This window comes from Nyctereutes procyonoides, unplaced genomic scaffold, assembly GCF_905146905.1.
Source record: "Nyctereutes procyonoides isolate TBG_1078 unplaced genomic scaffold, NYPRO_anot_genome, whole genome shotgun sequence".
Taxonomy (NCBI): Eukaryota; Metazoa; Chordata; class Mammalia; order Carnivora; family Canidae; genus Nyctereutes; species Nyctereutes procyonoides.
This window is the reverse complement of record NW_026575134.1, coordinates 38186603-38257521: the sequence shown is the minus strand read 5'-3', so window position 1 is coordinate 38257521 and position 70919 is coordinate 38186603. Positions and strand designations below refer to the sequence as shown.

The 70919-nt window shown below is 42.5% G+C and overlaps 2 protein-coding genes across 10 annotated transcripts in view; one reads left to right on the top strand and one right to left on the bottom strand.

Annotated features, from left to right (window-relative positions):
- BTBD18 (BTB domain containing 18) overlaps positions 1-4012 on the bottom strand; it is a 6429-nt gene extending 2417 nt beyond the window's left edge. Inside the window, exon 1 of the mRNA XM_055301108.1 lies at positions 3510-4012. Coding sequence (XP_055157083.1) covers positions 3510-3633 — 124 coding nt within the window. The 5' untranslated portion in view covers positions 3634-4012. The remainder of the gene's footprint in view (positions 1-3509) is intronic.
- Positions 4013-12268: 8256 nt separating this feature from the next.
- CTNND1 (catenin delta 1) lies at positions 12269-59566 on the top strand. 9 transcript variants are annotated; one of them, XM_055301072.1, is made up of 19 exons: positions 12269-12524; positions 35903-36021; positions 37267-37558; positions 39502-39573; positions 40526-40678; positions 41085-41620; positions 45320-45783; positions 46886-47069; positions 48272-48389; positions 48865-49018; positions 49871-49939; positions 50760-50887; positions 50990-51140; positions 51562-51754; positions 52104-52218; positions 52730-52814; positions 55670-55732; positions 56509-56612; positions 57031-57397. In XM_055301072.1, the coding sequence occupies exons 3-19, from the start codon at positions 37364-37366 to the stop codon at positions 57193-57195; spliced, it is 2949 nt and encodes a 982-aa protein (XP_055157047.1). In that variant the 5' UTR covers positions 12269-12524; positions 35903-36021; positions 37267-37363; the 3' UTR covers positions 57196-57397. The 9 variants fall into 9 exon arrangements, with proteins under 9 accessions (XP_055157047.1, XP_055157046.1, XP_055157053.1 ...); XM_055301071.1 differs by having other exon boundaries at positions 37264-37558; XM_055301076.1 differs by lacking the exon at positions 57031-57397 and adding an exon at positions 57407-59566 and having other exon boundaries at positions 12270-12524; positions 37264-37558.
- The last annotated feature ends 11353 nt before the right edge of the window (positions 59567-70919 follow it).

Below are 70919 nucleotides of genomic sequence, written 5' to 3'. Positions count from 1 at the left end.
ATTTGTCTTGCTCACTGAGGTATATATACCCACTGCTTGACACAAAGGATGGTTTCAAAATTTTTTAGACTCATGAGAGTTTTAAAATTTTTATAGAAGCTGCTTGTAACAGAATATGAGCTTTGGCTGTAGACAATCAAGGTTCAGTTCTCTCCTGATCTCTTAAGCACTGTGCCAGGCATAATCTGTCCTCAGTCACCTTCTTTATGGGCACTTCCCATCAGTCTCAGTCTCATGGTCTTAATTCCCAAAGGCTTGCTGTTGATTCCCAGGTTCTATCTCTGCCCAGATACCTTTCCTGAGACACTAAACATGCCACAGCCTGCATCAACCTTTCTATAAAGTGAACTCCATTCCCTAACCCCAAAACCTCCCATTTCTTACTTCAAAATAAGTATCCACTTTACCCAGCTGCCCAAGCCTGGAAACTACAAGTCATCTTGTCAAGAATTTTTTTTTTTAATTTTTATTTATTTATGATAGAGAGAGAGAGGCAGAGACACAGGCAGAGGGAGAAGCAGGCTCCATGCACCGGGAGCCCGAGGGAGAAGCAGGTTCCATTCACCGGGAGCCCGACGTGGGATTCGATCCCGGGTCTCCAGGACCACGCCCTGGGCCAAAGGCAGGCACCAAACTGCTGCGCCACCCAGGGATCCCTTGTCAAGATTTTTATTTTTAAATAATCTCTACACCCAATGTGGGGATTGAAATCAAAACCCTGAGATCAACAGCTGCATGCTAAACTGAGCCAGTGAGGCACCCCTCAAACGTTAATCTTTAAAAAACAAACCCCCCCTACTATTTCTTGTCCTTTATTGCATGCCATGTGATGTACTAATGTACTATGCAAGGGTTTTACCAGTATTCATTCATTTACTCTTCACTGCAATCCTGTAAAGAAGCTGTTATTACAGATGAGTAAACTGTGGCATAGCTAAGTAACAGTAGTACACCCACCACAATTACATGGTTAGCAAGTCACAGGGAGAGGATATGGACCCCATTTGGCTACAGAACCTATGCCCTTAACTGCCCCAAGTTTTGTAAATTTTTTGTTTATAAAGCATTTTTCTCTAATCTCAATTCTTTAGTTTTACATCACCATTCCCTTTTTTGGATTCCAAAATGGCCTATCTGTGCTCAACAATAATTCTTCTCATGCAGCCCACGTGCTACTTATGACCTTCTTAAAACCTTTAAATACATTTCCTGGGGCGCTTGTGTGGCTCAGTCCATTGAGTGTCCGACTCTTGGTTTTGACTCAAGTCACGATCTCAGGGTCGTGGGACTGAGTCCTGCGTCAGGCTCCATGCTCAGCAGGGAGTCTGCTTGAAATTCTCTCCCTCTGCTCCTCCCTGCATGCATGGACTGTCTCTAAAATAAATATATTTTTTAAAGATTTCATTTATTTTAGATAGAGTATACAAGCAGGGGGGAGTGGCAGAGGGAGAAGTAGGCTCCCCATTGAGTAGGGAGTCCAAAGCAGGGCTCGATCCCAGGACCCTGGGAATCATGACTGGCGGTGAAGGCAGATGCTTAACTGACTGAGCCTCCTAGGCCCCGCTACAATAAAAAATCTTAAAAATATATATACAATATATATATATATACACACACAAATACATTTCTCAATGTTCTGAGGACAAGACTTACTTTGCATAACACTTCAGACCTTACACTGCTAATTTCTCTAGCCATATCTCTCATCAATACACTTCTTAGAGTCTGCCCTCTAGACATAGTGAACCACTCACAAATCGTTGGTCATATCTAAAATTCTGTACATGGTATTTTCTCTGCCTGGGAAAAATATTTCCCCACTTCCTCCTACTTCTGTTTGTCCTCCAGAGATCTAAGAGGTCATTTTCTCCAAGAAAATCACCCTAACCCTTATACCCCAACCTCCTCCCATCTGGGAAGGTGCCCTCTCTTGAGCTTCTATATTAGCCTTTACTTACTGCAATGTTATTATACTGCAGTTACTTGGATGCACTGGTTGTCTCAAGGTCTCCTCTTTCCATGATTTTTATACAAGGAGGGACTTTATACATGCTGTCTGCCCATGCTAGTACACTGTTCTAATATACAACAGGTAATTGATCTTTTTTTTTTTTTTTGGTTTGCTTATTTTGAATTAAGGAATGAATCCCAACTCTCTAATAGAACCAACAGGCAAGTCACTTAATTCTCTAAGCCTCAATTCACTCATCTGTAGAACTAGAACCATATGTCATCTTACAAAGCTTTTGTAAGAATCAAATAAGTCACTAGGCTATATACTGTATGTACTCTGCGAACTGTGGAGTGCTATAAGATGTTGGGTGTCATAATCCTTTATAAATGAAGAAAGTGAGCTCCAGAGGGATGAAGTGGGACCTGCCCATTTGTCACTTAGTTTCTAAGTACCAAAGAAAGCGAAGACTAACTCTGACTCCTAGTCTTGGGCTTTTTATATGATACCGGGCTCAGGGCGCCTGGGTGACCCAGTCATTTAGGGGTCCAACTCTTGATCTCAGCTCAGGTCTTGATCTCAGGGTGGTGAGTTCAAGCTCTGCATTGAGCTCCACTGTGGGCATGAAGCCTACTTAAAACAACAACAAAAATACATACCAGACTCTATATTGATTGAACGTTCCAAGTTTAAAGGGAAGAGGTGGAAATAAACTATGTATTTTTAGGTCTAACAACAAACAACAAAAACCATGAATTTGAAGAAAAGAAAAATTAAGCAATAGCTTGGCAAGAAAAAAATATGTAATTGTATTGTCTAAAACTTACATTGTGCTTAATATGTTAAAAGCATCGTTCTAAGTGTTGGGTGTATGGTAACTCTATCTTCGCAATCATCCCGTTGTATTATTATCCACCTTTTACAGAATTTCTACGCTTACTAAACTTTACAGTTACTTCCATTTTTTAAAAGATTTTATTTATTCATGAGAGACACAGAGAGAGAGAGGGGCAGAGACACAGGCAGAGGGAGAAGCAGGCTCCACACAGGGAGCCCGATGCGGAACTCGATCCCGGGACTCCAGGATCACGCCCTGGGCCAAAGGCAGGTGCTAAACTGCTGAGCCACCCAGAGATCCCCTATTTCCATTTTTTAAAATTTATTTATTTATTTATTTATGAGAGAGAGAGAGAGAGAGGGAGAGGGAGAGGGAGAGGCAGAGACACAGGAGGAGGGAGAAGCAGGCTCCATGCTGGGAGCCCGACGCGGGACTCGATCCCAGGACTCCAGGATCACGCCCTGGGCCAAAGGCAGGCGCTAAACCGCTGAGCTACTCAGGGATCCCCTATTTCCAGTTTTTAAGAGAAAAAGAGCAGTCTCATTTTCACTCTTGGAAACAGCAACTATCCTAGAAACAAACAGCTCTCTACTGAATAACTTAAAGTGCTCAAGGGGGATAATACATTTTCTTGGTTTTGTCCTCTACTCCCTGGCCCTGAACTCATTTTATCTTATTCTATAGTGAGTATTCTATAGTGACTTTTCAATTGTGTCTTACCTTCTGCCTGCAGAAGGACATCACAGAACACACCAGTCTGTTGCTGGTGATGAAGCTGCAGAAAAGCTAACCGGAGAAACCGGGGGTTCCTGTATAGGATTTTGGAACTTGCAGGAGAGCACATGTTAGTCTCTTAAACCTTCTAGGTTTTCACAGATCAGATTCCTGTTGATGAGAAAGTATATTTCAGAAGAATTACTGTACCTAATTTGTTTTTCGTCTTTGAAATGATAGGAAAATCTTGTGAGATCAGAGAATAGCCACGAGGTGAGTTACCTAAGTCCAGAAAGTATGCCAAGGGTCTCTCAAGAAAGAACATCATAGTGGTTCCATGTGGGAGCTCAGAAGCAAGTGTAGATTTGAATCTCCGCTCTGCTATTAGCTTAGCTGTATAATTTCAGGCAAATGACCTATCTTTTCTGAGTCTTGCTTTTCTCACCTATGAAATAGTAACGATAACAGTACTTACCTGGTAGGGCTGTTTTAAAGATTAAGTGAGTCAATGCAGGTAAAACTGCTTAGCACTGGAAGTGCCTGGCATATAATAACTACCACTTCTAAAGCGGTAGCTATTGTTACCCTTACACCTCCTTCATTCACGTTCCCACTGAAACTCAACGCCTACAGTGCTGACAACCCATATTCTCTCCCCGGGCAACAACACACTTCTGAGTTCCACAGGTACCATCCTCAATTTAACACTTTTAAAGAAAACAATACTGAATAGAAAATTCTCTAGGAGGTTGTACACACCTCCTTTTCTTTGAGCTCACTCTTATCACACTAACCAGCAGAGGGTGCACAGTAGAGAAAACAGCTGCGGGACCGGGTGGGAAAGTCTCAGAAATAAGGACGCTGCCACTCTTGCTTCAGATGTTCTTGACCAAAGTGAGCCTAGTGCAGCCTGGAAATTAGTAAACGATTTGGCCTTTAGGTTGGTCACACTGGTTCAGACCTGGCTAACGACGGAGCGGGGATAGTTAGGCACTCTACCCTTCCTGATACAAGCCACATATTCTGAATTCAGGCTTACTGTGTTTCCAGCTTTTTGCACCGAAACCCCCACACTCCCCGCACAGCTGCTGTTCCTTTCCTGACATGCAGTTTTCTGTCAGGTGGCACCGAGGATCTGAACAGCTCCCGTCAAACTATCAGGAAAGAAGAGAATGGAAAGGTTAATGAAGAAAGGGTAGGCTCAATTCCAATTTGAGCCAGAGAAGGGGGGGTGGGGGGCAGGGGATGGCTCTTGCGAGGCCCCACACATAGGCTCCGGGGAAGCTTCCCAACCCACCAGCAGCCGGCCTGGCCCCGAGACCCGACCTGGACGAGCTGTGCAGTGGGAGCTGCGCTTGGCGACCTCTCGGTGCTTGGGTCCTCTGTCCAGCCTGCCTTGCTTCCTCCCCAAGTCCAGCCTCGCGCGGGGAGGTTTAGCAAAGCAGCGCAGGTGGGCCAACGGCCTGAGGGTCTGTCTCCCCGTCCAGAGCCGAGGAATCGGGGCTGGCGGAGAAAGCTGGGCTTCAGGGCAGGCCCTGCAATGCTGGGCGTCCCGCACGCTCCGGGCGCCCCGGCCCAACTCCTTTCAAGAGAGACCTCGGCGCGAAGGTTTCTGGGAATGGAGCGTGGGGACCCCGGAGGCCCGAATTCAGGGCTCGCCGTCACCACCAGCCGAGGCCGCACGGGCTTTGCAGCGACCCCCTGGCGCCCTCGTACCGCCGCGGGCCCCGCCAGCCGCCTGCACCGGGAGGCGGTGACAGCGAGGGCCTGAAGCCACGCGGCCCGCGCCACACAGCTCGCGCCGCCGTCCTCGCGCACGGCGCGTCGCGGGGCCCGACGTCCTTCCTCCTCCCCCAGCCCCCCCGCTGACGTCTGCCCGAACACGTCATCCCCATTGGCCGAAGGCTCGTCGGACGGCCAATCACAGGGGCCGGAGCACTTTGGGCGGGAGGCTAAGTCTCGAGCGACTTGAAGGCCGCGCTAAGACGGGCTGCGAGAGGTAGGCGGGCGGGCCTGCCCGGACGGGTCTTCCCGGGGGCTGCCGTCTCCCTCGGCGCCCGACGAAACCCCGGTGAGAAGCGGGCGAGGATGCTCCCGTAGGGCGGGCTCCCGGGCGGCTGCAGGACACCACTGCCTTCCCTTTGAGGAGGCTGCCAGTAAGTGGCCCTGGCCTGTGAGAGGGCTCCAGGCTTCCCGGAGGGCTCCCCTTGCGCCTCGGTCGGGCCTCTCCGCTCTCGAAAGCTCCCCAGGCTAGGGATGTTCGTCAGCGAGGCCTTGGGGTTAGTGTCTGGGTTTAGGCATTTCAGAGATTCCGGTCCCCCCTAAATCTCCGAGAGCGGGCGTGACCGAGGGGGTTGCAGTACTTCCCGTGCGGAGCGGCCTCCGGTGTCCTTCCAGGGATGATCTAGTTAGTGCACTTCCTGACTGGAAACAACTATTTTCAGGGGTGAGGTTAAAAAAAAAAAAAAAAAAAAAGAGTAAGTGATTTCAGGATTAAACATTTAGAGAGAATGTCAGCCCACATGACATGACAATGAACCCGGACATTGGTTCTTACCCGTTGTATGTGTTAGGACCTAGGGCCTGGCTCCCATGAGATGCCCCGCCACGGCTCTCTAGACGAAGATGGTCAAGGCCAAAGCCACCGGGGATGGAGTGCGGTGAACTAAAGCGGGGCAGCTGCCACTGAGGCCAACGGGAGGCAGAACCGAAGATGCTCGGGAGAAGGGGAACCTGCACAGAACAGACCAGAGTGCTGAGGTGAGCAGTGCAATGCGCTCAAATAGGTCTCTATTGGTATCTAACGTCTTTTCCAAGAGGCTTTGAGGGGTATGTCGATGATACTATAATTAAATATGTTTTTAAAATATTTTATTTATTCATGAGCGACATCCAGAGAGGGGCAGAGGCACAGGCAGAGGGAGGAGCAGGCTCCCTGCGGGGACCCCAAGCGGGACTCGATCCCAGGACCCCCGGATCACGACCTGAGCCTAAGGCAGACGCTCAACCGCTCAGCCACCCAGGCGTCACTGTAATAAATTATTTTTAAAGAATTTGGGAAGGTTGACTTAAATATGGGAGGTGGGGTGCATTTCCAAGTCAGGTAATAATTTTCTAGGCTTCTGTTCTCAACGTGGAAAAAAGATCAAGGAGCAGAAGACATTTTCGGCTGCAGTTAATGTTTTGAAGGGGAAGCAGTTTGTGAAAGGACGTAAAAGCAGAAGGAGGACACACGCAAGCAAAAAAAAAAAAAAGGCAGAGCAGTGTTTATGGCATCTGTCATAAGAAAAATAGAAATATTATATCCCCCTATGAATTTATTGTTACTAGGATTATATTAATTTTCAAGAAATAGAGAGGACTCACTTCTTGGTTTCTTTCTTTCATTCATTCTTTCTTTTTTTATTTTTTTATTATTTTTATTTTTTCATTCTTTTTTTAAAAAGCTTTTATTTATTTATTCATGAGAGACACACACACAGAGAGAGGCAGAGACACAGGCAGAGGCAGAAGCAGGTTCCTCGCAGGGAGCCCGATGCGGGACTCAGTGCCGGATCCTGGAATCACGCCCTGAGCCACCCAGAGACCCCTTTTTCTTTTTCTTTTTCTTTTTCTTTTTCTTTTTCTTTTTCTTTTTCTTTTTCTTTTTCTTTTTCTTTCTTTTTCTTTTTCTTTTTCTTTTCATTTTCCTTTTTCTTTTTCTAAGACTTTTTATTTATTCATTTGAGAGAATGACAGAGAGGCCAAGCAGGAGGAAATAGAGAGGGAGAGGGAGAAGCAGACTCCCTGCTGAACAGGGAGCCCGATGTGGAGCTTGATCCCAGGACCTGGAGATCATGACCTGAGCTGAAGGCAGGTGCTTAACCATCTGAGCCACCCAGGTGCTCCCCTTTTCTTTCTTTTTTTTTTTTTTAATTCAACACCATTTAGATAAATCTTGTGATAGTGGAATTTCTAAAGGGGATGATAAATGGTCATCCTACCAAGGGCTTTAAAAATGACATTTGATGGTAATGTGTAGCCACCAGAGGGTAGAAACGAGTAAAAATATTTTGTCTTCCTTTGTATGGATAGCCAGTGCTTTTTGGAGTTGATTTTTTTTTTTTCTCGTTTCTTCTCCTTGGCATTTATGGTTTTGGCTATTTTAGGAGAGGAGACAGCACAGCACTCAGCCCTACATGATAATTTTAATATTTCTTTTATTTTTATTTTATTACTTTATTTTTAATATTTTTTTTTCTTTTTTGAATTCAATATTATTTCCCAACTCTTCCCTAATTTTTTACTATTTTATCATATCTTTGTATGTTTAGCATGTGATGGATGTTGGAGGGGAGATAAAGTTTGAGAGTTGTAAAACTCAGCACTGAATGTAACATTCATTCCGTTTGTTAAAAACAAAACAAAATCAAAGAAGGGATGTCTGGGTGGTTCGGTGGTTCAGGGTCTGTCTTTGGCTCAGGTCATGATTCTGAGGTCCTGGGATGGGGTCCCCGTTGGGCTCCCCACAGGGAGCCTGCTTCTCCCTCTGCCTGTGTCTCTGCCTCTCTCTCTCTCTCTGTGTCTCTTATGAATAAATAAATAAAATCTTAAAAAAAAAAAAACAGAGGAAAGAAAAAAAAACCCACCTCGAAATTAAAAACCACCTTATTGGGGATCCTTGGGTGGCTCAGCGGTTTAGTGCCGCCTTCAGCCCAGGTTGTGATCCTGGAGAGCCAGGATCGAGTCCCACATCGGGCTCCTGGCATGGGGCCTGCTTCTCCCTCTGCCTCTGTCTCTGCCTCTCTCTCTCCCCCACCTTATATCTCTAAACATATCCTTAATCTGTTGACTTCTCTCTATTTTTACTGCTACTACTGTAGTTAACTCCATATTACTGCAACTTGACCTTCAAACTAATTTCCTTGCTTTCACCCTTGTGCCCTCTTTAATCCATTTGTCATATAAGATCTTTTCAAAATCTGAGTTAGATCATGTCACTCTGCTGTTGAAAACACTCACAGACTTCCCTCTACCTGAGAATAGTTTAATCAAATCTCTAACCTGTGGAATTCTTCATATTTCTACCATTCCCTCCCTCATTTTGATACTGTGTTGGATCCCACAAGTTTCAGCCTCACACTTGGGGGCTTTGGCATTAGTAGTTACCATTGCTCCTATATTCCTATGTTGGCTGATTCTTCCCATTCATATTTCAACTTAAATGCCAAAGTCTCTGGAGAGTTTGTCCTTGACATCCAATGTAGCACAAGCCACAAGTCATTCTCATCAGTCCATTTTAAATCTCTGCTTAGTGTTCCATCTGACATCTTTTTTATTTTTTTAAGATATTATTTATTCATGAGAGACACACAGAGAGAAAGGCAGAGACATAGGCAGGGGGAGAAGCAGGCTCCACGCAGGGGGCCCAACGTGGGACTTGAGCCCAGGTCTCCAGGATCACACCCTGGGCTGAAGGGGGCGCCAAACCGCGAGCCACCCAGGCGTCCCTCATTTGACATCTTATTTATTAATCTCTCTCCCTCCACTAGAATGTAAGCTTTCTGAGAGCAGGGAACTTGTCTACTTATTATATTTGACATCTAGAGAGGACCTGGTTCACTGTAAGTGCTCAAAATAACCCAAGTGGAACCTATCTTTTTACTTTTGGTCACCTGAGTATAAACAGTTTTTCCCCTCACTGAGTGTTAATCTTTGTGATGCTCTATTTGGAGAGAGCTGTTTTAGATAGATTTAAATTTTAACAACTTTTTCACCACTGAGTTATCTTTTTTTTCAGTTTTTTTTAAAGATTTTATTAATTTATTCATGAGAGACACACAGAGAGAGAGGGAGGCAGAGGGAGAAGCAGTCTTCTTGTGGGGAGCCTGATGTGAGACTCGATCCCCGGACCCCAGGATCATGACCTGACCTGAGCCAAAGGCAGACGCTCAACTACTGAGCCACCCAGGTGTTCCCCCCGCCCCACTTTTTAAAGTAGGCTCTACACCCAATGTGGGGCTTGAACTCACGACCCTGAGATTAAGAGTCAAATGCTCTACCAACTGAGCCAGCCAGGTGCTCCCTGAGTTATCCTTTTTGATTTGCATATGACTTTATTTAAAATTCATTAATATAAATGACTTACCCAGGATTACATAACTAGTAAGCCAAGAGACTTCATTCACTCATCCATCCGTTGCTAAATGTGAGACATTAGGCTGAGCTCTGGGGATACACCATGATCTAGAAAGATACCATTCATGTCTTCATGGAGCTTATCTTCTGGTGAGGGAGACAGAAAGCACATACAAAAGGAAGGCAAAATACTTGCAAGTTTTTAGAGATGATGTGAAAGAAAGAAGACCAATTTATCTCTAGAAGATAATATTCTTAAATGTGGCTCAAAGAATTGATGGATCAACAAACATTTCTTTCTGCTTTTTTTTCCCAAACATTTCTTTTTTTTTTCTGAAGATTTTATTTATTTATTCATGAGAGAGAGAGAGAGAGAGAGAGAGAGAGAGAGGCAGAGACACAGGCAGAGGGAGAAGCAGGCTCCATGTCAGGAGCCTGACGCGGGACTGGATCCTGGGACCCCAGGATCACGCCCTGGGCCAAAGGCAGGGGCCAAACCGCTGACCCACCCAGGGATCCCTCCCCAAACATTTCTTGTGCTGGTTGTTTTCCTTGGGCAATTATCTTTGGCTTTCGAACATGCTATGCCTCGAGGATCTAGGAATATTAGATGGAAAGTAGAGGTAGAAGGTGTGATAAGATAGTAGGAGAAGATTCCTAGATTGTTCATTTCTCTGTTAAATGTATTCATTTCCCAGTCTAGTTTGTTTAAAGCCCATCAAACAAGTGCTGTGATGCCTTTCTGAGAGAAGTCCTTTTTTGGCCACATAAACCCAATATGAGGGTCTGTGGGCCTGTAGACAGAGTATGAAGAGGTGCATAATGACTGGATCAGCCTGATTAGAAGGGCTCATCATGCTGAGGAGGAGTGGAATTCTAGTTTAGATAAGGAAAGGTCAGATTATGGTTAATAAGTGTGACTTTAATGTATTAAATGAATAAATGTAGCACCTTGAAAGCTAATGAGGAACTTGGCTTTTATCCTGGCCACAACAATGTAAGGTGATAGAAGAAGCTTGGGCTTTGGAGTCAGATCGATGAGGGGTTCACATTTTTAGCCAGATGATCTCAGGCAAGTTTCTTCACTTTGTTGAGCCTCGATTTCCTCATTTGTGAAATGGTAGTAGTACTACCTCCATGATGTTGTTTTAGAAGTTAGAGATAATGAGCACAAAGTGCCTTTTACATGATAGATGCTCCGCCATTGTTTGTTATTATGCATTGGTGAGCCACTGAAAGTTTGGGGGCAGGGTACATAGAGGTAATAGTAACTCATTCTTAGTGAGTTTCTAACCAAGTGCTGTACATTGTTTTAAGAACTTCATGTGTATTTTAATTCTCCAAAAAGTTCTGTGAGAGGAATATAGTCATTATCCCCATTTTACCATTACAGAAACAGAGACTCAGAGAGGTTATATAATTTGTCTAAGGTCACATAGTAATACCTTTACTTAAGTGTCCTTGCAGAGGAGGAAGGTTTGAAGCCAGGCAGACTGACTGCAGAACCTGTGCTCTTAATCATTATTCTAGATTATGAAAACTTTATGAAGATTCATTTTGCAGCATTGCACTGGATAGAATTTAGATTTTTTCGTGAGAAAGAAAAAGGAAAATTTCAATTTATCATTATCATCTTTGTTTAGTAACCGCTGAATGACCAGAAATTACTAGTCTTTGTCAAGCCTGTAAAAAAAAAAAAAAAAAAAAGAAAAAGAAAAACCCAATCTCTGTCCTTCATGGCATAACAGTGTGAGAAAATAAGGATAATTCTTAACTCAGGAGAAGAATACCTATAATCCTTTACTTGGGTTAAATGTAAAAAAGAGAATTATGAACTGGATCATCTTGAGCTGAAGTGCACAAAGAAACCAAATTTTCCTAACATGAGACTTGTTTTTTCTTACACATGCTGTTATCTCTAAATATATATATTGCTTGCTTATTGAATTCCATTTATTTTCCCCCTCAAACCACATTATTTTGATTTGGGATCAAATGTGAAGACAGTGATTTTCCTCAACACCCCAGTGGCTTCAGCCTCCTTCTAAAGTATAGACACTAAAAACTGTTAAGTCCAGGTATTTATTTTTTCTCATTGGCTCTAATGCACTTAAACCAAAACAATGAAATCGATAGTTTATCTGAGTTATTCCTACCACCCCAATCAATACATAGAAGTCCTATTTCTAGGATTTTTCTCTCCTTTTCTTCCTATCTTCTTTTGGGAAAATGCTTTGGGGTTGAAAGCAACACACCATATAGCAGGCAAATAAAATCACCTCTTCTCTTATTTCCCTACCCGGAAAGGAAGGGAGAGAGAGAGCAAGAACCCCACCATCAAAGAGAACTGAAGCTTAGGCGTGCCATCCTAAAAATCCCTTGTTCTTTTGCACCCCCCCCCCCCCCGAGCTCTGCAGCAATTCCTCCGAGATTGTGTAGTCTCCACTTTAAATATAAATATATATATAAAACTTCCCCCGGTCTCTTTCTCTCCTCCTCTCTCCTTTTTTATTTTTTTTAATTTCCTATAATAAAGTTTCCTATTGGATAAAATCAGCTCCCTGATTTATGCCTGGTTCCTATTGGAAGTTCTCAGGGGCTGACATCACTTAGGAAAGCGAGGGGGTAGGGCTGCTAGATCAGTTTGTCACCACCCAGGCTCCCTAGCCTTTGGCTGGGTGCAACTTCCATTTTAGGTGTTGGATCTGAGAGAAAAAAAAAAAGAGAGAGAGAGAGAGAGACTGAGAGAGAGGGAGAGAGAGAGAAAGAAGAGCAGGAAAGATCCTGAAAGGAGGAAGAGGTGGCGAAAAATCAAGTACCTTGCTGGATTTGTCTTTCTCAGCACATTGACGAAGCCTTGGGTTTCTTTCTTAAAGGACTGATTTTTAGAAGTCCACATTTGAGGTGTGTGCCTTTTTAAAAAAAATGTGGTACAGACGGGTAAAGGAGGAGAAGCCAAGTCGAATTTTTGCCTTACGGTAACCAGAGGGAAGTTAAAAACGAGAAAATCTGCTCTGCTGACGGGTGACTTTTAAGCAATTATTTTTTCTTTCTACTTACTTTGGGGAATTTGGGTATTTTATTATCTTAAAAAGTATTCAAGACCCAGAAACAAACTTCTAGGTCTCTCTAACATAGGGAGATAAATAGATTCAAAGGGGTGAGAGCAAATTTACATTTACATGTAAATTTACATTTTGGTGTGTTCTCTGATTTTATATTTTTTCTGGTGTTAAGCTAACAAACTTCTATTTTCAGAGCCCAAACAAAAAGTTCGTTTTTGTGGCATGTTGCGTGTGGGTTGGGAAAGGAATTTGTCCGGGTCAGAAGATGGTTATACAGATGGCTCTTCATATGCTTCAAAACTTTTTTTTACCCCCCCCCCCCGTTATCATTAGATTTGTGGAAGTGGAAAGTTGCAGTAAGCTGTGCAGCTTTAAATGGTGTGTCCCCCCCCCCCCCCAGAGTTTGAACAGCCCAGATCAGTTTCAGCCGTGCTGTTCCTGGGTGGATCCCTTTTACTTTTCCAGGTGCGGTGGGTGGGAGCCTCCTTCTGCTAGACGTAGCCTCCCTGCTTCGCTTTATAAAAGAAAACGAATGGATCCATGTTAACCAAACAGCTATTCCTTCCTTCCTAAGACTACCTATGACGGCAGAGATTTGTGGAAGTGTTGTAGGTTTAGTTTGCAAGTACCATAACGTTTGGTTTCTGTGCTTCAAGGGATAAGGAAATTCTAAACATGCTTTTTCAGTTCACCTGAATAAAGTGGCAGCGCACCTGGAAATATTTTCAGTTTTGTGCCCTCTGAAAGGGCCGTGGATTAAATCAGGTGAGGCTAAGAGAAAATACTCAAAGCAAACTTTAGTGTTTAGAATGTATTTGAGAAAGCATAACAGGAATTCTTATTTTTAAACCAACTGAAAATTGTTTTTTGGAGGTGAGTTTTTTTGTTTGGCTAATTTGCCGTGAAATCAGAAATCTGTAAGAGCTGAAGGCCCATGCCTGCTTTCACATATTTAATCTTAAGATTTGTTCTGATTTTGTTTTTGCAAATACATTCTTGCAAAAGTACTGTTTGTAGATAATTATATAGCCAACTCATCAGTATCTGAAAACTGAGTGTTCCCTTCTTTCTCTCTTTGAAAAATGTGCTGAAATTTGGTCTGAAAATTATAGCTGGAATAGATATTGCCCTGATTGTAACAAGATGGGCCTTAATAGATAAGCTGCTCTTTAGCTTGAAACTGGTATGTATCTTTAATAATCCTCTGGTTTTATGTGCCGCCGCCCCCCCCCCCCCCCTGCTTTTAGACCACAACACTTCCTTGAATTTCTTTTCCAGGAGAGTATTTCTTGAAAGATGATTTCATCCTTGTGAGGTTGTGGCTTCAGAGGAAACAACTTTGTTCCTTCTTTTAATATAATCTATGTGAGGGCTACAGTAAAATTTTGATGTCTGGATCTCATAATTATAGCAAGTGCAGTTAAAAAGAAAAGACACAATGTCTACAATCTGTCGGGTTGTAGCTCTCATTTAATATTTTCCAAATTTTCTTTCAAACATTTTCTCTGCCTTGACTCCATCCTAGGCGAGGTTTCTTGGTGGATCTTTGAAGGGTTGGTCATGTTGCTGCCAGAGTGTCGGTTTCCTACTCAACCTTTAGGGGGAGGGATGAGGGAATCCGAAGAAGGAGTACAAAGGCAGTTTGAAAATAGGTTCTGGATGACTGAGTGGTGGTGATTTGGGTCCAGCCTTAAATACTGGGCTTTGTGTAGCTGCAGTGAGCATCCTAGTAACTAGCGTCCAGGACTATTTCCACGACTGAGGCTTTGTTTTGACTGGTGTGTACTATAGAGCCTTTTGGTTGATAAGATGGAAGATCTGTCTTTTACCTCACCTCTACTAGTTCTTTCAGGAAATATAAGGGGTGCAAATAAGTAAATCTTTTTTGTTTTGTTTTGCTCCTCATTTTGGTTTTGGGGTAAACAACGACAAGTATGAGTTGTACAGATTTTTCTTTTTTTGTTTGACTCCTATATTCTGTTGGTTTCTTTGTTATATGACTAAGGTACCGTCTGTGTATTCCAGGTGGGTGTCTCTTTTGGGTGGTTAGAGTTCTAGTGCCTTTCTTAGGGTTCCAAATTATGGAGAGTCACAAGGACTAGGTATGTTCTCTCAGTATAAAAATTGAGACTATTGGAGACTTTTTTTTTTAAAAAAAAAAAACCTCCGAGTAATTGCAATTCAGCCTTAGGTTTATGAGGTAGTTGCTCTCTAGGGATGGGTGAGACAGGATGGATGCAAATAAATTAAACATAGATCACTATTCATTTGGAATAACAAAATGATTAGCTCTGTATAATTTATTGCTTTCTATTTTAGTACGTGATGGTCCCCTGTTACTTCCAGCCCTCTCTCCCCACCACCCCCTTGTTGTTTTTTTACTGCATGCTAAGCATTTTGCATAAACTATTTACTTAATTTCCCACAACTGTTTTTTTGTTTTTTTTTTTAAAGGAATGTGAGCCTCAGAGAAGCTGAGGTTTGCTGAAAATTTCACTGCCTGTAAGTGGCCAAGGCCAGGATTAAATCCTCGTCTGACTAACTACAAAGTCCATGGACTTAACCACTAATATACTACCGTTCTCCAGAGAGAACAGAAACAAGAACTAGAACTAAAATGAGTGCTTGCTAGAGGCAGGAGTGTTTAATTTTGCAGAGGGCCAGTACCCACTTAGATTTCCAACCCCCTGCATGTTGGGATAATATATGTAAGAAATCCATTTTCCATAAATCCCATAGGGAGCTGAATATGTTAGAATGGATATTATCTGTCTTTAAAACAGGGATCTTCCCGTATGCTCGTCGCTGCTGTCCTGATATCTTAAGCTTACCGGAAATGCCTCCAACTTTGATTATCAGTGAAATTTCTTCTTCAGGCGATTGTCAGGCATGTGGTTTGGAATGATCTTGCCAACTTGCAGGGAGAGGCTTGTAACAGTAGCCCAAATAATATTTATTGCACTGTGTTAAAATTGTCTACTTATTTTTGTCTCTATTTCTAGACTGAGCTGTTTGAGTGTAGATGCTATGTTAACTTCTGTGTCCTCTTAGCACTTATCAGTGTCTGGTATATACCTAGGTGTCTGTAAGCCTTGGTTAAATAAGGCACTTGATGGGAATCACTGAGGGACTTTTGTGGGGAAGGCTGAAAGGAAGTTGAGATAGGAAGCAATACAAACTAGATTAATGAAATCACAGTATGATTTAGAAACTTCTGTAGACTGAAGTTTCGACCTTTCTCTCATTTTTAAGTAAGGTTTCTGGAAATAATTGAAGGTTTAAAATTTTACTTAAAAAAATTCTATTTTCTGGGCAAACTGTCCAAAGAACAGTATAAAAGGTAAGGGTCCTAATATTTCATAATCTAGGCAACTGTTAACTTCAACCACTCAAACCTTAAGTATAGCCGTTGTCTAGGGGAGAGGCCCTGCTTACCTAGAATTTACTAAGGCAGCAGCTGCGAAGTATTGCTGTCAGACATGTTGGAAATGAATGATTTTTATACTAGTAAATAAAAACATAAAAAACTTGAGATGGTAGTTTTGAGCATCAGTATTCCAAAGAAATATGTTTGGATATCATTGCTTTTTTTGTTGTTGTTGTTGTTTTTTTAATCGGTGCTTCTGGCTTGAAACTTCAGGAGATTTTGTTCACCAAGTGTGTTGGGAAGTTTATGAATTTAAGAACCCAAATTAATTTTCTTTCTTTCCTTTCTTTAAAGATTTATTTATTTATGAGAGACACAGAGAGAGAGGCAGAGACATAGGCAGAGGGAGAAGCAGGCTCCTCACAGGGAGCCCAATGCAGGACTTGATCCTGGATTGAGGGAGCCCGATGTGGGACTCGATCCCAGGATCACGCCCTGAGCCAAAGGCAGGCGCTAAACCACTGAACCACCCAGGCGTCCCCAAATTAATTTTCGTGGTAATTTAGAACCATAGTAACCAGGAACTTGCCTAACGGAGTGATGTGTAGGTTATCAGTATGTGATTTCGTGTTCTCTTCCATTCCACAAGGATTCAGATGCCACGAAAAGCTGAAATAGGGATCGCTCTGCCTAAGTGCAGCTGTCTGCAAGGTTTCGAGTGGAGAGCATTGATACAGCCTGGCAGAGACCTAGCGAGGAGGGAAGAACTGATATTATGGTTAGCACTAATAAGGGGAAAACAAGGGTATGGATAGATTTGTATTTGGTTATATTGTATAATGTATTTTTGGGAGGAAATGCGCCCCCTTTTCTATTTGGAATTACGTGTTATTTGTTATTAAATATTGAGCATTGACAATGGAGCCCACATTTAGTGTTGTGGCTCAGGGACAGTGTTCCCCCCCACTTTTAGGTCCATTTCCTCTCCAGTGAGTCCTGCAGTCTGACTGAAGTTTTGTGGGCAATTCAGATCAGGCATTTAGTGGGAACATTATAAGGATTGTTTTCTTAAAGCCTTCTTTGCTGGCCAACAGCTAATTTGGTCATTACTTTTATAAAAGATATCCCATTATATAATCAAAGAAATTTCAAATTTTTAATTTTGAGAAAAACTTCAAACCTAGAGGAGATTTCCAAGAATAGCACAAGAACTCCTGTGTATCCTTTAGTCACCCAGATATCCGTAGTTAACCTTTTGCTGCAAATGTGCTATTATTCTGATTTTTATTAATATGCTGACTGAAAAGAGAATTTCCAGTCTAAGAGTTCCACAGATATGGAGAGGCAGGGTAGCATAGTGGTTAAGAGCTTGGATCCCTGGGTTAGTCTACTCAGGTTCAACTCTTGCTCTGCCACCTACTAGCATATAACATTGGGCAAACTGACCACTCTATGCCTTGGTTTCTATTGGTAAAATGAGGGCAGTATTTATCCATCTCATAGAACTGTTGTGATGCTTAAGTGATTTAATATATGTAAAAATTACAGAATGGTGCTTATGATAATGCCTTGTAAATTTTTGCTGTTAGGATGGATGCTTTAAATGAGTTCAAATATCATTTGTTTTTTAGACTAAATGCCCTTTTAAGTTCTTTAAAACCTTATATTCTGTGATACAGATGTTTATATTAGGGAATAAATGGGCTTCCTGAATGAGTAATCTAACTTTTTTTTTAAGTTTTTTTATTTTTATTTTTAAAAATGTATTTATTTGAGAGAGAGAGAGTGTGTGGCAGGGAGGCGCAGAGGGAGAGGGTGTCTTAAAAAGACTTCTCATTGAGCAGGAAGCCCGGTGTGGGGCTCCATCTCAGGACCCTCAGATCACAACCTGAGCTGAAACCAAGAGTTGGATGCTTAACTGGCAGCACCCACCTAGGCGCCCCTAAGATTTTATTTCATTTTATATTTTTTAAAGATTTTATTTATTCATGGGAGAGAGAGAGAGAGGCAGAGACCTAGGCAGAGGGAGAAGCAGGCTCCCCTGAGGGAGCCTGATATGGGACTCCATCCCTGAACTCCAGAATCAGGCCTTGAGCGGAAAGCAGAGCTCAACCGCTAAGCCATCCAGGTGTCCCTAAGATTTTATTTTTAAGTAATCTTTATATCCAAAGTGGGGCTTGAACTGAAAGCCCCGAGATCTTGCATGCTCTACCAACTGAGGCAACCAGATGCCCCAAGCTAACTGTTTTTTTAATGGGGGAAAAAAGTGTCTAAGCATAGGCAAGTTTGGGGAGTTATTTGGGCAGAGCTGTCCAAAATATAGGAATGTATAACTTTTTTTTTTAATTTTTAAAGATTTTAGTTTATTTGACAGAGTGCGTGTGTACAAGTAGGGGCAGTGGCAAATGGAGAGGGAGAAGCAGGCTCTCTGCTGAGCAGGGGACAGCTTTGGGACCTGGGTCCTAGGACCGCAGGATCATGACCTGAACTGAAGGCGGATGCTTAACCAACTGAGTCACCCAGGCGCCCTGATGGATAACTTTTAATAAAGTACAGTGAGGCATCAGTGGGGGAAGAGAAACAGGTGGCAAAACTTGAATATCTTACAGTAATTTCTTCAGAGACTTGGAGGAGACTTTAGAGAAAAAGCCACCGAAAAGGTTTCTCCCATGTTTTCTATCTACAAGAGACAGAGCTGTAGCATCCAAGGGTAAACTTTATTTAATTTTGCAGAGAATGGACTGGGAAAGCTTTGTTTGGCTTTATTATTTTTGACTTTGGACCAGATTCTTTACCTTGAAGTGTTGTCCAACCAGGATTTTGTAGGATAATATTCAGCTATGAATGGTTGTACAGGAAACTACATAGAAATGAAGGCAGGCTTTTACTATCCCTTTTCTTGAAATAAACTTCCCTCTTTTATGTTCAGGAAACACCATTCTCTATTTTCAACCCAATGGACATTTGTAAAACTGGGGCGTGTAGAAATTTTGCTTCCTATGAGAAGTGTGCTTCTAAGAAAGAGATTTGCTCTTGTATGTGGAAAAGGCAAACTGTGGCCTGGGGAAATGTATATGTGTTAGATGCAGCCTTGCCTGGAAACTTCAAGGTTTCTGTTAGCTGAAGGTTTTCCTTCTCGTCATACCGACCCATGAAACTGGTGTTCTGAATAGTATTTAAACTAATTTCTGTTTGGCACTCCGTAGCCTTCCAACACAACTCCCCACCCAGCTCTTTACATTTTTTTTTTTTTTAAACCCGCATTCCTGTCTACTGCTGTTTCTACATTTTCTCCTTTTTGTTTGCTTTCCTGATTTATGGTGTCCCCTGTCTTTTCTTTTGAGATTGGTGGTCTTCATGGGCATTGCTTTGCCTTGCTAACACTTCATAAGAAAGAAGTTTCTGGTTCTTATCATAGAATAAATTGTACTTATGTGCTAAAGGTACAAGTATTAGGATACTGCTTGTGCTTTATTTCAGTTAGATCCAGATTAAGATAAATTGTGATTCAAGAAGATCTCTTCTAGTAATTCAGATTATTTTTTATCTTTGATTTTCAGATTTCATGCACATATACCAATCAGTTACTCATTTTGGTTCACTGGTCAGTAGGGCAAAAGAAATGTACTTTTCCAAGAGTAAATTACCAGTTTTGTGTGTATGCTTCCTGCATTGTTCTGTATTGGAATGTAGTAGCACATTGAGAGATTGCTTTGTGGCATGAAAAGATTTTTGTTTTAGGGAGCTTATATTTTAAGAAACCAAAATATATTCTGATGGTTGAGGACATAAGACATTGTAATAGAAACTAGGTCAACTTTTCAATACTTTAATCAAAGCACCCACAGTTTCCATTTCTTTGCAAGTGAAGTGAATCTCATTGAAACAAAGTGGCTGGTGTATATTCAGCACACCTTTAAAATAGAGTAGTCTGTTTTAAAGGAGAAATTGGTGCCAATCTGATTTGTTTCCACTGTGTTTCTGTGTTGGAATGGAGGAAGTTTTGTAACCTCTCTGCTGTTCTGTCCATTGACTACTTTGTAAACCAGGGCAGAGTTAGCCATTTGAATGTGTACCCTGCTGAAGGTCAGGCTACAGGAGACCCCAGGAGATGGGTCTAAGATCACAATTAGGAAAAAAGTATAGAAAGTTACATTAAATGGAAATGAAAGATATCATTAAGTACATTTCTATAATTATCATCACAGATCTTTCAGAAAGAGGGCTCCCAGCAGTAAGTTAAGAATCTTTCTACTCTTTCCTATTTTTATTTCTAAAAATTGCCACCTTAGGCTATTTTAAGAAAATATGACAGCATTCTTTCTTTGCCCCATTCTGTTATCTTACTACCTTACGTGAGCTCTTAATATATATGTAAAAATATCTGTTTTGCAACCATCCATAAGGTTCAGAAGACATATATAACCTAACATATTAATTGAAAGTGAAGTGTCAGGGTGCTTGCCTGGCTCAGTGGGTGGAGCATGCGACTCGATCTTGGGGTTGTAGGTTTGAGCCCTATGTTGGGTGTGGAGATTACTTAAAAATAAAAAATCTTGAAAAAAAGATTAAAGGGTGATGTTTTTTGGATGTGTATGTCACTCTCTTGGTATAGAACTTTATAGCTAGAAACTTTTTTCGCAGGGGAGGGGCAGGATTTCTTTACTCCAAATATTTAGTTGTAACAATAGAAGAGTATCTTTTAAGTCTTCTAACAAGATGTAATGAATAAACCTTTGTGTGCAAAAAAAAAAGTATAGAAAGAAAAATGAACAAAGTTGACTTATTTTTATAAGATTTAACTTTGTTTTCATTGGAAAAATGAAACATCTTCATTCATTTAAAAGAAATTTGAGGGCAGCCCTGGTGGTGCAGTGGTTTAGCACCGTCTGCAGCCCAGGGCGTGATCCTGGAGACCCTGGAGAGGGTCACGTCAGGCTCTCTGTATGATGCCTGCTTCTCCCTCTGCCTGTGTCTCTGCCTCTCTCTCTGTCTCTATGAATTAAAAAAAAAAATCTTAAAATAGATTTGAGAGCCTGCTGTATGCCACTCACTGCAATATAACAGTATACCACCAGGTAGACCTCACAGGGTTTATATTTTAGTTGGAAGAGATGGAGAATAAATAAGTAAATGCATAGTACACCAGAGTTTGTGATACTACTGAGAAAAAAGCAGAACACTTAGAGTGGTGAATAAGAAGTACAGGGGTAGGAATGAAGTTCTTAAATATAGAGAGTAGTTGGGGACAGCCTCTCTGTTACCAGTGAGCAAGAGAGATGGGGGGAGACACAGACATAGACCTACTCAGAGAGGTTCAATGGATATGTGTTGGGGAGAAGAGGGGATAATTTAACATGGGACCTCATCATGTACAGGCAAAACAGTGTCATTTCCTCACTTCAGACCCCAGAGACAACGGCTGTTAATGATTTTTTGTGTGTTCTCTGTAAAGAGCTGAGGCAGTACCTGATCCAGTCTCCATCTTTGTCCCATTGCAGGAGTTGTGTGTGAGTATAGTCAGCTCATAATTTGCAGAGTAGTGGATTCTGCATAGGTTGATGACCCTTGTCTTGGAGAGTATAATAGTAGGGTAACTAAGAATAAGCTTGTATGTGTTTGGGAAGTGAGATAAAAAAAATTTCTTCCCTAGAGAAATATAGTTCTCTACCTTCTTACCTATATAGTCGATGTTCTATGAATAGAAGAAGTGACAGCCTAGATCTGGTACAGTTTCCTTTTGAGTACATTTGTTGCTTTGGTTTATCAAATATGCCTATCCCACTTATCTGTTGCTTTCCCTTTTGCTCATTTGACCAAGAAGCTCCTGCTTCCCCAAAGCCCTAATCATTGGTGTTTAATGGCTTCAGGGACCACGTTATAGGTCACCATAACGGATTTCTGCACTATTTCTTGCACTATTTTCCCTTTCCATATGTATGTTTAAGCACTGAGGGTTATTAAAGAATATACTGAGCCACTTGGCCTGGTTGACTTTGGTGGGGTTGAGGAATAACCACCAACTATTTAGTGATTGATATTCTATGGTAACTACATATGGGAAAGTAAAAGGGTAGTCGATTTCCAGAGTATTTGTGTCTTGAATCACCCATTCTTAACTTTCCCTCTCAAGATAATCTGGTTTAACTAGTCCTGTCCTTCAGTGAAAGAATCTGTTCTCCCTTTCTCTCTGTTTGGAGTTTAGCTCTGCAACTTGACCTTGTTACCCTCTGTCCTTCTCCTTAATTATACTATCTAGCTGTCATCCTGTTACTTAATATCATCCTTGGGAGATGACCTCAATCAGGAAACATTTATTTCCTTACCATCCTCTTCTCCTTTGGTCAACTGTGTCATCTTGCATAGGAAATACTCTAGGCGATCACAGATTCCCCTAATTTTGAAGTTGCTTTAAATAACTGGTTGATGTGTATTACTTCAACATTCACAGATGTTTGCAGTTGCCTTTTTTTTTTTTTTTAAGATTTATTTATTTGAGAAAGAGAGTGAGCCAGCATGCTCATGAACACACGAATGGGGAAGGGCAGAGGGAGAGAGAAAGAATCTCAAGCAGACTCCCCACTGAGAGCAGAGCCCCATACAGGGCTGGAGCCCACAACTCAGAGATCATGACCTGAACTGAAACCAAGAGTCAGGTGCTTAACTGGCTGAGCCACCCAGGCACGCCATGTTTGTAGTCGTCTTGAAAGTATGTTTTTCAGTGGCATTCTTCTTTTCAAAATCTTCAGTGAGACATGCTTCTTGTGGAAATATTTCTCTTTATGGTTCTTTTAAAAACATTTTGCAGGATCCCTGGGTGGCACAGCGGTTTGGCGCCTGCCTTTGGCCTGGGGCGCGATCCCGGGTCTCCAGGATCGAATCCCACATCAGGCTCCCGGTGCATGGAGCCTGCTTCTCCCTCTGCCTGTGTCTCTGCCTCTCTCTTTCTTTCTGTGACTATCATAAATAAATAAACAAAAATTAAAAAAAAAATAAAAACATTTTGCTACTTACTCACTCTTACTCAAACCAGAAGTTAAAGTCACTTTTGCTTGAATAAGTGTCAGTGGTAACCCTTGAATCAGTATTGTCAACTGGGTTAGAATTATCTACGGTAGTGAATGTTAGATTTGGATTTTGGACTTCTTCTGGGATGAGATATGGAATGAGTCTTTAAAAATGTTAGCATAGTTCTTTGTTTTTTTGGAGGACAGTTGAACTAAGTTGTTTTAAAAATAATCAGGGTTGTCCAGTCTGCAATGTAAATAGGAATATTCTCCAATGTAGCAGCTCAGGATTCCAAAAAAAATGAGATAATTCTTTTAGGTTCTGAGTCTAGAATATAGAATTTAGGACTGTGTCATTCCGGCCACCCATATATATATAAATCTGTGCTTTCCAAGAGCCTCTAATCCAGCCTGGAATAATGATCTGAGCTGTCTGATGAACAGTAATAGGCCCAACATAGTATTTGATAACCAGTGTCCTTCCTGCTAGAGGAGTGTGCTGGTCAGATAACCACTGTACTAGGGATAGGCTAGTACAGTGGTTCCCAACACTGAGAGCTTTTAAAAGCATGAATTCCCAGACATTCTGTTTAGAAATTGAGGTATGGGGGATGAGGAGGTAGCTTTGGGAGATTGTATTTTTTATTGTATTTTTAATTCTTTTATAAAATTTAATTATTTAAGTAATCTCTGTACCCAATGTGAAGCTTGAACTCATGACCCCAAGATCAAGAGTCACTCGCTCCCCAGACAGCCAGCCAGGCGCCCCAAGAGATTGTATTTCTTTAAAAAACTTTCCAGGTGATTCTGATCACTCAGATCTGAGGACGATGAAACCTGAACATTTGAGTTAAGCCACATATCTCTGTGATTCCTCATGTGGGTGGTTATTTAAATTAGTATTAAAAGTAGAAAAGAGGGCAGCCCGGGTGGCTCAGCGGTTTAGCGCCACCTACAGCCCAGGGCCTGATCCTGGAGACCCGGGATCGAGTCCCAGGTCGGGCTCCCTGCATGGAGATTGCCTCTCTCTCTCTCTCTCTCTCTCTCTCTCTCTCTGTCTCCCATGAATAAATAAAATCTTAAAAAAAAAAAAGTAGAAGAGGGACGCTTGGGTGGCACAGTGGTTGAGCATCTGCTTTCAGCTCAGGGCGTGATCCTGGGGTCCTAGGATTGAGTCCCCCATCGGGCTCCCGCAGAGAGCCTGCTCCTGCTTGTGTCTGCCTCTCTGTCTTTTAAATTGTAAATAAAATTTTTTTAAAAATCTAAAAAAAAAAAAATAGAGAAGAATAGTTCATAGTAGTAGATGTGGTGGGAATTTGAAGTTGTCTACCTCTGTAGCCTGTATCATGTAGGAATTACAGATGTCACTGCCTGATTTGGAGGGTATGCCCAGCACTTAGTATGGTATGGAGGACTTCGTCTTATGAGGGAGGGAAACTCAGACCATATCTCCACTTCCCCTCTCCATTTTGAAATTGTGGCACAGATTTGGGAGAGGATGTTCTCATTGAAACTCAGCTGGACAATTTGTTTAAAACTCGACAGGAAGGGCCAATGTTACTTCCTGTCTGAAAAGGAAGTGCTGGCTTCCTTCCCTTCCTCCTTGGCTAGCTCTGACCAACTTCTAATATGGGTGGGGGAGGGGCTGATCTTGTTAATACTTTTCACTAGCTACTCGTCATGCGTTGGGAATCAGGTTACCATCATTGTTCAAGTGTGGAAACATCTACGTTCCCTTCTTTCCTCTTTTGAAACCTGGAGACGGTGCTCTGTGGGCTCTTGTCTCCTTGCCCTTGTGTGAGAGCCCTGTGCTGGGTTTGGCTGTTGCAGTCCAGGATGCCTCTCAGTCTCCCAGCCATTACTTTACATTGAACCTTATACTTCCCCTGTATTCCCTGACATTTGAAAATAGATCAAGGAGCTGTAGGGAAGAAACAGAAATCCATTTGACGCTGAGGGGGTAGGTTGTGGAAAAGAGAACATAATTGGGCAGAAGGGAGTGGGTGACAAAGGTTTCTTATTTTTAAATTGAGCCAAGAAAACATTCCTTCTAAGTGGGGCCAGTTGGCACTCTTCCTGCTATTTTAGTCCTGGCTTCTCCTTCCTACTGCCCAGTCAATTGTATTAAGTGTTTGATGTGAGTTTAACTGTGGTCTCTGGGGCTGGGGGGAGGGAGAGTGGTGGAAACAGCTGGTGCCTTCATCAAGCTATCTCAATTACGCTTCTTTTTAGAGTGTTTGGGGGTTGGGGGGTGGAGGAATTGGATGTATGTTAGCAGAGCCCCAGCAACTCCCATGTAGTGGGATTGGATTCTCAGGCACTCTTAATACCATGTGGGATGGTGGCTAGTTGGAATGTAGCTAAGCTTTCCTCTGTCACATTCTTTTCTCTGCCTCCCTCCCCCTCGCCCCCCAATTCTTTCAGCTTTGGGCTTGATTTGGAAAGAGGGGTATGTGGGAAGTTAGATAGCAAAACAGATTCATACTCTTCCAACCATTGAGTATTCAGCTTAAGTCTTGTGCCCCTCCATTGAGTTTCTTCTTACCCATTCATTACTCCTTCGGTTGGGTTTTCTAAATATGTCCACAAACAGCCAGAGATACAATTAGAACCAGGATCTTTGGTGAAGTCATGCTGAATTGTAATCCGTTGGCTATACTGGTCTCCTTCCCTCCCTCACACCCTGGGGTGACTGTATTTCTGAGTCAGCACTGCTTTTCTGTCTCACCTGCTCAGTTTGAGGCAGAGAACCTGCCAAGCATCCTTTTGGAGCAACAGCATTGATATGGGTGTGGCCAGTTCTCTGGGGTGAGTTTTTTACAGCCCTTTGTTTTTGTTTGTTTTAAAGTGTTTCCAAAAACTCCCCTACTAGATTTTTGGTCTCCTTTTCTATAACTACCTCACATGATACTACTTAATTGTCTGATTTATTTGGCCTCGGCTATGGTGAGAGAGAATCGGATAAGAATAGTAACAATTGGGGACACCTGGGTGGCTCAGTTGGTTAAGTGTTCAACTTTCAGGTCATGATCTCACCCTGTGTCAGGCTCTGCACTCAGGGTGGAGCCTGCCTGAGATTCTTTCCTCCCTTTGCCCCTCCCAACTCATGCTCGTTTGCACTTGTGTACTCACATGCTCTCTCTCTCACTCACTCACTCAAATAAAATCTTAAAAAGAATACTAACAATTGGAACTACTTTTTCAGTTATATTTTTGTAAAGATTTAGTTTATTTATTAGAGAGCAGAGGGAGAGGATCTATAGCAGACTCATGTTGGGCATAGAGCCTGACGTGGGGCTCCACCCCACCACCCTGAAATCATGACCTGAGTTGAAATCAAGAGTCAGACTCTTTTTTTTATTTTTTAATTTTTTTTATTTATTTTTTTAATTTTATTTATGATAGTCACAGAGAGAGAGAGAGAGGCACAGACACAGGCAGAGGGAGAAGCAGGCTCCATGCACCGGGAGCCCGACGTGGGATTCGATCCCGGGTCTCCAGGATCGCGCCCTGGGCCAAAGGCAGGCGCCAAACCGCTGCGCCACCCAGGGATCCCAAGAGTCAGACTCTTAACTGACTGAGCCACCCAGGTGCCCCTCAGTTATTATTATTATTATTATTATTATTATTTTTAATGAGAGACACAGAGGCAGGCTCCCTGCGGGGGGGGGGGGGCTTATGCAGGATTTGATCCTAGGACCCTAGGATCATGACCTGAGCCAAAGGCAGATGTTCAACCACTGCCCAGGTGTCCCTCCCCTCAGATATTCTTGAGAGAAAAAGGGAGTTAGTTTGATTCAATGCTAGGTAAGATCTTAAACTTTTGTGTGTGTGCTTCAATGATAGTTTGTAGTGGCTAGACTCTACTATTGAAGTTCTGTTCTATAGCTAGTGTTGCTAGCTACCCACTTTTCTACCCAGCTGTAGAATGGCTGACTGTTGTATATACTCCTGCCCTACCTCCTTCCAACTAGTTAGGTCAGATCCAGATATGGGCAAATTCCTTCTAAATTATGCTGTTTCAGACTTAGGCTCCTTTTGCATCATATACTGTCTAAATGAGGGTCAGCCGAGACTACTTCTAGCAGATCCAAGAAGAAGGGGGAAGGAGTTTTTAAGGAGAGGAAAAAATGAGAAATGATAACATATTACTATGTTGGAGAACATATCTCCTGGTTGGAGAACTCTGTGCTGAACCTGTGTTATGCTTTATGCAAAGGGAATTGAGCCCTGTGGGCAAAGGGTGTTCCTTCTTTGGATTTCAAGAATCTCTGGCTAATAGATTAGCTTGACTTCTATCTGCATCTTTGCTTCTGGGGTTTAGGGCTAACGTCCAATGGGCTTGTACAAGATAACAGAAGAATGCATCATTTGTCCCATTCTTGGAATTAGCTGAGGACCCTTATTAGAAAGGAAGGCTTTTTTTTCCCCCTCCCTTTCCAGAAGAGGTTCCAAATCTACAGCCCCCAACCCACTCCAGAGGGAGTAGTGAGCAGGAAAGGCTGAGATTGCTGTCTTGACCTCTTTGCCGCCAGGACTACTGTGCAATTTTAGTCCTCCCCTCATTCCCTCGGGAAGTAGAGAACTTTGCTCCCAGCACCTGCTGGTGCTTATCCTGCCTCTTTGTAGGGTGGAGCCTGCTGCCTTTGTTTGTTCTCTGTGGGGCCTCTAAGAATCAACTTTATGCTTGTGGGGAAAGGTTTGAAAGACTTTGGAAACAGTGGAAATGGGTGATAGAGAAGGTGACAGAGGATGTGTGTTTTAAAGTACTTCTCCAGGTGGGAATGTTCCATTGACTGCATCCAGAGTGGCAACCAGATTTTCATAGTGAAGTTTTCTTTGGGATGAATCACATGTTTTGGAACTGAATATCAGAGCAGCAGCGGCTTTAAAATCCCCAGTACCATGCCTCCAAAGTGAAGAAACTGGCCAAGTAGGAATCTTAAAAATCCCCTCACCCCTTCAAACCCTTAGATCCACACATAGTATCTTTCTGCGGATTCTTAAAGGCCTGAGCTTTGTCCTGGGTAGTGTTGGTTTGGGGCAGGGAGGAGGGTTGTTTTCCCGAACATGATAAGGAACTGAGCAGGGCAAAGTGGGAGCTCTGACTGGTGATTGGTGGATGGGACGCCCTGGAATGCGGTTGGCCTGCAGCCCAGAATCCAGCACTTTGTATTTGTTTGTTTCTGGGAGACTGTGGTCTGGTGCTACTGTGACAGGAAGTGAGAAAGCTGGGAGTGGGGGGACGGAGAGGGGCCGTGTCTTTGTGGTTCTCCTGTGAAATCTCTTTGTCCCTGGAGAGCAGCTCTGCTCCAGGGCTCTACCCAGAAGAGAGCAGTCTTTGTGTGTCTAATGGGTCTCGGATCATCTAGCTACTCTGACGGATTAGGGAGTGTGAATTCTGACTGTGGCCTTTTGCGTCTCAGCACTTGAGTTATATAAATGGCCTCCATCTCCTAGCATTGGGGAATCTCACTGAGTTTTATGTGTGTTACTGTTATTTATAGATCTCTAGAATTTAATTAAGAAAGGAATTCTAGAAATAGATGTTTATGTAATGTTTATTCACTCTATGTTGCAAATACTTTGTTGGTTCTGAAAGGGATGGAGAGAAACAGGTAATGCTGGGGCCCAACATTTTTCATTTCATCCTTCCAGTTGGCACCCTACTACACATAGAGCTAGAGAAACCTACCCGTTCCTTGATTTCAGTATTTGGAGGTAATGGAAATTCACTGTTTGCACATCACCAGGGAATGGTTGGTAGTTTCCTGGGAATTTACCCCTTCTGTCTAGACTGAAATAGCACCTGTAGCACTCTCTGTGCCCCTCCTCCTTCCTTTTCCCCCTTGTTTTGTGTTTTCCCTGCCCTCCATTCCAGCTGTGAAACAGGCATCTCTTCTAACTCTGTAGATTGGGTGGCTGAGTCCTCAACTTCTTGCCAAGCTGGCTAGTCCCTGAGCACACACACAAACCAGCCTTTGATTGCTCAGGAGGACAGCTGCCCCAGAGGCAGATTGCTAACATACCGCTAGAACAATCCCTCCCCTCTGTTCCTATGTGGCCAGTACAATCTTCCCTGCTTCTAGTTCCTTCTGTTTCCCACCCAGCTCTGATCTCTGCTTTTGGTTTAGTGAGATGCCACATTAAAAATGAGAGTAGGAGTATTTATAATTTTCTTTCTTGAGGTGGGGATGATTTGAGAATATGGCATGTTGCCAGATTTCTAGAGCAGACCCTCCACTGGAAGGGTAGATGGTTATATAAAAAGTCATATTACTTTTACCCCTAGCATCTTCCCTCCTGAATTCATATTCTTTTATAAAATGAGGTAGATTGCAAGCTATTCTTACTCAGAATTGAGTAAGTTCTTGCTCATTAAAGTGAAGGTAATACCCAGAGGCACCTGGGTAGCTCAGTCAGTGAAGTATCTAACTCTTGATTTTGGCTTTTGATTTCGGCTTAGGTTGTCAGATCGAGTGGCATGTCAGGCTTCATGCTGAGCACATACAGTCTGCTTGAGATTCTCTCCCTTTCCCTCTGCATCCCCCAACCCCTGCCAGCTCGTGTGCATGATTTCTCTCTCCTTCTCCCTCAAATAATAAATCTTAAAAAAAAAAAAATTTTTTTTTAATGAAGTGAAAGTAAGACTCAAATTTGTTAGCTTCCGTACCATTCCCTCCAATTGCTTTTGGTCAACTTCTCTATTGGAATTAGAAGGACTTTACAAGACGTGTAGAAAGTTGATACCCTCTTTACTCTCTCAGGAAGAAGGAATACAGCCTGGGAGAACAGATGCCTTTCCACCACTCACTGGCTCTATGACCTTGGGCAGGATACTTAGTTCTTCTGATGTCAGTTTACTCCTTTGTAAAAAGGGGCCAGTGTCACCCCAGAAGTTGTTGAGATGATTATGTATGATAACTTCAAGGGGGAGATCAGTAATTAACTCACAACTTTTCTTCCCCCGTAAGATCAGATTTTCTTCTTTCTTTTATAGAGGGAAAAACATTTCCTTCAGCAGTCGATCCTATAACTGAATTAGGCAGGACCTTCACACTTTCTCTGATTTCCTCAGACTCTCTGTTCCTTGTCTCAAAAGCCAGGTATGTTCTAAACCTGATGGAAGGGTGTCTTATTGGTCTTTTCAGTACTTTGAGGAAGCAGGACTGTAAATGTGACTCAATTACTTGCTTTCAGCTTTCCCAAGTCACTGTCAAAAAATGGGCAAGGAAATGGTGAGATTGCCATAGCTAGAAAGTAAGGGGTTTGGTGAGAAGCTGCCTCTTTAAAAAAAGGAATGTGAGCTCAAACATTTGGGTGACCTCTAGAAAACCCTAAGGTTAAGCTTTTTTTCCATGAAAAAAAAATTTTTTTTTCTAGCCTGCAGTAGGAAAGGGTATAAGGTGTCCTAGTTAATTTTAGGATTTCTCTTTTATGACATAGGAGTTGCATAATACCTTCCTAGTTTGATTAGACTTTTTCTCATTTCCCATTGTGTACTTGACCTCCCTCTTTCTCCCTTCTCCTGTAGAAAGGAGAAAAGCATTTAGCCTCTCCCCTTCCTCCAGTCTGACACCTCCTTCTTTTTGTCCCTCCCTCTTATCTTTGTTTCCTTATCGGCCTCTCCCTAAAGCTCTGCCTTCTCCTTATAAGGCTAGGTGAGGCTTTGGCAGGGTTGCATCCGGGATCCAGGTAAGTAACTCCTGTGTCTCAGACTTTCAGTATTGAGAGAAAATTCAGCCTTGTCTGTCCCAGCGGAGGGCCTTGGAGAGGCACGTGGGTAATGGGGGTGGAGAAGGAGGCGGCCTGGCCTGAGAGATCAGAAGGACTTGTTAGACCAGTCCTGTGTGTGTGTCATACGTGCCCCAGAGAGAAGCAGGTTTTGTTTCTTTCCATACCCTTTTGTCCTGGGCCCCCTCACTAGCTGAGAGCCACACCCTTCCTTTGCTTCAGAGCCAGTCCAGCATTCAGCCATTTAGAATGTTATGGTTTGGGGGGTTCCCAGAACACTCAGTAGGGGAAAAGAGAACAAGGAGAATGTTCCATCTGGTTTCTGAATTTAGGGTCAAGATGATGGAGGTTTTTTTTTTTTTTTTTTTTTTTTTCTTTTAAAGTCACAGTAAAAACTAAATCCTTATAGGTAACTTTGGGTAAGGATAATAAGACTAAAGTGAGTTTAAGGTGTCTTGTTGACCTATAGAGATTACCAGCTCAACCTCCTTTTAACAAAGAATATTTTTAAGAAACCCAAAACTATATATTTATTTTCCTTCTTTTCTCTGAAACCCCAATCAGAAGTATTGAAGATAGTGATTTGTCAAAGACTCCCTTAATTCATCAGAGAGGTTCGTGGTGGACACAATGAGACCCAATCTTTCCCTGTGAAAGTGAAAGTCCTCAGTCAGCCTCTTGGGTGCTTATAAGTGGAAAAGCTAGGCCTTGCATCAGGCTGATGCACAGGGAAGCTCAGAAGCTTCTAACACCTAACACATGGCCATTTCCAGAATATCAGTTTTATAACTCTGAGGAATGATCATTCGGGATCATGACATGAGCAGAATCTTCTCTAGGCCTTAATACAAATCACATCCAGGGACTTGGGCTTAGTGTGGGAGTAAGTCTTCCCAATAAAGGGGACAGGAGTACTGGACTTGTGCTTACTGAGCTTAGGATGGTGGAACATCAGGTAGTAGGTGAGGTGCTTAGATCTTGGACTTGTACAAGCACTCTTGGTGGTAAAAAGCCAGAGGAAAAACATATTCCTTTACTTTAAAAACAAAATGGCAGTTTTCTGTGTATGTGGTTGAATAGGAATAATTGCTTTGAATTTTGGAGCACATGTCATTTTAGGGATTTAGAAGACCTACCTTTGTTGGCTTGAGTGTTATGTAGTACAGCTCTGTGGTCTTACAGGTGCTATATTTTACTGATTGGTATTCTTCAGTACAAGGCTCAGTGTGCTCTCTAAAACAGCCATTTGAAATCCCTAGGATGACGTAGAAGAGTTTTGCATATCCTTGCTTTTAGAGGGAAGGCATCACTTTGTGACATTGGTTTTGATTTCATAATAAAAAATGAAGGAGGAGGGATCCCTGGGTGGCGCAGCGGTTTGGCGCCTGCCTTTGGCCCAGGGCACGATCCTGGAGACCCGGGATCGAATCCCACATCAGGCTCCTGGTGCATGGAGCCTGCTTCTCCCTCTGCCTGTGTCTCTGCCTCTCTCTCTCTCTGTGACTATCATAAATAAATAAAAAATAATAATAATAAAAAAAAATAAAATGTTTAAAAAAAAAATGAAGGAGGAAAGCTGGCTTTGGGATTGGCTGCAGAAGATAAAATTTCCTTCCTAAGAAACCCAAAGACTCTTTTGTGGGGTTTAGATTTTTTCCATCTCAAATGGAAAATGGAGGACAGTACTTTTTCCTCTTTCCATAAGGGCTAGCTTACCTAATTCTGGTCATGTCTTTGGATATCCTTATCAGAATAGCATGGATGTAGGAAAGAAGTTCAATCCCCAAGCCTATGGTTTTACATATATTAGCCCATTAAAGCTAAACCCTGACAAGTAATAAAAGTGAAGATTACAGGAGTTATAACTTCTCCTGAGAGCTAGTTCTCACAGCTAGTTTTGGGCAGGGTGAGGACTAGGACCTCAGGTCTTTTGACCCCTAGTCTGAAATTTTATTTTGTTTTTCCCTTTGAGAGTGTGAAGAATTCCTGTAGTTTACTGGGCTACTTGTAAAACAGTGAGGGGAGCATGTGGAGACGTGTGGTTTATTCAAAAGTCCTATTAACACCACTGAACTCTAGTCCCTTTTGTTAGCTATTTGTGGTAGTGGTAGTGTTTGTATCAGTAACCATATTAATAGATTGCTGGTGTCAAGACGTTTTTCTAAGTACTTTATGTGAATTGTCTCACGTACTTCTCATAACTACCTTTACGTCTATTTTATTTCTCCCATTTTACAGAAAAGGAACCTGATTAAGTGGTACTTTGCCCAAAGTCCTACAGCTAAGAAGCAGTGGAGCTGGGATTTGAACCTAGTCTGATTCCAAAGCCTGTATTCTTAACTTCTAAGAATCATATTTCCAAATATCATTCCTATGGCCAGGTTACATCCTATCCCAGGGACTGCCCTGTTGCTGATATTTTTTACCTAGGTACCTGGTTGGCATCGTCTCTTTGGTCTGTCTGGGTATTTGGTCCAATTTAACTTTTGGTTTGGGTTTCTTACAGAAGAGACTGAGTTTTTACCATTGTCATTGCCTGAACCTTGCTATAGACTTACAGGTCTATAGGATCTATGGCTTGTTAGAAGTAAAACCAGTTATAGTCTTAGGGTAAAGTCTAGTCTTAGGAGAATGGCAGGACTCCCCTTATGTGTAGCCTTCCTCTTCTTAATTTGAGAATTCCTTGATGGTGTTTTTGTGGTGAGAACTAGTATAATTCATTTGAAAATATTAAGAAAGGTGTTGGCCTGGACTCCCATGACTTTCTTGACTAATTGCCAAAGTCTGGTAATGGTTTGCAGATTCTGATCTAAAGCATTTTTTTTTTTATGTGTATGGCATGAGTGAAGACTCCTCAAATCTGAGTTGTGAGGCAGTGTATTATATAACAGCTTTCTTTCCACTTTTTTTCCTCCTATTTGTTTCTCTTCTCCCATTTATATCATCTGTGTAGATATTATGAAAAACCCTTTAAAGAAAAGTGAAGCCCCCCCCCCCATTTTTCCTGTGATATTTGGGCAGAAAGCACAAGGACTATGAGGGAGGGGGACTGGACTGTCTATCTTATACTGGACTTGCACTTTCTGGACTTAACAGCATGTAGTAGAGAGAGAACACGGGCTTTGGAACGGAATAGATCTGAGTTTAAATTCAGAGTTTGCTATTAAACCGAGACCTTGGGTAATTTCTTCACCTAGAGCCTGTTTTCTCATTTGCAGTAAAACTTCCTTCCTTAGGGTTGTGAGTATTGCCATGATAATAAATGTAGAACACTTAGTAGTTGTTAGTTCTTTTTCACCTTCCCTTTCACTGTGGTCATAAACTGCTAAAGTCTCAAATGTGGGATCAGAACTGATGTGTAATGCTGCACTCTGTGTCCCAGAAACACTGGTCTAGATGGGACCTCCTAGTAAATAGAGCTGGAGCAGGGGAACCCGCTTATCCACTCCTCAGAACCCAGTTATGCTTTTGATCCTGTTAGTCTCACCTACTAGTTCACAAAATAGTTTTCGGCTGAGGCATTACCATTAAGTATTATAATTGGGGGATAGAAACTAACTCCTGAAACAACTTAATACCTCACATTTGTATAGCATACATTATCTCACCAGATCCTCTTAGTGACTCTTAGTTGAACTGGGCTGGTGATGTTGGCATCTTACAGATGAGAACATGGCAGTGACTTTTTGCCATTGTTGGTTAGTGGCAGAACCAGGCCTGGGACCGGTCTCTTGCAGCCTATCCTACATAGCCTCTGCTTCTGCCATCTTTCAGGCAGAAAATCTCCCCGTGCCATTAGGCTAGGAATCTGATCCTCTTTCTGTGCTATCCTCTTCTCCAAATTAGAGCTAGATGGTCAGCCTTTAAAGCCAAGAAGGTAGGAAGAGATCTTGCTTCCTGACCTAGAGCCCTGGCTAGTTTTCCTACTGTCCTTTAACTCCCTTTTTAGAATTAAAGTTGTAGGGGTAAAAAGTAGCTGTTTATGACAGGATGACAGTTTCTCTGCAGCAGGGAGTGTTGTCACCGTATGCCCCATAATAGTGGTAGTTTGGGCTTTTATTAGCAAAGAAGATTACAGGGCGAGGCTGCCAGAGTGGTAACTGCAGTTCAAGCCCTGTTGAAACCTAGAATGGAGGAATCTCTTGCGCTTGAGTCCTCTTGATGTGGATGGCTCAGAGGTTATTATCATATGTAGTGGATAAGGGCAGTGCTTAAAATGAAGCATTGGAGATGAAAAGGGAGCAGCATTTTAAAATTTTATTTTATTATTATTTTTAAATGAGGATACTTCTTAAAGACTTTTGAGTAGCTTTTTGGGATGTGGGGTAGAAATATGAAAACTTGGCAATAGACCAGAAGAAAGAGCAGGAGTAAGTGACTGCAGGAGCCTGGAGCCAGGGCCAGAGGGATTTAGAAGGGCTGCCACATTCTTGGATTTAGGTGCTGTATCCATTGGAAGGAGTCTTAGTGGTAGAGGATTAATTAGGGAGTTTATTGGGCACCTGTCTATCTGTTGCTCTGGGTGCTCTTGCTCACAGAATGCTGCATGTACTCTGAAGCAAACAGGCCCCAGCGTTTGTGTTGGTAGGGCTCTGGGGAGCGTGGGAAAGGGAACCGAAGCAAAAGGCCCAGCCTAGGCTAGTCCCCACATGTCTTCCACACTATGACAATTGCGTTGATTTCTCAATGTCTTTGTGGGCATGCTGGGACTAGGCTTTGAGGTTTCTGCCTTAGAGGTGGGAAGGAAGGGAAGGGCATTCTAACAACAAAATCTACACCCCCCACCCCCCAATTTGGTTGCTGGGAATAGAGGGTAAGTGAATTTTTATCCATATTATAACCTACTCCTCATTCTGTACAGAAGTAATTCTTGACAGTAGAGTCCAGGTTTTAATAAAAACTACATCCAAGGTCCATGTATCTGAAGACAGAGCAAAGTCCAAAGGGCATTTGTCACATTAAGCAATTCCAAGTCATATTTTATGCTACTCCCTTCCACTCCCAGATTGTCTTTCTCCAAATACCTGCCCCTGTTCCTCTTATTTTTTAATGTTTTGTGTATATTTTATTTTCCTCTCAATCCCATTTTTCCTCCAAATATTTCTGCAGCTCTCTCCTTCCTGCTTCCTCCTTGCTGTGGTGGCTGGGATGCTTCTCCCATGATTTTTTGAATCTAGACTGGGCTGTTCTCTGTGTTAAACCAATCAATTACGACCTTCTCTTAACAGGTGTGTATGGAAATGTTTATTAAGAAAAAAATTTTTAATTGCCTTTTTTCTTTATGGGGGGTTAAAAAGAGGGTGGGGAATAGGGGCAGAGAGATCATTTTAAATCCTCTGGACATGGTATATGTTGGACTGGTCATATCACCTATAGCTAGTTTATAAGCAAGAAACTGTTGAGTCCAACTGTATGACTATAGTGCCCCTCCATTTACTGGCCAACTTGCAGTTAATGGAGTAGGGAATGGGGAACTCTTCATTTTTATGTAAGTATCATTTATTATATAAATAACAGACAAATCTTTTAGATAATTGGATATTTATCCAGAGTTGGAAGAAGTAAAGATGTAAAAATAGAGTTGGTTTATTTAGAACTTTCGGCAGGATAACAGGGATGTAGGAAGTTCCAGCCGTTGACTGTCTGGAAGTTAGAATATGAACTACTGCGAGGGGCATTTTCAGAGTTTGAGCCTAATGCTCATTTTCCTATTTCTCAAAGAGATGAAGGTTGCTGCAAGTCGTGCCTTTTTACATACAGAATTTTTTGTGGTTTTACTGCTCTCTTGTCTCCTTTAGCCAAGGCACACGGTTTACCTTCAGTATTAATAGTATAGCGTAGTCTTGAAAAGTAGAAAGGCTCCTTCATAAATGTATTCAATATATGAGGGCCTTCATTTTGTTTCCTGCTTTTGACGGTAGGAAGTTTTTTAGTATTTCCATTATGATTGGCATTTTAATTTAGCATATTTATTTAGTATATTTTGCCACTATTGAGGCAATTTCAGTGTTCAAATTTGGAGAGGTTAAGTAAGATCTGTAGGTCCGTACTGCTCCCTTAATTCTAGAAAAGGCTTGCCCCTGCAGGACAGTGAGTGTTGGTCTGTACCGTGGAGTTACAACTTTCACTGAGTTGATGCCAGCAAATTTTTCCAGGGAAAAATAATGTAATATTAATCTCTGGTCATGACTACGTCTCTTAGCCATATTCTCCCTCTCCTGCCAACAGTGTAGAGGTGGATCTAGTTGCCCCTTTCCATTCACTGGTTATTTCTGGTGAGGTGTTAAAAGGGTAGTGGGCAAAGGATGCTGCTTAAGCAGACATTGGTGATGGGCTCTTAGGCTTGGTGGTGGCTGGCTTTCTGCATTGCAGTAAAACCACAAGAGGGCATCTTTGGCTCTGGGATTAATGATTCATCTGTCTTCTCTGACCTGTGACCTTTTTCTCTCCTCTCCCGTACCTTCTCTCAGTAGTGTGAAGTGAGGGGGGCCTTCTCCCTCCTTGCTCCTCCCTCTGTGGTCCACACCTTCCTTTTTACCCTGCCCTGCGGCGGCTCCGCCCTTTACCTTCATGGACGACTCAGAGGTGGAGTCGACCGCCAGCATCTTGGCCTCTGTGAAGGAACAAGAGGCCCAGTTTGAGAAGCTGACCCGGGCGCTGGAGGAGGAACGGCGCCACGTCTCGGCGCAACTGGAACGCGTCCGGGTCTCACCACAAGATGCCAATCCACTCATGGCCAACGGCACCCTCACCCGCCGGCATCAGGTAACCCCTCTATCCATCAGACCTGCAGGTAGGACTTTGGCATGGTCATAGAGAGGCTGTGATCCTACTTGGAAAACTACTTTCCTTGTGGTTATGGGCTGTCCAGTGTCCATGCTTCATGGTGAACCTTTCCAGCACTGATGTGAGAGATAGGGGGTATTGCTGCTCTGCTGAGCTGAATGCACTTTCTCGAGAAGCATCTCTCTGACTTCCTGTTTTGCTGGAGTGGGGTTTCTGGGTTGGGATGTAATTCTAGTCATGGTAGATCCTATAGTTTGGAGCTATAATCAGGGTCCTTCTGTTTTCTCTGATTTCCCCCCGCCCCAACTTGGTAACAAAAATTTAGGAAAGTAAATGCCTGCTTAGTGGTTGGTGAAATTGGCCATCTTGTCCTCTCAGCTCCAGTTCAGTCTCCCTCAGGGAACAGTCTGCTCAGAAGGTGTGTCGGTGTCTATAAATTGTGTATTCTTGTTCCGTATTGTCCTTGTATGCTTGTTTTGTTGGCTTTGCAAATTGTGTCTTGGAGGGGGATGGTCATTGTTAATTCTTTTGGTTGGAGCTGGAGAAGGAGCATCGTGCTGCTGTTTAACCCAGATAACCACAGGAGCCAGTGGTCTCTGGGTTGGCTGACTCTGTGATATGACTTGGGGGAGTTGGTATTAGAAATGAGAAGTATCTTGTGTTCCCTATGGTTTCTCTGGTCTGACTTTGCTGTGATGTAATCTGTCTGAGGGTATGTGTGTGTAGAGTAGACCTTGCCCGGTAGACTCTATCTTACGAGATTTCTGGTGGGAACTAACAGCAGTGCTTATGCTCTAATCTAATAGTCCTTTTCATTGATTACTTATTTTTTAAGACAGAGAAGATCCCTCATGCTGAGAAGCATGTTGCATGAGAGGACAAAAGTCCATGTAGGGGGTGATCAGGAACTTGGGAGATAGTATGTTTGCAATGTTTCTAGGATTTTTATAGGAACCAGATAGAGTGTTAGGAGTGAGAGGTATATATTGAAAGGGGTGAGCAGGACTGCCCAGGCTTGGAGGTGGTGGGGAATTCCAGGATTTAGTACTGGGTTTCTCTCTTTCTTTTATTTTTAACTTCTGTTCAGCAATGAAGCCACACCCTTCCTTCTTCCTGAGAGTAATGTTTAACTTCCTTTCCCTGCAGCATTACACTCCCTATGTAATGAGAGTAGGGTGGGATAAGTCTCCCAAGATGGCTGGATCTCACGGTTTCCTATTGGAAGAGGAGCAGTCAAATGTATTTTTACGTAGTATAATGTTGTTAGATTATTTCCTGTTGCTTAAGACAGAGCATCTTGTGTTCTCTGGCTCTAAAAATTGGTGAAGATGATGTTGAGACAACTGTTTTTGGTTGAGGGGAATTGGGGTACTTGTTTTCTTCCTACTTGAAAAGGGAGACTCCTATCTCTTGTGTTTCTCTTTAAAAAGCTGGCTGATAGGGGAGTTTCCAGTGGTAGTAGAACATGAAGATGCATGGAACGATAAAGAATGCTTTTGGAAACTCCCCAACTTAGCTTTTCTAACTTTCCTTATATTTTTAAGGACTTACCCGAGTCTCTGCTATTTACTTGGAAAATAGTTTTTGAGTGCCTATTATGTGCCAAGCGTGTTCAAGATACTGGAAATATATCATTGAACAAAACTAACCAGAAAGTAAAAATATGAAAAATGTCTGCCCTCATGGAGCTTACCTTCTTATGTTCTAGGGGCCCATTTTGCCAGTTCCAGGACCAATCCCAATTTTGAGGAAAGTGCTAAAGCTAAGGAGTGATGTGGTTCTTTTATAAGTACTTGACAGAAGGATTCCAGGCCACATATCTTTTTGAAAGCCTTTTTCCTGTTTGGAAAAAAGATCATTTGTATTTGATAGAGCAAAGGAAGGCTACAAAATGAATTGTCTTATTGTGGGCTGTGTTTCAGAACGGCCGGTTTGTGGGCGATGCTGACCTTGAGCGACAGAAATTCCCAGATCTGAAACTCAACGGACCCCAGGTAATGTCTTTGGCTCGAGGTCTGGGTTACTTCATTTTTCTCTTCTTATTTCCCCAGCCCATAAGAGTATTATTGGTATCTTGTCTAGTGCCTGGTACATTGTAAGTACCCAACCATTGATGAGCTTCTTTCATTTAGGAAAATAGTGGAGCTTCAACGTATACATGTAGTTGTATTTTGGAATGAGTTTTAATGGCCGCTGATCCTGTGTTTGGTCCCTCAATTACTGCATCCTTTTGCTGGAATGGGCATCCTTCTATTTTTACCTGAAATCTGGCAGGTCTTGAGCCTTAGGCAGTTTCTGAAGAGTAACAGCCCCAGTCAGAAGATCACTTTTGTTTTTTTGTTTTTTGTTTTAAAGATTTTATTTATTCATTCATGAGAATACACACAGAGAGAGAGGCAGAGACACAAGCAGAGGGAGAAGCAGACTCCATGCAGGGAGCCCGACGTGGGACTCGATCCGACTCGATCTGGGTCTCCAGGATCACACCCTGGGCTGAAGGCGGCGCTAAACCCCTGAGCCACCTGGGCTGCCCAGAAGATTGCTTTTGAAGGGATTTTCTGGTTCATCTTAAAAGTTCTTTACTGGGCAAACTTCTTTTTTGAAGGATCATTCAGATGTAGATGTAGCCTCAGTTAATACAGTTCATATTCACTCCAGTGACCAGAACTGGGAAGTTAAATTTGCTGTCTCTGTCACTTGGATGTTGATGTGGCTATAGTTAACTCAGTTCATATTTATTAAGTGACTAGAACGGAGGACTTCTGTCTTCTCTTTTGTACAAGTTCAAAAGGTGGGGATAGCTACCTCACTAAAAATCTTGGGGTCCATGGAAGATGCACGGGGAGGGGGGAGTCTTTGTCTCTAGGGAGATTGCTTCTCATTGGGTTGTACCGTTGATATTTATGGCTTAATAGTTGTTCCTTCCTTTTCCTCTTTTCCATACAGGATCACAGTCACCTTGTGTATAGCACCATTCCCAGGATGCAGGAACCAGGGCAGATTGTGGAGACCTACACAGAGGAGGACCCTGAGGGAGCTATGTCTGTTGTCTCTGTGGAGACCTCTGATGATGGAACTACTCGGCGCACAGAGACCACGGTAAGCTGAGACTTGTGTGAGGTCTAGGATGATGGAGAAGGTCTTCATTGGTGGTGGTGGTGGGGGGGATTAAGCACTTAATTAGGGTGGATGAAAGGTATTGATCTGTAGTGAAGGCATAGAGAAAGTGATCTCTGGCCAGATAGGAAAGATAGAAGAGATATGGGAAAATCAAATGGAATGAGGAAGAGAGAAATATACAAGGTTGCCAGTAGCTTCCCTTATAGTCATGGTTACTGCCAGCACAGATTTCCTGCTTGGGCACTAATACGATGGAGAGAAAGGGTAGTGGTAAATGTAAGGCATTTCTAGATAAAGTGAGCTTGCCATAGGGGTTTGTTTCATTTCTTAGGTCTAGAATTTAGGCTTATATTGTGTTCACTCTTTTCTCTTTCCTTACGTGAAGGTCAAGAAAGTGGTGAAGACTGTGACAACACGGACAGTACAGCCAGTTCCTGTGGGACCAGATGGGCTGCCTGTAGATGCCTCATCAGTTTCTAACAACTATATACAGACTTTGGGGCGTGACTTCCGCAAGAATGGCAATGGGGGACCTGGTCCCTATGTGGGGCAAGCAGGCACTGCTACCCTTCCCAGGAACTTCCACTATCCTCCTGATGGATATAGCCGCCACTATGAAGATGGTTATCCCGGTAGCAGTGACAACTATGGCAGTCTGTCCCGGGTGACCCGCATTGAGGAGCGGTACAGGCCCAGTATGGAAGGTTATCGGGCACCTAGTAGGCAGGATGTGTATGGGCCTCAACCCCAGGTTCGGGTAGGTGGGAGCAGTGTGGATCTGCATCGTTTTCACCCGGAGCCTTATGGGCTAGAGGATGACCAGCGTAGCATGGGCTATGATGATTTGGATTATGGCATGATGTCCGATTATGGCACTGCCCGTCGGACTGGGACCCCCTCTGATCCTCGCCGACGACTCAGGTAGGGAAGAAAGGGGGAGGGTAAGGGTGTTACCAAGACAGTGAAAAGTATTTCTTCTTCTAAGTATTTTTTTTTAATCAGAGACACTTGTGTCTTCCCTTTTGTGACTTTACTAAATACTGACTTGCTTTTTTTCTTTTTTATGATGGAAGTCCTATATTCTAATGACTTGTGGCTGTTGGTCTCCATCCTGAAGAGTGGCCTTTGCTTTCGTGCCAAGCCTTGCGGCTATTTCTGCCTAAGATCTGGCCCCTTTTTTGGTGATGAGCAGCGGCACAAAGGAGCTTGGTGCCTGGGGCTATGGGATATTCACTAGCTCCTATGAATTTCTTTAGCATCTCATTTGGTATTAAGACTGGGTTGAGGGTTTAGGCTTTCAGGGCCAGAGTAGACAGTTAATGGTGTATGTGACAGCCCTCCCCATTGTGGTTTTAGTTTCTTTTTTTTCTTTTTTTTTTTTTTTTAATTTTTCTTTTTATTTTAATTTATGATAGTCACAGAGATAGGCAGAGACACAGGCAGAGGGAGAAGCAGGCTCCATGCATCGGGAGCCCGACGTGGGATTCCATCCTGGGTCTCCAGGATTGTGCCCTGGGCCAAAGGCAGGTGCCAAACCGCTGCGCCACCCAGGGATCCCCAATGGTTTTAGTTTCAAGTTAAGAACAAACCTTGATCTCACCAAAGCCCGGATACTTTGTTTTGATTTTACGTTTGGTTATAAAGTGAAAAGGGGGTGGCATCCTTTGAGGGTGGTACATTAGTGACACTCTGGAAGGTCACTAAATCAGCTGCCTATTCTGACTTTACTACTCATATGGGATTCTTTGGTGATGTGAAAAAGGGAGTGATTGATTTTGGGGCTGGTAGAAGGTTTGCCTTGAAAGAATGCTTTGGAATTGGGGGTTGGCAAACCTTTTCTGTAAAGGATCAGGTAGAACTATTTGTGTTTTTTTTTTTTTTTAAGATTTTTTTTTTCTTTTTTTTTATGATAGTCACAGAGAGAGAGAGAGAGAGAGGGGCAGAGACACAGGCAGAGGGAGAAGCAGGCTCCATGCACCGGGAGCCTGATGTGGGATTCGATCCCGGGCCTCCAGGATCACGCCCTGGGCCAGAGGCAGGCGCCAAACCGCTGCGCCACCCAGGGATCCCTAAGATTTTGTTTATTCATGAGAGGCAGAGAGACAGGCAGAGGGAGAAGCAGGCTCCATGCAGGGAGCCCGACATGTGACCCCAGGATCATGCTCTGGGCTGAAGACAGGCGCCAAACTGCTGAGCCACCCAGGGATCCCAGATAGAACTATTTGAATAGGCTTTGCAGGCCACATATAATTTTTGTTGTATGAACGTTCTTTTACAACCTTTAAAAAACATTAAAAACCCATTTTTAGTTCTGGGACTGTACAAAAACAGGTTTGGCCCATAGGCTGCTGGTCCTGCTTTAGAATAAATCAGAGACCTAGTGTTTTCCAGGCAAGGAAAAATAACAAGAAAGAAAGGAGAAGATTTACAGATGTCTCGGTGCTAAAGCTGTCCTAGCAGCTGTTGCTGAATTTCTATATGGGGTCATAACCTTCTAAAGCAAATGCCTTGGTGCTCGTTTTACCTCCTATTAGGTTTGGTTAATAGCAACCTGGGCTAGGCCCCGGGTAGAGGCCCCATTATCTAAGCCTGAGTCATTCACCTTTTAGGTATTGTATCATTTGGACAGCTAGTCCAACTCCCATGTGACTCACCTTTTATTGGGGGAGGGGGCCGTGGAGTGGGCACCAGACCTCAGCTGGTGCTACTTGAAGCAGTGATAGATAACAGCTATCACCAAAGGAGTCTGCCCAGGGCGGTGGCCTGTCTGCTTGTTAAAAAGTCCACTTTTCTGACTTCCTCATTAGTGGAGTTGGACCTAGGTGGGTGGGGGTGGCCAGGTCATTCTCTGCTCTGGCAATTGACATAAAGAGAGCATTTGGGCCTGGTTCTTGGGTCCATTCCAGGGTGGCACTGGACTTGGAAACCTGCTTGACTAGCAAGAACATTAGCTGCTTCCTGTTCCAGGCCTAGGAGAGTAATACAAGGTCAAACGGAAACAGTAAGGCAGAATGATTAGTGGAAAAAGCACTGAACCAGAAGATTTCTGGTTCTAGTTGTGCCTTTGCCACTAGCTATATAGCCTCAAGCAAGTCATTTAATCTTTCTGGGCACACCTTTGTTATTTGTAAAACAAAGGAAAGAATGTCAAGATCCACTGCTTATGGAAGAAGGAAATACAACTGAATGACCAAAAGTCCTGGCTATGGCAGTTGTTTTTGTAATTGCTTATACTGAAATAATAATGAAAGTTAAACATGCTCACTACAAAACTAGAAAAACCCAGAAAGGTACACCAGCGGCCATCGGTAAAGAACTACGGTTAACATTTTTGTGCACTTGCTTTGAGTTCTTTTTTCCTATGCATGTAGATCTGCCCTGACCTTATTATTCCCCTACTAAACTGGAATCTTAACATACTGTTCAGTAGCCTCCTTTTAAAATGTAGCTATATAATCTGTTCATTTTGTTTCAGTGATATTAAAAAATAGTGATTTTTACTATATGATTTGTCCATCTGAGTTGCTGTTGAGTGGTTGATGTTGACAGCTAAGAGGCAGGGCCTTTTTGCTCTGGCTAACCTTGAGGTTTTGGTGACTGTGGGAGGGGTTTTGTGGAACAAACAACAGGCTTATTTGGAGAGTTCCACACAATAGATTCTCCTCTCCTATGGGAGCCAGAGGGTGAGATGAGCTCGCAGATAATGGGTCTCTTCCTTCCTGGTGGTTATGAATAAATAATAGTGTGACAGATTCACCCTCTAGTGGTTGCTGGTAGTACTGAAATAGGAAGAATTTTCTTCGGTGAGACTTTCTCTAAGCCTTCCATTGCTTTGTTTCTTGTTCTCTTTCTTAGTCGGGTATCTCAAGTGCTGGGGTGCTCAGTAGCCTCTGTTTTGACAGAATCCGAGGTATTGTTTTTAGAAATTGGAGGCTAGGAACCATATCTTGAACACATTTGTTGAGTGTCAGAGATGACTTTGGGATGAACTGTGAAAATTAATGTTCAAGCTTATACCAAAGCCAGGTTTCCCTACGATATAGCAAGAAGGCCTATACTATTTCTACTCTTTTCACCTCCTCTTTTATAATTTCCAAAATAAGATAAGGAGAGGCTTTAAATAAGAATTGTGTTTAAGGGTCTAATCCCAGCAGCTGTTTCCTATGTGTAAATGCCTCATTTCCTGTTTAGCTGAAGTCTTGTAAGAACTGTTCTCAGACATTGTTTGCTGACTTCTTGGGTTTAACTCTGTCATCTGAGGGTTTATTTCAGTCTCTATCCAGAGCGCTTAGCTGTCAGGTATCATTTAAGTCAGGATTTGATTCTGTTTTTGTGAATTCTGTTTTAACATCTCTGAATGCTAATTATTCTCTGAACTAGTAAACTTGACAGGAAAAAAGGTATTTTTAATCTAACTGCAGATGCCTTTGAAATTGTTCCCTTATCTCCTTAAGAAAAATTGATCAGTATATCATTTATGCAAAGGAGAGGTAAGATGTAGTGTACTAGAGCTGAAGTTACTCCTGCCTTGGAGGTAAGGGGTCATAGGAGCTCCCCAGGAAACCAGACTAGACAACTTGATGTATTCTTCTTTTCCCCTCGGTTCCTTCAACACTACAGGAGCTATGAAGACATGATTGGTGAGGAGGTGCCTTCGGACCAGTACTATTGGGCTCCTCTGGCCCAGCACGAACGGGGAAGTTTAGCAAGCTTGGATAGCCTGCGCAAGGGGGGGCCTCCACCCCCTAACTGGAGACAGCCAGAGCTGCCTGAGGTGATAGCCATGTTAGGGTTCCGCTTGGATGCCGTCAAGTCTAACGCAGCTGCATACCTGCAGCATTTGTGCTATCGCAATGACAAGGTGAAGACTGATGTTCGGAAGCTCAAGGGGATCCCAGTACTGGTGGGATTGTTAGACCACCCTAAAAAGGAAGTGCACCTTGGAGCATGTGGAGCTCTCAAGAATATCTCTTTTGGGCGTGACCAGGATAACAAGATTGCCATAAAAAACTGTGATGGTGTTCCTGCCCTTGTGCGATTGCTCCGAAAGGCTCGGGATATGGACCTCACTGAAGTCATCACCGGTGAGTTACTGGCACAAGGGCAGCTGCTGGGTTGGGGTTACCGTGACCCCTAGAGGTGTTGAGAGCCAGAAGGACTTCTGGTCCTTTTACTTTTGACTCAAGGTTGTGAACTGGTGATCTTTGGGCAGAGCTATCTCACTGATTTGTTTGGATCACATAAGGTTTTCACAATTTTAAAGAATTGATTGCTGATGTTTAAGATTCAGAAGATTTCACTTAAAATTCCAGATGCTGGCTTTTATTAAAGTGTGAGAACTGGCAACAGTGGATCAGTTTTGCTACCTGACAGTAGCAAAGGTTTGAGCTGTTATGTGTGCTCTCTGGTTTGCAATAATCCTGAACATACTTCGTTATCTTTAGCCAACTACTGCCATATAGCAAGTTGTCTCCCAAATGCTGAAGCTGGGAGTCTTTTGCCCTTTTTTCACTCTTTTGTCATTTCTTTTAAATATCTGTTTATCCTGACTTACCTGCCTGGCACGTGTAGACACTTGAGCTTGTGGTCCTTGCTTTTAGAAGAGTTGTTTTTCATATTGTGGGTTGTGATCCATTAGTATGTATTGAACACATTTGTGGATCCCGATCAGCATTTCAAGACAAAGCAAGAACGAGAAGTGGTATAGATTATTAATTCTCAACGAGGACTGATCTTGCCTGCCAGGGGACATTTGCAATGTCTGGAGATGGTTTGGATTGTCATTACTTGGGTTAAGGGGAGGGAGTGCTACTGGTATATAATGAATAAAGGCCACAGATATTGCTAAACATCTAACAATGGACAGGTCAGCTTCCCACAATAAAGAAATATCTGGCCCAAAAGGTCAGCCATGCTGAGTTTGAGAAACTCTGGTATAGATAACCCAGAGAGCGTTGCTTATAGAAAGTATTTTATGAAACTTTATTTCTTGATATACATGTATGTATGTATATGTTGAGCCATAATGTATATTTCTTATGGGTCACAAACAAAAGCTTTGAATATCATTACAAGGTATTTGGTCATTGGGGAAGACTGAGAAATGATGGAATAGGGGATTCTCTTTGGTATTCTTAAAACATACTGTCTTGGGTGTTGAAGTATCTGATGAGTTGTCTCTGCCAGGAACCCTGTGGAATCTCTCATCCCATGACTCAATCAAAATGGAGATTGTGGACCATGCATTGCATGCGTTGACGGATGAAGTGATCATCCCACATTCTGGTTGGGAGCGGGAACCTAATGAAGATTGTAAGCCACGCCATATTGAATGGGAGTCAGTGCTCACCAACACAGCTGGCTGTCTTAGGTAACATAAGGGCTTCGAGAATATGAAGATTGAATTTTTGAGGACTAATTTAAATTTAAAAAAGAAATTCTTTTTTAATTCTTTAGCCTGTCATTCAGCTTCCATTCCTATCTATATTGCACACTATGATTCCAGCCTGTCTTTCTACCTTTGTTACTACTTGCTTGTGTGCCACATACTTTTGATATGTCAGTTTACTTGTTCCCCTACACATCCTCACTTCTGTGTCTCTTTGACTTTGTTCATTTGATTTTGTAAACATTTGTTCAATATCTACCACGTGGAAGGCAGTTAGTTGTCTTAGTCCCGAGCTTGTGTGTGTCTGTGTCCCTGTCCTCAGTGACCTGTATTTTGAGTAAAGCTGCAATAAATGCAACAAAAGGAGTACAAAGTCCTAGAATGGAGAGGGAGGAAGTTGTGTTCTTCCCTCAGGCCACAGTGCCCTTGTTTCTTTGTCTTTTTTTTTTTTTTTTTTTTTTTTTAAGATTTTAAGTAATCTCCACCCAACGGGCTTGAACTTAAAACCCTGAGATCAGGGATCCCTGGGTGGCGCAGCGGTTTAGCGCCTGCCTTTGGCCCAGGGCGCGATCCTGGAGACCCGGGATCGAATCCCACGTCGGGCTCCCGGTGCATGGAGCCTGCTTCTCCCTCTGCCTGTGTCTCTGCCTCTCTCTCTCTCACTGTGTGCCTATCATAAATAAATAAAAATTAAAAAAAAACAAACAAAAAAAAACCCTGAGATCAAGAGTCACATGCTCTATCAACTGAGCCACCCAGGTGCCTCTCCTTATTTATCTTATGAGGCTAAATTCAAAATTGCCTTTATTTAGGAAAGTTTTCCTGATTTCTTTTTCTATCCTATAAATGTTGCAGTGTAGTCTTTCTCTGGAATACCCCGTATGCTCTGCCCCATTCTTCATTTGTACTTCTGTGCAGGAAGTATCTATGTGATCTTAAAGTATTGTTGGTATACTTTACTTAGACCCTCCCTAGTCCCCCACCCCCTGCGGCCTTGTTATAAATGTCTGAAAGTGGGGAATGTCTTACTCAGCTTTCTCTGACCTACAGTGCCTTGCTTATAACAAGTATTCACTAATTGTTATAGTAAAAAGAAAAGGTATGGAGGAGGTTTGTAATGTTGAAGATATTAAAGGAGGATTTCTAGATCTGAGTCATCTTGAAGCCTCTCCCTTCCCCTTCAGGAATGTCAGCTCAGAGAGGAGTGAAGCTCGCCGGAAACTTCGGGAGTGTGATGGTTTAGTGGATGCCCTCATTTTCATTGTTCAGGCTGAGATTGGGCAGAAGGATTCAGACAGCAAGGTAAGTTAATGGCTGAGTGAATTCCATTCATAGCAACCCTTAAGGTACCTGTAGCGCAGACCTCCCCAGCTCAGGCTTTCAAATGACATTAGGTATCCATGCGTACCAGCCCCCCTGCCTAAAGTAGATGTTCACCTTAGAAGAAAACCGTTTTCTCTAGCATTTCCGTCACCTATGTCATCTATTTTAAGGCTGTTTAGCTGTATTTCCAAGGTTATATATTTTTCTAAGTAGGAAAAAAGGGTGACCCTGTTTTGTGTCACACACAAATGGTGGCAGAAGCCTTCCATTAGCCTGAGGCTGCAAGGATTTTGAGAAGCTTGGTGCACTTAAGAGGCTTTGTGAGAGATGACGGATTAGGCTATGCTTTTGGGGATCAGTATATTAATTCTTGAATCACGGAAATCTGTACTTGTGGGGAAATCACGATAGATGTTCTCCTCATTCACCGAGCCCTTCCTCTTGTGTTGTCAAGCTTGTGGAGAACTGTGTTTGCCTTCTTCGAAATCTGTCCTATCAAGTGCACCGGGAGATCCCACAGGCAGAGCGTTACCAAGAGGCACCTCCCAGTGTTGCCAACAATACTGGGCCACATGCTGCCAGTTGCTTTGGGGCCAAGAAAGGCAAAGGTGAGTCTTGGGTCATTGTCCCTTGCTCTTTAGTGGTAGGACAGGAAGGGGAAGGAACACTTTTAGCTTTAGGTACAAAATACTTGCTGAGTGATACATGAGTCCTCCTAGTCAAGGATATCTCCTTGCTCTGCAGCTGCTTCCCTGTGTCGTGTGCAGTGATAATGGTGGTGGTGGTGGTGGTACTGGTATCAGTTTGGGGGCAGTAAGGATGAGAATTCAACTAATATGGGGCCTTCTCCCCCATTCCTCCTTTGTGTTTCCTGTGTTTTTCTTTTCCTCTCTGCTTTCCTGCTTATTTGCCCGTGATCATGTTGACACCTCTCTCCTGCATTTTTCTTCCTTCCTTTCTCTCTGCTTTCCACCTTGGGTGACGCACTGGAAGATGAGTGGTTCTCCAGAGGTGAGTGGAGTCATTGAAGGTGCTTCCCTACTTCTAATTTGCATGCTTTGGTTTTAGCTTCCCTAGTATTTCCTAACCCTTCCCTGTGGATGCATGTAGGAAAATTCAGTTGAGGAGGACCATGGAAACAAGTTCAGCTCTTTGGAGCTAGTGGCTCCTGGCATGCTATTCCTGGGCAGCAGTCCCAGTGATCAGAACTCAGGACAACAGCAACCACGGTGCTTATCCTTGTCTTACTTGTCTGCTGCCTGTTTTCTGTCCTTGTTTCTGTGCAGCCCCCTGTAGGGACGGGGGTGGGGCTTGGTTTTTTGGTTTTTGGTTTTGGTGTTTTTTTTTCCCCCCTCTTGATGCATCTCTGATCAAAAATATTTTGACTGAAGAATAAAAGTGCACCACATGGACTCTTTCTCAAACTTTTTACCCCTCTCTCCTTTTTTTAATTTCCAAAGGGAAAAAACCCACAGAGGATCCAGCGAATGATACAGTGGATTTCCCTAAAAGAACTAGTCCAGCTCGAGGTAGGTTGTCTTTTTCTTTTTAGTCTCCAGGGTCTCTTACATACACAAATAAGTGTCAGGTAGCCTAGCAGTAGGCTGTGCAATATGATCATTGTTCTTGTTCCTTCAACTCTGGATGTGGAGTGATGGTGAAGCATTGGGAAACGTATTGTAGCAGTAACTTGTGAAGGATGGCTTGTTATGGAAACTTTTCAGATTATTGGAAGATGAGTAAGGTCCCAATGGTATGTGAGGCTAGAAACGTTAGGTGCCTTAAGTAACCACTATAGTACTTAGGACTTAATCATCACCTGTTATAAGAAGCCTCTTTCTCACAGTTTGGGTGTTTATATTTATCAATACAGTGGGCTTAAAATTCACAGCTTTTCATGGATATAAAAATTTTTATATATTATTAAATCTAGGATAGGCCCCTTATACTTAGTCATAGTAAAGGTGAGCAGAATGACTCAGGTAAGTTAGAAGCAATTAATTTGAGATGAGGAATCTGTGACCCTGAGTGCTATCAGTGGGCAAATGAATCCTCCAAGTGCCAAGGCCAAAGTAAACTGTGGAAGGGAAGAGGCAAGGAGGAAGGAGACAGAGGAGTTGCACATAATAAGTTGATGTCTGTTCTTCTACCATGGATGAATTATTCTTAAGAAGGCATGGACTCAAGCCTCTGAGTTGGCTGTTGGGTGGGTGGGAGAGTATAGGGAGTCTAGTGGTATAGGAGCATAAATCCATCAATCCAGAGTACTGAGGCTGGACTTCAACCAGCCAGAGCCTGGTGCATAGGTACTGACTAGCTTCTTCTGCTTTCCTGCCCTTTCTTGTGCAGGCTATGAGCTTTTATTTCAGCCAGAGGTAGTTCGGATATACATCTCACTCCTCAAAGAGAGCAAGACTCCTGCCATCCTAGAAGCCTCAGCTGGAGCCATCCAGAACTTGTGTGCTGGGCGCTGGACGGTGAGTACCTTTTTGAACATGGATTTAGAGGTGAGAGGACTCAGCTGACTAGTTTGCCGCCATTTGTAATCTGTTCTATCTCTTTCAACATGTTACTTCTAGTATGGCCGATACATTCGCTCTGCTCTGCGTCAAGAGAAGGCTCTTTCTGCCATCGCTGACCTCCTGACCAATGAACACGAGCGGGTAGTGAAAGCTGCATCTGGAGCACTGAGAAATCTGGCCGTGGATGCTCGCAACAAAGAACTCATTGGTAAGGAGTTGGATGTGAACCATTAGTTCAGCATCTAGTACAAAGCCTCTCATCCGGCAGATGTTGAATCGTTTATTATTGAAATGACAGAGGTGGAATTTTAGCTAGCCCTCCGTAGTTTGCGATCTGAGGGTTCTAGTTTAACGGTTCTTAGAAAGACAAGAAGTGTTGACTCTTCAAAAACAGAACAGAGGCAACTCTTTATTTAAAGCACATCCTTTGTTAGTAGGCATTGTTAACACTTCCACACATTCCCACTGATCATATCTTCCAATATAATAGTCTGTAGTAGAATGAAGTTGATTCCTATGGACAGGACTGGCACTATATATGATGAGTGTAATTAAGTATAGTGTTAGGCTCCTCATAGCTGGACTTGGCTTGTTCTCCCTGCACAATTCCTTTCGTCTTAATGCTGTAGGTAAACATGCTATTCCCAACTTGGTAAAGAATCTGCCAGGAGGGCAGCAGAGCTCTTCCCAGAATTTCTCTGAGGACACTGTGGTCTCTCTCTTGAACACCATCAACGAGGTTATTGCTGAGAACCTGGAGGCTGCCAAAAAGCTTCGAGAGACACAGGGCATTGAGAAGCTGGTGTTGATCAACAAATCAGGGTGAGTTTAGCACTTAAAACAACAACTGGAAGAGTTTGAGTGTGATAGGGTTGCTGCTGGAAAGGAGCACTCCCTTTGCTTTCTAAGCTTATTGTCCCTTATTTATATGTGAAGTATGAAGAGATACTGCTGTTCTTTGTCTTAATGTTGAGCTATCAGTTGATAACCCCCTTTTCTATCAGACATTTTTTTGTGCATCACTGTTGGGGACAGAATACAGAACTTGATGAATACTTGGTCTTGCCTATTTTGGCATTTCTGTTGTTACATTACATTAGAGAGTACAGGTTGTTAGCTTCTTCCCTGGTCTTAATGTCCAAATTCCATCTGATATTACTTTCCTCAAAAGGAACCGTTCAGAAAAAGAAGTCCGAGCAGCAGCACTTGTATTACAGACGATCTGGGGCTATAAGGAACTACGGAAGCCATTGGAAAAAGAAGGATGGAAGAAATCAGACTTCCAGGTAGCGTAGCTCTGGAGCCTGAGGCGCGTACTTTTGACATGGGTCTCATGTACCACTTTTGTCTTTGGTTTCTTGTGCTTCACTGTCATGTTAAGTCCTACTTTATCCCAAGTCTTAGTTAGTGAGGAAATAATTTGGTTTACTCCTCCTCCCGAAAGGAGTAGTGCCTGTATGCTTCATTTGCTGCCCAAACAGCCGTGGCCTTCCTCTGTATCACAGCATGCTGTCTGTGCTGGTCATGACGAAGGAACGTGGTCTTTTTGACTTTTCCCCAAATCTGCCACAGCTCCTTGAAGGAAGTCACCTTCTCTGTTGTCTTCTCTTTAGGAACATAAACAGAAGCTGTAACATCCTAGTTTGTTTCGCTGTATAGGTATTTATTTAACCCATATGAATTACCTTTTGGTGAGAGTTGTGTTTGGGAATAGGGACCTGAAGGTCTGCCCACTGGGGAATAAGATGGGGGTGAATTCAGTGGTCTGTGACATTGTTGCATTTTGTTTGCCTCCAGGTAAATCTAAATGCTTCTCGAAGCCAGAGCAGTCATTCGTATGACGACACCACTCTCCCTCTCATTGACCGGAACCAGAAAACAGGTGCAGTATCTAGGGGGCTCACCCTTCTGCTTTTACTCCACTTCTGCTGTTCTTTAGTGCGTGGGCTACCTAAGGAATAGAATATAAATTTATTATTGAATGAGCTAATATTTTGGTAAAGGGTAATAATACTTGGGGATTTTACAACAGAAGCGGCTAGGTTTGAGCATTAGAAAATGAAACAAAAGCAGGAGCCTGGGTGGGATCCTCTGTCCTTCCTTGCAGACTTACAATGACAGGACAGTAAACCCTCATCTCTCCATATCCTCTCTTTGAGAGAGAACTGACATCTATCATTGTACATGTGTAAGGTACAACACAAATGACTTGATACATGTGTATGTCACCTAATGATTATTTTTTGCTTTTTAAATTTCCATGTAATGTCAAGTAACATACGGGCTGTTGAGAAATTAGAAAATGCAGACAACTAGAAAAATAACAACAAAACCACTTCTATTTTTTTTTTTAAAGATTTTATTTATTTATTTATGAGAGACACAGAGAGGCAGAGATAGGCAGAGGGAGAGGCAGGCTTCCTGCAGGGATCCCGATGCAGGACTCAGCCCAGGGCCGCAGTATCATGACCTGAGCCAAAGGCAGATGCTCAACCACTGAGCCATCAGGCATCCCAACAAAACCACTTCTGTTATTACCCAGAGATAACCGCTGCTCTTTGTGGTTTTATCTTTTTTTTTTTTAAGATTTTATTTATTTATTCATAAATAAAGAAACAGAGAGAGAGGCACAGCACAGGCAGAAGGAGAAGCAGGCTCCATGCAGGGAGCCTGATGTGGGACTCGATCCCTGGTCTCCAGGATCACACCCTGGGCTGGAGGTGGCGCTAAACTGCTGAGCCACCCCGGCTGCCTGGTTCTATCTTTTACACACTTCTGGCATGTGAGCAAATACATTTTCTCCCCAAAATATGAATTACGTATTTTGTTTTAGGAAAAGTTTTCTTTTTCATGGAAGTGTATATTGTAACTCTTGTTATCTTGAGGACACTTGGCTTTTGCCTTAGTCAGGGCTCTTGAAATGTGGTGTGAGGATTCCTATGTCTATCGACATTTAGGCCGATTGTACAAAAGCCTTGGTGATGCACACTCTGGTGCTTGTTGTGGCAGCCCTGGCAGGGACATCAAACCAAACCAGTCATTGTAGTCTATTGCCATGGACTCACAATTTAAAAAGGAGTAAATTTCACTTAAGAATGTACTTGATGGGGCAGCCCCAGTGGCTCAGCGGTTTAGTGCCGCCTTCAGCCCAGGGCAGGATCCTAGAGACCTGGGATCCCACGTCAGGCTCCCTGCAAGGAGCCTGCTTCTCCCTCTGCCTGTGTCTCTGCCTCTCTCTCTCTCTCTCTCTCATGAATAAATAAGTAAAATATTAAAAAAAAATGTACTTGATGGAGCTGTAAAAATTAATTTTATTGTTTGTAACCTTGAGTACACATCTTGAAATATCCTGTGCTGCATACAAAGCATAGTGGTTGACCTGAGGAGAAACACTAGTGCCATAGTTGGAGTTTCTAAGTGGACTAGCCACTCTTTTTATGGAATGGCATTTTGCCTTGAAAAAAAGGATGACCAACTACAGCTATTCAGGCTTGAATATTTGCTAGATATTTTCTCAAAAATGAATGCCATGAGCTTGTCACTTTGAGGAAAAATAAGTGACCATACTTGTTACCTGAATTTTCAAGTGAAAATGATAATTTTGACAAACCTGTACCTGCCATTATGAGTCTGGTAACACCCCAGTACTTAAAAGACTTTTTAATGAAATCTGTGGTGATGGTAATGAATGCGATTTTTTTTTTGATGTTGCATAATGAAATGTGTTAACATTTAGAAGATCTGCATTACTCTGTGAACCAGTATTTTTCAAGTGACCAATGCGTGATGTTTCAGAATCATGCATAAGTAATTGACCTATTCAAAGTGCAAGGTGGACCAGTGTCTTTTAATTTAACAAAGTATGAAGAGATCGTTCATTTGGATTCAGGTTCCATATAGTTGCTAACCTTAGAGGAGCTGTACTTGTTGAGTGTTAGGATACTATCAAGGAACATCCAGTTATCTGAAAAGATTATTAAAATTCTCCTTGTTCTAACATTTTATCTGGAAGTTGGATTTTCTTATAAACCTTAACTAAAATTACATCACAACAGATTGAATGCAAAAGCTGATATGAGAATCCAGCTATCTTCTATTAAGCCAAACCTTAAAGAGATGTGCAAAAATGTTATTTAAAAAAAACCCGTGCTTTTTAAGTGTTTAAAAGTTAACATGGAATAGGTAATTGTTACTTTTTTTTTTTTTTTTTTTTTTAGATTTTATTTATTTACTCATGAGAGACACAGAGAGAGAGAGGCAGAGACACAGGCAGAGGGAGAAGCAGGCTACACGCAGGGAGCCCGATGCGGGACGGGATCCTGGTCTAGGATCCCGCCCAGAGCCGAAGGTGGCGCTAAACCACTGAGCCACCCAGGCTGTGCATAGTTGTTACTTTTAAGTGAAATAAATATCTAAAATTTCCAGTACAAATGGTAATACATATGACCGACACCAATGGATGCTTTTTGGATCTTAATTTTTAAGAGTGTAAAGGGGTCTGGAGACCAAATAATTTGACAATTGCTGGCTTAGAGTGAATGATTTCTTATGTTAGGAGTCCTTTGGAAAGGGATCTCTTTCAGTTCCATGAGGGCTTTGTCTACTATCTGGCACATGGTGGGTACTCAGTAAAAATTTGACGAGAGGGAGGGAGGACCGACCAGAGAGCATTTTTATGATGAGCATAGAGTTTGAAGAGTTGGTTTTTGACGTGGATAACTTTCTGACTTCGTATAGATAAGAAACCTGATCGGGAAGAAATTCAGATGAGCAGTATGGGATCAAACACAAAATCTTTAGGTAGGTGATTAATTCCTGCCTGAGGATGGAGTGATTTTTCACTGAGATGAGAACTGCCTGGCCTTGAAGTTTTTTTTTTTTCTAGCACCTTCACCATTTACCATCCTGAAAGAGCATTCATTGGCTGGACATTTCCATTTGTGAGAATGTGAGGAGAGTTAGTGAAACTTGATCCACCTACTTTCTTCCACATTCCTACCTACTCAGAGGTTAAAAAAAAAAAAATCTTCATTCTCCAACCCCCACTCCCACCCCCACTTACTACAGAATCAAGTGTGGGTCCTTAAACTGTTAAAGCCTTTCACTGGCTGGCCCCAGGCTCCCTCTCCCTCTTTCTCCCTTGTACTCTGTTTGAGCCCTCCCTGGTCTAATTTGCTATTTTGTCTCTTTATACTTTTTTGGTTTTGCTCCGGTAATACCTCCTAACTGGAATGCCTTTCCTCTTTGCTTTGCTAAATTTTCTTCATCCCTAAGGCTTAACTAAGTCCTGTCTTCTTTGTTAGGTCCTTCCTGACCGTTGGCAGTGCACCTCACTCTCTCTCCTCTTAATTCCAATACCATTTATAGACAGCTCGCTTCTGTTTAGCTTTATTATCATGTGTCCTACAAGTTCTTTTTAAGTCCGGGACCTTAAGTCAAGGACCAGACCTTAATGCCTTTTTGGAGCATTTGACAAAGTTCACTTCCCAACAGGGGTGCCTAATTCACACATCTCTGCTTAATATATATTGTACACCAGAGGGAATATCCTGTTTCTTGTACTTTTCTTCCTCTAGATAACAACTATTCCACACTGAATGAGAGAGGGGACCACAACAGAACACTGGATCGATCCGGAGATCTAGGTGAAATGGAGCCATTGAAGGGAACACCCCTGATGGTAAATTCTCTTTTATATACTGTTGTCCTTCTAAGGCTAGTTCTTTTTTGAAAGCTGCATGTTTTGTGAAATAGGAAAAAAGTACCTAGTGAAAGAGTATCCCTTTCTGGTAGGGATTTTCAGGTAAAGTAGGAGTTTTGACTCATGTTGGGATTTCTTGGGTCAGAAATCTGCAGTGGTTAGGTTAGGTTAGGGGAAGGAAGACCATAAATGTGTTACTCATGTGACTGATGCTAATTTATCTATTCTCATACATTACTTTCTTCCTGTCCCTGCCTTTTCTTGAATATCTTGCCCTTTTCTTACTATCTCTTGTTTCGTTTGAGTTGACCAGTTGGGATTTTTTCTTAGATCTGGCACACACTCACAAGGTTTCTATTTCCTTATTCTCATACTAACAAATTGCATGTGTTCACAGCAGGACGAGGGGCAGGAATCTCTGGAGGAAGAGTTGGATGTGTTGGTTTTGGATGATGAGGGGGACCAAGTGTCTAACCCCTCCATGGTATGTCCTCCAGCCACCCCCAAGATGGTCCTTGAGGAAGGAGACCCCTGTGTGCCAGCAGTTTGCCAATCATGCTGATCTGATCAGGCCAGAGACCCTAGTCTCAGCCACGTGGAGCTTGGGGGTGCTGCTTCTGTGATTATTGCCTCTTATGAGGCTGGGCCATGCCTCTGGTGATCTGATTCTCCATTATGTGCTACTTTTCTCCCTTCAGATTTGCTCAGCTGTCTTTTGGTTCTCCTCATTCCCAACCCTGTTAATGTTTCTTTCTCTTTTTTCCCTACAGCAGAAGATTTAGCACCACTATCTCCGCTACATCTGGGCTTATAATATATGTACTTTTATTTTTTGGTGGTGAAATGGACTGATGATTTTTCCCTTTCTTCGCTGGACTATTGTGCCAACTGCCAGGCTGCCTCCTGCCCTTACAGCCCTAAGTGGCCGCCTTCTTTCCACCAACTCCTAACTTCTTCCAGTGAAGCTTAATTGTCCCTCTTCCCCTCTCCAGATCCCCTCCACTCCCAAGAAGCCTGACTCAGTTATATGCGTATCTCGAGAAACTGCTGCAGATTAGCTCTTTTTGCCAGTTCTCCCTGGAACTCTTGGCCTTGTATGGAGGGAGGGAGAGAATGGGAGTCCTCACTGGAAGCCATGGGAAGAATTGGAAGTTACATGCTGTATATGCAGTGTCCAGCACTCTGATATACTGATGATTCTTAATCAGGATTTTTCTTTCCTGGTGGGGAAGGGACTTTTATTTTTTTGGAGAATGGGAAGTGTGAGTTCTTCCCTTTTCCCTGATGACTATTTTTGAATCAAAGAAGGCTGGCAACATTAGCACATTCCACCTGGCAAAGGCCTTTGAGTAAGTGAAGGTCTCCTAGAACTGAGATTAAGAAACCTTGCTCTCCTCATCTCCAGGGCAGGGACCATCATGGACCTACAGACTCCATCTCTTCTCCAAGCCTCATGCCAACCCTGGGCTGCTGCCATTGCCCCTTATTGAGGCTGTCCTTAATCTTCCTCTCCCATCCTGTGATAATGTCTGCTGACTTGGCCGGGCCATTTGCAAGAGGCTGTAGAAAGAGGAGAATGTGTCAAGGAAGACTTTTTGGGTGAGAAGGAGCAGAAAGATGTCTTCTGGGGAGGAGAAGAAGCTCTAGGAGGAGCTAGTAGGAATGTATATGAATCAGTCTGAAACTGGCAGGAAGCTTTGAAGCTGGCTTCCCCCTGCCCTTATGTCTCCTTTTTCTACCCTGATAGCCCTGCCCCTCCCCTGCCTCTCCCCTGGATTGGTTGGCTGACAAAAGGACTTGATGTACATACTCCTGCCCCCTTTACCCATAAAAGGTGGAGATCGCCCCTGGATTTGCCTCTTCTTTGTGCCTTTGGCCTGGGGTGCATCTCCTCCTTCCCTTCCATGTGCCTTTCTTTGCCTCTGTGCTCTCATTTTCATGATTTTGCAAATTATATTTTGTTGCTTTCTTACCCACTATTGGCCCTAAATAGCAGAAAGGAGAGGTGACCTAGAGAACCTCAGATTCTCCATTGGGAGTTGGTAGAGCCTCTGATTTCAGCCATTCAGCTTTTGCTCAATAGTATGGTTGGGATTTTGCAAAAATCCTGTTCTGATGAATCTCAAAATATGGGAGGAGTGAGTGGTGCGACTCTTATTCCTTAGCTGCCCAGAATTTTATCACCATCATCTCTGAAGGGGCTGGAGAGAAGTTGCATCTCTGCCCTCCCTCCCAGACCCCCTTTCCCCCACCCCCCAGTACCTCCTCCTTTCAGTTTAGTGTTTATTAGTGGGTTGGGCTAGAGGAATCAGCTGCTGTGCTGGTTGACTTTTTTTTTTTTTTTAAAAACCCTTTTCCTTATTTGCCTTTTACTCCTCCCCTTAATCTAAAAGCTCTGTTCAATGCAACTGGAAATCTTTATCCTTCTCTCTCCCCCTCCCCTGATATATTGAGGCTACGGGGTAGGAGAAAAGTGCACAACCCACCATCCCCTTCCCTTTCCCTATGCATTAAAATCCCTTATTTACCCTCTCCCCCATATCTTCCCACTCCTTTTCTGGCAAAAAGGAGCCTTTTCCCCTCTTTGACTCTAAGAACATACTGCACAGGGGAAATTGCCCCCATCTGGACCTGGCTCCACTCTTGGTTTCTCTTTGTCCTCTTCTGCTCTTTTCCTGGTGCTCTTTTTCTTGGTGGGGTGTGGGTAATAGAACAGCCATGGGCTTTTGGGGACCTTTAACTATTTTTTTTTTCTTTTTTGTTTATAAAAACACTAAACATTCAATTCCAGAGAACCAAAAATCCCACCTCCCCACCGAATACTACTAAGGGGCATGTCTTCTGCTCCATACCTTTCCTGTTTTTTCTTTCTCTCTTGTTAATGCTTTTAAAAACAAATGAGTTTTTTATATAAATAAAGTTTTTAAAGTGTGTATGTGGGGGGTCTGTGTCATTTCTTCACTTTAAGCTGTATCTTTTCCCTCCTTTCATCTTGGTTACTTCCTCATGTGTATCCGTGTCCTCTCCAGAGCAGCCAGAAGGGGGTTTTACCGGGATCGATTTATTTTGAGCTCAATTCCAACTCTTACGAAGCAACACTCTTTTTAATTACATATGAAACATTTTTCCTCTGAAGATTCTTAAAAATTAAATGTGGCTGAGTATGGGAAGCTTGTTGCTAACTTAGAGATAGGAAACTAAAGTATAAGGAATTGATGACATTCTTAGTCACTGGAATTCTTTTGCAACATTTGACCCAGCGAATGTTGAACAAAGCCCGTTGCAATACATGGCCCTCTGGAACATTTAGTATTTATGACCAGAAGGTTAGAAGCTACCAACTCCAAATGCTCTCCTAATAAACATGAAAATGTGGAATTAAAAGGCTCATGTATATAAGTACTGAATACTGGGTCACAGTGTTGCTTTTCAGGCTATTGGCAATCCTCTAATAAGAGAAGGGACAGACCTATAGCTGCTTTTGTGTCCTACCAAATATGTGGGTGGGCAGCAACCACTTGTTGAGTTGCTAGGGATCGTTTTTTACTGCGGAGGCCAAGGATTAAGACCTATGGAAAGAGACTTATTTTTCTGGGGCCCCTATTTCCTGTTATATAATTTAAAAAACTCGAGAATTTATGTAAAATGCTTGCTGTATGCCCAATCTTTAGATTAAAAATCTATAGCTTCTGATGATGGTCATGTCTCAATTTTGTTGAACTAGGTCTTGGGTATGAAAACTTTCTTGAGCTAGTGAGACCAGTAAATCTAAGCACGGTAGCTGATCCCTTTTAAAGCTTATGTGTGACAGTTGTAGTTTTGGACTAGAAGGATGAAGCACAGAGCCAAAAAGCTAATCAGTTTACTTTCCAAAGAGGTTTGGTAGCTTCACTTGAGATGGTTTTCTATCACTGGGGAAAAGCCAAGTTACTGGTGAATAGCCTTTATTTCTGTTACATTCTTTATATCCACTGACATTGAGCTATAAACAAATCTTCCTTTTCTCCCCTCTTCCTGGGTGGGTCCGTTTGTTTCATCTCATTAAATATCTACTGAGCATCTTCTTTGTTGTGGATGTTAGGGTTAGAGAATGAAACGGACACTTTCTCTTTACAACCTGTGAGAATCCTATGTGACTAAAATCTGTGGTCTTTTATTTATTTTTAAGCTCTATACCCAACATGGGGCTTAAAACTCATGACCCCAAGATCAAGACTTGCTTAGTCTACTGACTGAGCCAGCCAGCCGCCCTGATTTATGGTCTTTTAAAAACATTTTTCCTCTCTACCTAAAATGAGGTGTTAGAATGATTTGTAAAGTCCCTATATCTCTCAAGTGTCTTGACACTGATTATTAATGCTTTTGAAGTGTATTGGTATCTCTTGCTAACACCAACTTTAGGGATCCTGTGGATTTTGTCAAGATTTTTCAATGTACTCCTTGATCCTTTAGAGCTTGAGTTGTTTTCTGGAAGTGGTTATAGATGATGCTCCATCACTTTTCTGTCTCGGTGAAGCTTTTTTTGTGAACATGTTCGCGAAATAGCCGTAATGGGTCCTGCTGTGACATACTTTCTGACAGCTGAAAGTTACAACTTCACTTGACCACTTGTTCTTTCTTGCTGAACTCTATAGTTACAAACTGGAAATAACTCTTCCAGGAAGAGCTAAGGACCAACCAGCCTTTCTCAATTTTGTCTTGTCTTTCTTCTTCTGCCCCCCCCCCCTTTTTTTTTTAAGATTTTACTTATTTATTCATGAGAGACAGAGAGGCAGAGACACAGAGGGAGAAGCAGGCTCCGTGCAGGGATCCCGATGTGGGACTTGATCCTGGGACTGCAGGATCACACCCTGGGCTGAAGGCAGGCGCTAAACTGCCGAACCACCCAGGGATCCCTCAATTTTGTCTTTCTATCTGAAGTATAGTATAGTAGAGATTCATCTTGGTATTTTCATGGATAGACTTAGTAGACCAATTAGACTTCACCTTCTGGATCTGAACAAGTGCAAAAAAAAAATTACCTGGGAAGCTTGAAAAGCACAGATTCCTATGTTCCATTTCCAAAAGCTGATTGAATAGAGGCGACTGAAATCTTGATAAGTCACGTAGGTTATTCTGACACCTGTGGTCAGTTCATTGAAGGTTGAGATCCTGATGTAGTTAATGACTTGCTTAAGGTTCTATCCTCAACCTAAAGTCTAGGAAGACTGGCTCCAACTCCACTGGCACTGTTACTAGTTTCGTGGTGGGTGTGATGATAAACACAGTAAGGGAGAATTCATAGAAAAAACTTGATTTCAAAAGAATGAAGAGCTTACTGTTGAATTTGAGGTATTAGTGATAGGCTGGTATGTAGGTAGGAGAGACTTCTTACAAATCATCCCCTGTAGATAACATCCAGGTGGCTGAGAGGTGAAGCTAGTCCTTGATATGGGGCCCGGTAGTGCAGAGAGGATCTTCTGGAGTTGTTGACTTTGACCAACAGGTCACTGTCTAGCTACAATGGGTACCCGAACTGGGGAGCATGGGGCTCCATTGGCCAAAGCCGAGGAGGTGTGTCTGGAAACAAATCCCTCCTGAGAAATGGTCTACCTCAAGAAAGCACAAAAAGAGAAAAGACCTTATAGGAGGGAATGTCTTTTTCACAAAAAAGACTATGACTTCCTGACTTTGCTGTTGTCTGACAGTGTGAGACAGATGGGTCTTCAGATGACCCACCCGGAATTTAGAGGTAGACACGGATGGAGAGAAAGCTGGAGGAAGTGAGGTAGGGAAAGCATGAGAACAATCGTTTTGGTCTTTCTGCATTAGAAGTGACCAGGACGAGTTATCCACAACTGTTTTGAGTCAAGAGCTATAATTTATACTTGTTAGTAGAAATTTTAAGAGCCATAAGCATTATTGTAAGCGTGATGCTTTATTTTTAGCTAAGGAAAAAGTTCTACATTTCTCTCCATATGCATCTCTGTTGTTGAAAAGGACTGGTTCTTCCACTTCCAGTGAGGATACAGAAGGGAATATTATCTTACTGTCTTTCTGCAGCAAACTCAGGTGCTAATGGGCATAGTCTGAATGCCCTAAGGTGGTTGCGCCTGAGGGAAACAAAATCTGGGTCATCCATGGTGAACTTATCAAGTGTCAGGCACTTACTCTGCTCTTCACACCTTTTTCCCTTCACTTTTAAGGCAAGGCTAGCATTGGTCTTTTGCAAACTTTGGGCTCTGGATCTTTTTGCAACCTAATTCTGTCAGACTCAAGGGTGGGCAGAGTGTACTACGTATAGTTGGGACTAGTTCAGGCTTCTGTTGGCATTGTGGTGGATCATCTGAACTGTCATTTCAGCAGAAACAAGATGCTGGGTAAATGCATTTATAAATAATACTTATGAACACATTGATGAACAAGCATAAAAATAAGGAATCTACAGATCTTCAGAATGAAGTGAAAACTGGAATCCTAAGAACTAAGCAATTGCTAAAAGCTCGCTTTTCCCCAGAGTTTTTGCCAAGCTCAGCAAACTTTAAGCATCTATTTTAGTGACTCTACAGTGTGTGGGGAAATAAGTTTTGCAGGTGACTCCAGGTAAGGCTTGGAATACCCTCAGTGTCAAGGTGAACAAGAAATGAACTGTATAGAAGGGAGCAGCAAGGAGCTTACTTGTCTCAACCATGGTTCTAGATGGAAGGAAAAAGAAGTACAGTATTTTCCCTTAGAATTCATAACCACAAGATGGTCCTCTGTGGGTTTTCAGTACCAAGTTTTTGTACACTGCCTGTGTGGTCCAAAACAGTTGTAAGTGGAGAATTTAAAGTGGTACTTAGTTACGCCTCCAGGTGACTTCCAGAAGCAGATGCAATCCCTGTAATGGCTGCAGTTCCCATAGAGAAACTCCTAAGGTAAATGAGCAGTCCTGCTTCAAAATGATGATACACAAATAAGGCCCCATGAGTGAAAAGGATGGACCAAAAGACACAGAAGCTGATCTTTAAATACTTCAGATGTTGGCATTGTCACACAGATTGTAATGAAATAACGTTTTGATTATAAACTAAAACAAGTTTGAAAATAGCACAATCCAGATTTGAAAAAAGCTGTTTTCAATTAGGAAAAACTCAAAGAATAGGTTGGAGAAGTTGAAGGGCTACTAGTGAATTAGAAGATTGTTCTCAACAAATTATCCAGAATGAATTCCACAGAAAGAAAGAAGAATGGAAGACAGCAATGTTGTTGAGGTTGGGACAAGAGAGTAGAATTTAATGCACATTATGTGAAACTCCAGGAAGTAACAGTGGGAAGGAAGAGGCAATATCCAAAGATAGGATGGCTGATCAAATTTTCAGATTTGGTGAAAGTCACGAGACCTCAGGTTTAGCAATCGCAATGAATTCCAAGCAAGATTTTAAAAAGCAACTCATTCCTAGAGACAGGGTGAAATGCAGAAAACTTAAAATCTTGAGCAACTAGAGTGAAAACAAACTATCTGTAGAAAATAGCCCAGATGGGTAGCTTCTCAGCATCAATAGTAAAAGCCAGAATCCTTACCATTTATCCTGCTGAGAACAAAACTCTTATCATGGAAATTGACACTTAGTGAAACTTTTTAAAGAAAGAGGGCTAACTAAGAACATTTTCTGACAAAGGCAAGGTTTGCCACTCAAAAAAGGAAAAATCTACAGGATGTTCTTGAGGCAGAAGGAAAATGATCTCAAATGGCAAACCAGATTCAAGGAAGGACACTAAACAAAGACTGGCAAATGTTGGTTAAAGAAAGCATTACCTTAGAGCAGTATGCAATTGTGAGAGAGGGATATAGACTGGAATGAAAATACTGGGCAACATTAGCATGTCAGTTGGGGTGATGACAGCACTAATTTTTACGTTCTTATATTCAGGGGGAAAGATACAAGACTTGTGTGGAACCATACATATTAGCTAAATAACTAAAGAATAGAGATAGCCATATAAATTCCAAACCTTTCTTAGGAGGTGAAGAGCCTACCTCTATTTCACTGACCTGGTGCATAGTGTGTGGCCAACGAAGTAGATATGTGCAGGGAAAGAGCAGTGAGTCAAGTGTAAGAAGGGGAAAAAAGAATAGATTCATTAAAGTGAAGTTAAAACTTAAATGAAGATTATTTGCTGGCTGGTATGTGAGTTGGTCAGCCTGACCTAAAAGACAAAAGATCAAGATGGAATATTTTTTTAAAATTTATTTTATTTTTTTTTATTTATGATAGTCACAGAGAGAAAGAGAGAGAGGCAGAGACACAGGCAGAGGGAGAAGCAGGCTCCATGCACCAGGAGCCTGACGTGGGATTCGATCCCAGGTCTCCAGGATCACGCCCTGGGCCAAAGGCAGGCGCTAAACTGCTGCGCCACCCAGGGATCCCAAGATGGAATATTTTTATATTTTGTTGGCTTGGTTGCTGATCCCATGAGTACAAGCTCTTAACTTGCCTGAGTGGCCTCAACCTATCATAATAGGGCTTGACTCAGTAGGGCTAGGCTAAGGATGGAGGCTGTCTCTAACATGAAGGAGAAGTACCCTTTTGGGGGCACTACAAGTTGTGGATTAGAAGAGGTCAAGGGGGAGCCCTCGGCTCTTCTAGCTCATCTCTGGGTCTTGGATCACTTCCTGGGCTCTACGATGGGCTTTAAGACTCAGGGATGTTCAAATCTTGGATTGTTGATACATCTCTTTGACACATATTTGTAATATACATTTCTTTCTCTTTTCTGATCCACTTAAAGCATGTGCCTCTGCAATGGAATGCATAGATTTTATAGGAGACAAAGATGTGCTAATAATGTCTCATTCAAGTGCCTATATCTTTAATCCATTATTTTCTCTTTGTTAGGGTTAATGTCTCAAATCTAGCTCATAGGTTTTTGAGATGATTCAGAATGATAATATATATAAAAAAACTAAGCAGTAAACTCACGCTCTGGAGATAGACTGCCTGAGTTCAAGTCCTTATTCTGCTACTTGGCTGGGAGACCTCGGACAAGTTTCTTAAGCTTTTGGTGTCTTTCATCATATGTAACATCGGAATAATAATACCTACCAGTAGGGTCTTTTTAAGATTTTATCCATGCATTTGAGAGAGCTCAAGCGAGGTGAGGGGCAGAGGGAGAAGCAGAGTCCCCATGAAGTGGTGAGCCTAATATGAGGCTTGATCCTGGGACTCCAGGATTGTGACCTGAGCTGAAGGCAGATACCCAACTGACTGAGCCACCCAGGTGCCCCCAAGGGTCATTATGAAGATTAAATGAGATACTGTAATTGCACTTAGAACATTGTGGGCATATAGACTATTACTGCATTATTGTTTCAAACACCAGGTACCTCTCTTCTTCATATATGTGTATATAATCTATGTTTAGCTGTGTGAGCACTCTTCTCAGCTATCATATCCAGCCCAACTGACAAGTGGTGCACATGTCTGTCCTCTGGTTGAAGAAAACCTAGTAGTAGTAGTCCCTCTGGATACTTACTGCCTCTTTGGTCCCAGGCCTGTTTTAGACATGAGGACCTTTAGGAATGAACCTTGCAGAATTCACATGAAGTGTTTAGAGACTACTTTGTCACAGGCCCAGGGAGACATGTCCCTTGAAGCCGGTAGTGCCTGTGACACATAGACTTCTCTGAACAAGAGATACTACAGTTTTTCTGTATGTCTGAAGCCTTAAGACCTACTATGCATATAGAACCCATGAGATACAAAGGGATTCAAGGAAAAGAATGAATAAAAAGCTTCATGTAGGGACGCCTGGGTGGCTTAGCAGCTGAGCATCTACCTTCAGCCCAGGGCATGATCCTGGAGTCCCGGGATTGAGTCCTGCATTGGGCTCCCTGCATGGAGCCTGCTTCTCTCTCTGCCTGTGTCTCTCATGAATAAATAAATAAAATCTTAAAAAAAAAAATCCATGTGTGTGGGGATGAGTGAAATAGATGATGGGAATTAAGGAGCATACTCATGATGGGCAGTGGATGATGTATGAAAGTGTCAAGTCACTGTTGTACACCTGAAATTGATATGTTAACTGGAATTAAAAGTAAATTCAAGCAGTGTAGGAATTAAACAGAAAAATGAGTGTAGTAACTAGATGGAAGAAGTCCGTGCTTTTATCTAGGTATCTTGGTGTATTTTTTACTGTTACTTTTTAAGGCAAAGATTTTATGAAAATGAATAAAGAACCTTAATAATAAAAAAAAAGCTACCTGTATTTGCTGTATGCTAGGTCCTACGCTGGTGATAGAGATGTTGCAGTGACCACACATCCTTATTCCCAAGGCACTTGTGATAAACTATCCTAAGAGCAAAGAGTTTTAAGTAGTGAAGTGACCAGGTCACTAGCTATAGAGAATAATAGTATGGAGGGTAAAGGACAAGATGACTGGTTAGAAGGAGCTGCAAGATTCTAAGCAAGAGATGGTAGCTTGGACTAGGCCACAGTGTAGAGACAAAAGTTCTATCAATTTCAGGTCTGTTCTGTAATGATGGCAATAATAGCTAGTATTTAGTGCTTACTATTTCTGAGATGTTGAATTTTTTTAATATATTGACACTTAATCTTTCTATCAACCCCATAAAAGGGGAATGACATGAACATATATAGTAATAGCAAATATTTGGGACCAACCTTTGTGCTAAAGGCTTTACACACATTATTGTTTAATATTTACTACAACTTTTATTATCTTCATCTTACAAATGAAGAAATGAAATCTAAGAGCAGTTAAGTAACTTGCATTTGGTTACATACAGTGGCAAAAGTCAGACTTTGACCAGATTTGTTGGATTCTAAATCCCATGGTTTTGGGGTTTGTTTTTTCTTTGTTTTGGTCTATTTTTTTTTTTTTGTGTGTGTGTGTGTGGTATAGTTGACACAAAACGTTAGTTTTAGGTGTCTAACATCATGATTCGATATTTGTACACATTGTAAAATGATCATCACAGTAAGTCTAGTTAATATCCATTACCAAGCATAGTTGAATTTTTTTTTCTTGTGATCTTGTAAGATCTACCCTCCTGGCAACGTTCAAGTATGCAATACAGAATTATTAACTATTGATGTATAGGTTAACCTATAGGTCAGACTTTAAGCTGTGAGAACATCTAAGCATCTAAACACAAAGAGTATTTGTGTGAGAAGAGCAGAGGGTTTAGATTCCAAATCTGGTGTCACATCAATATTTAGGAAGGGAAGGGAGATTCTGAAAAGAAAAAAGTATCAAGAGAGGATTGGAGAGTCTGTTTCCGAGAATGTTTGATATCACTAGGGGCTTGAAACTAGAGAACTGCTTGGCTTAGAGCACTTTTCTCTTCAAAGAACCCTGCAGGGGCACCTGGGTGGCTCAGTCTGTTGAGCATCCGACTCTTGGTTTCAGCTCAGGTCATGACCTCAGGGTTGTGAGATGGAGCCCCATCAGCTTCTGTGCTCAGTGGGGAGTCTTCTTGAGGATTCTCTCTCCCTCTCAAATAATCTTAAAAAAAAAAAAAAAAAAAGGTCTGCATGGTTTCCCAGTGCAAAGAGAAGTAACTCACAACAAATAGTATGGTTTACTTTGATCTGTTCCTTCTTTGGATATGTTTTTCTTCTGATCTTCCATTAGTGTTTATATGGATCTTGGTTTGAAGTCTAGGGTCTGGCGTTTTGGAACCCTAGAGGGCATGGATTCAATTTTTTTTTAATTTTTATTTGTTTATGATAGTCACAGAGAGAGAGAGAGGCGCAGAGACATAGGCAGAGGGAGAAGCAGGCTCCATGCACTGGGAGCCCGATGTGGGATTCGATCCCGGGTCTCCAGGATCGCGCCCTGGGCCAAAGGCAGGCGCCAAACCTCTGCGCCACCCAGGGATCCCTGGATTCAATTTTTTAACTCTTCCTCCCTCTGGTGTAAAACTAAGGTTCAGTATCCTGAAGGACCACTGTATCAATTGGACGAAATGGGGAATATCTCATATTCTTCCTACTTTCATCCATGTACCTGCCTGTTGTGTCTTATCTCCCTACTCCTCTTTTTCTTGCCCCTTGATCCCTCTCTTTCTTTGCTTTCCTCTCCATTTCTCTTCCACTATAACTCTAGTTGCTGCTACTCCAGGCCTGCACTACCTGGTAGCCTATCAAGAATCACAGATCTCGGGATCCCTGGGTGGCGCAGCGGTTTGGCGCCTGCCTTTGGCCCAGGGCGCGATCCTGGAGACCCGGGATCGAATCCCACATCGGGCTCCCAGTGCATGGAGCCTGCTTCTCCCTCTGCCTATGTCTCTGCCTCTCTCTCTCTCTGTGTGACTATCCTAAATAAAAAAAAAATAATAAAAAAATCCCAGATCTCTAGCTCAGTGTCCCCCTGCTCAGAATTTTGTCACTTTAAGAATGGTGAGCATAGCCAATACAGCAGAGCCATCTTTCATCCTGTGACTACGAGAAGGAAGCCACTTCATGGGAGGTTGCCCTTGTAGCAAGTCTTTCCTGCAGAGCAGAGATTCCCAGCTCACTCAGATAGGAATCTTGCAAAACTGGCAGGACTGACTTGAAATGCACATCCATTCCCTTTACTTTTCCATCCATAGTTCTTACTCTGTGGCTCACTGTGATTCCAACAGACTTCCTGTCATATCACCCCATGCTTTCAGGGGTCAAATGGGACCAAGCTGGAGACTTGTCCTTGCTGAGTAGTTCTCCACCTATGAGATAGTACAAGTAAAACATCAAGCACAGAGCATAGCAAGTGCTGAATATGATGAGTACATGGTAGCCACCTGTGACAGAAGAGATAATGAATGGGTGCCCTTTGTTGGCAGAGCCCATCACCACCAGGCTTCTCTACCTCTGCAAGAGGGCATGCACATTCAGCAGCGTATATCTTAACCCCATCCTGCCACATACATTGATTTTTTAAAAAGTCTTGGTTTAGGGGCACCTGGGTGGCTCGGGCATCTGCCTTCGGCTCAGGTCTTGATCCCAGGGTCCTGGGGTTGAATCCTGCATTAGGCTCCCTGCTCAGCAGGTTGCTTGCTTCTCTACAGCTCCCCCTGCTTGTTCTCTCAAATAAGTAAAATACTTTAAAAAATAAATAAATCTTGGTTTAAATGATAAAAGCTTACATAGCTTTTTTCTCCCCCATAATTTAATACAGTAGATTATTGAAACTAAATCTCTTCACTCCCTTTCATATCAGTCCTCAGGGAGAACTACTGTCAATTTGTTGCACATTCTTCCAGATTCCTTTCTATATGTGCTTTGTGACATATACTTCTTTTTAATGAAATTAATGTATGCATGCTATACATATTATTCTACAATTTGTGTTTTCCCATAAAAATATGGACATCTTTTTTCTTTTCTTTTTTTTTTTTTTTTTGACATCTTTCTACTACATCTAGGTCTACCTTGCTTTCCTCATGATTGGCCAGTTTACTTCTGTAAGTCTACTATAATGTTATTTAGATCCTGGCACATTCCTGCTTCTGGGCTAACATGGAACCCAACAGCTCAATTCTTCAGAAGACTGAGCGCCCACGATCCTGTGATTAGAATGAGCAGACCTCTCCTCTGCTCGTCCCTTTCTCAATGGTTCAACTTATCAATGTCCTCACCCCACCTCCTCAGAGGATTTGGGAATAAGCTCCTCCTACTGCTCTGTGCCCCTGGGCAGAGATGCTAAGCATCATACCCTCTCCATTCCTCAGAACACATGGAAGGTTTTGACTTTTTTACTTAGATTTCATTTGAAGATTAGAGTTGCTCTGTCTGCCATCTCCAGGCATGATCTGAGTGCAGAAGCAGAAAGTAGGATGTAGTTGACTTTGAGTCCTGGCCAGCCAGTTGAAGGCTGCATCTGACTTGCTATTGATGGAATTCCTAGGGCCCTGGGCCCACTTAATTCTTACTATGTCTTTGTACTTTTGAGAGGACAGGCTTTGAGCTCTCCTCTCTTGGTCTGGTTAATGTCTGACTATGGGCACTTGGTAACTCCGCTCAGACTTCATCTTTACTTCTTGTAGAGTGTCTTGAATTCTGCTATTCTCATTCCAGTGATGGTTACCTCATTGCCAATCAGTTGCTTTGTAACTTGCATTCTATATAATGTCACTTAAATGATACTACTTTTCTAAACAAATCCTGACTCCGTTAGTATTTTATTCATTCTGCAAATATATGTTCAATAACTATTTTATAACCAAAGCCATTCCTGTCTTTGAGGAGTTGCAGTCCCAGGGATGGAGGCATTAGATTTGAGTTAATGAGATAAGCGTTATTATAATGATAATTTTCTAG

What these genes read in the sequence shown, in the direction of transcription:
- CTNND1 (XM_055301073.1), top strand. Translation starts at nt 37,364, where the DNA reads ATGGACGACTCAGAGGTGGAGTCGACCGCCAGCATCTTGGCCTCTGTG. An exon ending in AAGAACTAGTCCAGCTCGAG is followed by an intron (nt 49,940 to 50,759) that starts GTAGGTTGTCTT and finishes TTTCTTGTGCAG; the next exon opens with GCTATGAGCTTTTATTTCAG. An exon ending in ATCAAACACAAAATCTTTAG is followed by an intron (nt 55,733 to 56,508) that starts GTAGGTGATTAA and finishes TTCTTCCTCTAG; the next exon opens with ATAACAACTATTCCACACTG.